Source organism: Xenopus laevis, chromosome 1L (genome assembly GCF_017654675.1).
Source record: "Xenopus laevis strain J_2021 chromosome 1L, Xenopus_laevis_v10.1, whole genome shotgun sequence".
Classification (NCBI taxonomy): domain Eukaryota; kingdom Metazoa; phylum Chordata; class Amphibia; order Anura; family Pipidae; genus Xenopus; species Xenopus laevis.
Genome location: NC_054371.1, coordinates 87426070 through 87498158, shown reverse-complemented (window position 1 = coordinate 87498158; position 72089 = coordinate 87426070). Strand labels below are relative to the sequence as shown.

The 72089-nt window shown below is 40.9% G+C and overlaps 2 protein-coding genes across 2 annotated transcripts; one reads left to right on the top strand and one right to left on the bottom strand.

The window, feature by feature from the left end:
* Window positions 1-3361: 3361 nt before the first annotated feature.
* Window positions 3362-11294, bottom strand: ccng2.L (cyclin G2 L homeolog). The gene is given in 8 exon segments (NM_001092709.1): window positions 3362-4810; window positions 5194-5399; window positions 5981-6079; window positions 6162-6240; window positions 7495-7745; window positions 8647-8784; window positions 9744-9888; window positions 11007-11294. Coding segments are annotated over 7 exon segments (1071 nt in total). The 5' UTR covers window positions 9882-9888; window positions 11007-11294; the 3' UTR covers window positions 3362-4650.
* Window positions 11295-44612: 33318 nt separating this feature from the next.
* ccni.L (cyclin I L homeolog) lies at window positions 44613-69539 on the top strand. Its single transcript, NM_001090102.1, is given in 7 exon segments — window positions 44613-44867; window positions 49702-49858; window positions 60933-61067; window positions 62861-62935; window positions 64727-64867; window positions 65938-66168; window positions 68885-69539. Coding segments are annotated over 6 exon segments (1149 nt in total). The 5' UTR covers window positions 44613-44867; window positions 49702-49744; the 3' UTR covers window positions 69338-69539.
* Window positions 69540-72089: the final 2550 nt, after the last annotated feature.

Here is a 72089-nt window from a genome sequence, read left to right as displayed (position 1 = left end):
CAGTAGAACAAATAAGTGAACATTTGTCCAGCAAAAGGCCTCCCAAGGCAATATTGCATTTATATGATGGCAGATGAAGCCTTAAAGGGATCCTGTCATCGGAAAACATGTTTTTTTCAAAACGCATCAGTTAATAGTGCTACTCCAGCAGAATTCTGCACTGTAATCCATTTCTCAAAAGAGCAAACAGATTTTTTTATATTCAATTTTGAAATCTGACATGGGGCTAGACATTATGTCAATTTCCCAGCTGCCCCTGGTCATGTGACTTGTGCCTGCACTTTAGGAGAGAAATGCTTTCTTGCGGGCTGCAGTTTTTCCTTCTCAATGTAACTGAATGTTTCTCAGTGGGACATGGGTTTTTACTATTGAGTGTTGTTCTTAGATCTACCAGGCAGCTGTTATCTTGTGTTAGAGAGCTGTTATCTGGTTACCTTCCCATTGTTCTTTTGTTTGGCTGCTGGGGGGGGGAAAGGGAGGGGTGATATCATTCCAACTTGCAGTACAGCAGTAAAGAGTGATTGAAGTTTATCTGAGCACAAGTCACATGACCACGGCCAGATGGGAAATTGACAATATGTCTAACCCCATGTCAGATTTCAAAATTGAATATAAAAAAAATCTGTTTGCTCTTTTGAGAAATGGATTTCAGTGCAGAATTCTGCAGGAGCAGCACTATTAACTGATTCATTTTGAAAAAACATTTTTTCCCATGACAGTATCCCTTTAAAGGTGGCTGGAGCAAGGGCTGTTAAAACTCATTAGGGCAGATAAGTGAAAGGTGGATGTGTGGCATGATTAGTACTTTGACCCAGTGACCCTCACTAAGGGGGTTGTTTACTAAACCTCAAATTTATCTTGTTGGGCTTTTTTGGGGCAAAAACTCAAAATATACCAATGCTGCAAAAAGCCCATATCCAAAATCCGCTATCTCAGACCTGTCGAGGTTCTGTATAAGTCTGAAGGCCACCAGTTTAGGGGAGATCTGGGGAAGAATACCTATTTGCTGTCCTAGGTCTACCATGAGCCCATTTGAGATCTGTCAGAAATTAATTTTTTCTCCTAGATATTCTTGGAAAAAAGTTGTGTTCAACATAATAAGGGAAATATATTAAAATGCCATTGAAGCTTAGCTGGGAGCCAAAGTCAAGGTTTTGTCTGAACTAAAAGTCAGTAAAGATACATCTCAGTAATCATAAACCTTTTCATGTAATTTATAGTAAACAAGTAAAAGTATAGAGTAACACCAGCACCATTAATGGCAGTGATTGCTGTTGCTATTCTAGTCTAATGGAAATTTTTTAAACTTAACTTCTGCTGAGGCAGCCTGTCATAATTGTAGCTTTCATTATCTTTTGTGTACTTTTGCAGCAATCATTTTAAGCAATAAATCCTTCATCAATATTACATATATCAACAGTCTGTTGAGGCTTCATTACAATGAACAGAAATATTAAATTAGGCTATATAAAGAAATCCCGTCAGCAGTGGCATCTCCGGTGGCAAATCGCCTCTCCCGCAGGTGAAAAATTGGCCAAAAATGCCTTCCTATACATTAGTTTTACTTACTGCTTTTAAGTCAATGATCAGCTCACAGTGGTGACATGAAAAGGACAGTGATCCCCAATCAGTTTTTTGTTGCTCACCAACCCCTTGGTTATTGCTCCTAGTTGCAGCAAAACAGTTGCTTATGTTTGGAATCTTGGCTTTGGAGGAAAGTTTTGGTTGCATATAAACCAGGTGTACTGCCAAACCTTCCTGTAGCATGCCAGTCCACATAGGGGTTACAAACAGCCAATCACAGTCCTTATTTGGCCCCCCTAGGAACTTTTACATGCTTGTGTTGCTCCCCAACTTTCTTTACATTTGAATGTGTCTCCATGGTTACAAAAAGTTGGGGGCCTCTGACAGGAAGGAAGATCTGACATTGTTACGTGTTCAACTGTCTAATTGTATTAAAATTATTAAAAAATTTTTTAAAAAAATACTTTTGTGCTTCCCTTTATCTTTGTTCTGTTTATTTGCATCCTCTCAACAGTTTAAAGGGATACTGTCATGGGAAAAAAATTTTTTTCAAAATGAATCAGTTAATAGTGCTGCTCCATCACAATTATGCACTGAAATCCATTTCTCAAAAGAGCAAACAGATTTTTTTATATTCAATTTTGAAATCTGACATGGGGCTAGACATATTGTCAATTTCCCAGCTGCCCCAAGTCATGTGACTTGTGCTCTGATAAACTTCAATCACTCTTTACTGCTGTACTGCAAGTTGGAGTGATATCACCCCCCTCCCTTTTTCCCCCCAGCAGCCAAACAAAAGAACAATGGGAAGGTAACCAGATAACAGCTCCCTAACACAAGATAACAGCTGCCTGGCAGATCTAAGAACAGCACTCAATAGTAAAAACCCATGTCCCACTGAGACACATTCAGTTACATTGAGAAGGAAAAACAGCAGCCTGCCAGAAAGCATTTCTCTCCTAAAGTGCAGGCACAAGCCACATGACCAGGGGCACCTGGGAAATTGACAAAATGTCTAGCCCCATGTCAGATTTCAAAATTGAAAATAAAAAAATCTGTTCGCTCTTTTGAGAAATGGATTTCAGTGCAGAATTCTGCTGGAGCAGCACTATTAACTGATGCATTTTGAAAAAAAAACACGTTTTCCGATGACAGGATCCCTTTAATGTTAAACAAACGTGGTTGGCCTTTACCGAGCAACACAGCTCTGTAACTCAGCCAAAGTTATCGGTGGCCTCTGTTGCTTCTCTTTAAAATCACCTTGTTTACATAGAGCAGTTTAAGAGAAAACTATTTAAAGACTCTAAATACTGTCAAACAAGACTATGCTAGAAGGAGGAAATATTGCACATTCACGTACTTAAATATTGATACTAATATGCAAAACTGAAACTGTGAGCTAGACTTTGTAGTAGTTCTCGCTTATGACACTTCTACAACTGAAGCAGCATCTGCTCACTCATTTATATAGTTAGCCTTCCATTAACAAATATGGGAGTTTATTATGATCAGATGGTTGTAAGATAAACTATTTTACAGTACAGGCATTAATATGTGTGGACGAAGAGCAAATAAATGGAATCCTCAACCTGCTAATCTGCATAGGAAAAGATGACCAACAAGAGTAGGTTATTATATTAGTCTAGTAAAAATTGTAACATTTAATTGAACAATAAATTATGAAACACTGCTGTTTCCAAATGGCAACATATAAACATATTTTGCTTATGCAAGCAGGATCGGTTACCCTCCTACAGCTTTTAAAAGGGAGTTGGAGATCAGCATCAGATGCAGAGCCACAGGTTCAGAATATAAAGCATTTAATCATGGCCACAAATATAAGTAAAATAATTTATTTGGTACAACTGCTGTAGCAAGAACACAGGACAGTCTCCGATATACAATATAAGACATAGAAATAAATTAATATCTACATGCCCTTAAACAAAAACTACATACATGTGAAAAAATAAAATTTTTCATGTGCATTTTAGGTTTTTACATTTTTTTCTGTACATTTTTTCATTTACATTTTTTTCTGTACATTTTTGATTTTGATACAAAATAAAAATGGTACACACATTAATACTCTACAGCACCATTTAGAACTGTACCAGGTCACCCGCCTTTACATGAACAGTCATGGTCACATCTAGCCGTTTATGTTGTTCACATTTAGTACCAACATTTACAAAAATAATTATTTCACAACCTAACAATCGCAAAAACGTTTCACATTTACACTGCCAACTTAAACCTGTCAACACTTTGTTTCAGTCAAAATCTCAAAAGCAGTGGAATAAAACAACGCAAATATTTGGCAACTCAAACTAAATTGGATTTAAGTAGATTGTAAATAAACAGTACATAAGGCTCGATCACAATGCTTAGAGAAAAAAGTAAAATCACCCAAGCTGACCCCCACTGACTGACAATGCAAGTGATTTTTAGACTAAACCACTCTAATAGGAGGCAGCAGTGGTGGTTTCAAATGTTTCTCTTTCTTCATAGAGAATATGCCTTGAGTGCAACTAACCTTAAGTAAAATGATCACTGTGCATCTGTTTTTATTTCTTTTGGAATGGTATTCATAAAGCCAAAGAATTAACATGGCATTCTTTGATATGACAACTTAACTAGTTTATGAGCACTAGATTGCACCGGTTATTGTAATTTAAACATTTATTATCGGGTGCATTTGGCATTTAAACTCCTTAAGGACACAAATAAAATAAAAAGCTATGAGAGTTTTCAAAAACGCTGTAAACACATTTTACAATGCATTAGCTTGATCAGGAATGCAAGAGTTAACACATAAATTTAACATAAGTACTGCAAAAATAAAAGAGGCAATTTGCAAAATTTCAGGCAGCTGAACTGCATTTCAGAAAATATATTCTAATTGATCAGTTTCCGTGAAAAATTTTAAAAAGATTGTAAGGCGTTGGTGGCGAAATTAACAGGTGCATCAAGGACATAGCATGGCAAAAAACAAATACTTTACTTAGAAATCAAAAAATTATCTTTGAAAATAAAACATTTAGCAGTTTAATGCTTCAGATAACAGTATTAGTTTGTGGATATCTTCCATTGTTCTTCAATCACCCACGTCATACTTGAATTAGCTTATAAAACTACAGATTGTCCTTTGCTACAAAGCATATGATGTGTCAGTCTTTTTAGCCTTGGTTTGCAATTATCAAAAAAGAAAGATGCTTCTAGGTCACTTGGGGGAGAGCTGCTAAGACTGTCTTCACCACTGCTCATCTCTTCACACGAGTCCTCACTGGAAGAAAAAAAAGAATAAGCAATGTTGTTCCGCAAATTAACAGTGATTATATTTATTTAGGTTAGGTCAAATTGTATCATAGGAACCATGAGTAAAGCTAAACAAATGCATGCCAACTTTAGAAAGGGGAATCCAACTGGTCAGATATATGTAATATGAAAGATCAATATTTCGGAAGGCCGTTTGACTGAATGTGATGCTTTCAAGTCCTTGTTCTACATGTCTCAGAACAAAGGGACACCAATGTAGTAAATTAAAATGTCTTCATTATGTAAATATCTAGATAATGTTCTGTAATTTATTAAAAGCAGGACACCTAGAAAACATTCATATTTTTGCACAAGATATAATTGCAGTGTTGTAATATAAATCTTACATACCTTTCACTTTCATTTATACAGCCACACTCTGGAATTGTTGGCAACTCTGGGACACTGTAGTAACTATTGTGCAGGTTTTGAGCAGTACGTCGGGACACGGTCCATACCAGTTTTCTATGATCTGGCTTGCAGCACTCAGGAGAAGAGTAATCTGCCAGACATTTTGAGACTAGCTCTCTCCAGTACAGCATATCCTCATCGTTGACCTAGAAGGAAGAACAATTTAGTAATGAAAATAAGACAGATATTCATTGTGGATTTTGTACAATATGGTAAGTACACTTAAAGCCAGAATTAATACTGGATAATCCTACAACCCAACAAACGTGGTATGTTCTGTGAATACCCAGAATCAGCTTCTGTGTGATGTGAGGTTTAATATAATATTGTAACAAGAGGAGCTCAGTGAATAATTCAGAGACTTGAACTTTTTATTTTTGTAACCTTACTCAAAATGCTATTCTCACTCTCACAAATGACCTCCACTATAACAGTTATCGCAGTTATGAAAACCAAAAAAACCCAATATGTTTTTAAAGCTGTGGCTGTCTGTAATAAAAATGATTCCTCAACTTGATACTGCTTCAGTTATGGATGAAGGCTGTTAATAACAATTTTCAAAAATGATGCATGGAGTAAAGACGCTATACTGTGTACTCCTACAATACGAAAAAGGCCACATTCAGTATCATAAACATTGCCTCAAATCAAGAGAAGCACTTAAGAATTATGATTGTCATGTAGTAATTATAAAAGCAAACATTAAATGCTGTTTTGGGCATCTTACCTTGGAATGCTTTTGTACACGAAGAGCAATTTCAAACAGTTCTAAAGACTTTAAGGTTTCCACTTCAAGAGTAAGAAGGCACAAGGCTAACACTGAGGGCTAGAGTAAAAATAATAAATTAGTTGACTAAACGGGGACATGGATCATAATTGATGCCTCAAAAACAAAACAAAATACATACTTTTGCTTTTGAAAAAATGAGGCGACAATTGCAAGCTTTCAGCTGAGCTTCCAGTTTGTCCAGGTTTAATACTTCTTTCCTGTGAGGGTAAATAGAAAATATGATTAAAGTGTCTTTAAAAAGTTTAGCCTGACAAACACAAAGCAAAAAACATTTAATATTAAAAAATATATAAGATTATAGCCCCAATTATAATATCATAGACAAAAAAAAAAATAGTATAGACAATCTAGGGAGAGTTTTGTAGCTACTCTATTTTTGTTTAAGGGGTGGTTCACCTTTTAGTTAACTTTTAGTATGTGATAGAATGGCCAATTATAAGCAACTTTTCAACTTCATTATTTATTTTTTATATATATATATTTTTTTATTTGTATTATTTGTCTTTTTCTTCTGATTCTTTACAGCTTTTAAAACGGGGTCACTGACCCCATCTAACAAACAAAGGCTCTAGCTGCCAGATTGCTGAAACTACAAACTGGATAACTGCTAAATAACTCAAAAACCACAAATAATAGAACATGAAAATCAATTGCAATCAAAAACAAGCAAGTTGACCAACTCCGAGTAGTCAATTTAGCCCCCAGCCTATGACTTTTGCCTAGTAAAGAACCACTGTTCATTTTTAAGCAAGGTTACTTGCAGGGTTTACCAGCATTTTGAATACTGTAGCAGTAATGAAAACACTGTTACATTTTACTAAGCCTTAAAGGAAAACTATACCCCCAAAATGAATACTTAAGCAACAGATAGTTTATATCAAATTGAATGACATATTAAAGAATCTTACCAAACTGGAATATATATTTACATAAATATTGCCCTTTTACATCTCTTGCCTTGAACCACCATTTCGTGACTCTATCTGTGCTGCCTCAGAGATCACCTGACCAGAAATACTACAACTCTAACTGTAACAGGAAGAAGTGAGGAAGCAAAAGGCAGAACTCTGTCTGTTAATTGGCTCATGTGACCTTACATGTGGTTTGTATGTGTGCACAGTGAATCTTACGATCTCAGGGGGCGGCCCTTATTTTTTAAAATGGCAATTTTCTATTTATGATTACCCAATGGCACATACTACTAAAAAAGTATATTATTATGATAATGGTTCATTTACATGAAGCAGGGTTTTACACATGAGCTGTTTTACTCAGTATCTTTTAATAGAGACCTACATTGTTTGGGGGGTATAGTTTTCCTTTAAGTAATTTAGGCCACACTAAAACTGGTATTTACCATAACTGTAGACCAGACAAATATCTTATGTTTTTCCTTTGACGATTTGTTAAATGAATCAAATTAAATCTAAAAAGATACAACTCAAACACACCTCTCACAGGAATGGCAGAGGACTATTGTGTGATACAAGTGCAAAAACGTTAAGGCAGTTGTAGCTTTGAATTCAAAGTGCAATTTCTCTGAAATGATCTTTTCCATGCGTTTCATGTCTGACACAGTGCATTTACATTGGCTGATACGGATCACATCGTGGACAGATGGAACATTGCAGTCTTCCTCCACAACTCTGGCCGCCAGCTGAAAGCAGCAGACTCCGATGCAAGACAAATGCTTTGGTTTCACCTTGAAAACAGAAGAGAGTAACTTACATATAATATATATTTACTTCTAATAGTACAGATTGCATGTGTAGGGAACTGATACATGTATTTCCCATTTACTTTGCATTCCCCTAAGGATTGGCCATCAAGAGGGCCCTTAGTTATACTGGAGCTAGGCTGAAAACTGGGATACTCCTTTGTTTGCTGTATGTTCTCTCTCATCTTACCCTGCAGGGTCTATATAGTGACCATTGATGCGTATGAGTATATGCCTAGCCACTGTTGTTCTATGTCCCTGTTTATCTCTAATTGAACTCCTACAATGAATATGTTATTTAATAAATAAGTTCTATGGTTAAGCTACAAGAACCACTGGCACCCTATGATTGTGCACAGCATACAGTTACAGTTGTGCTACATCCTGCCTTCACACTGTTGCGAGGGCTCATCCCCTGAGAATTAGGGTCCCATCCTGAGCATATAGTGGAGTAAAGCTACTAGTTCAGAGTAACGATGCCGCTCAATTCTACTTTAGCCTTACACGTGTCTAGTTATTCCCACTAGGGGTGCTGTTTTCCACAGTCTTTAATGATTCATATCAAGGCAGAAAGAAGGCAGCACCCACTAGAAACGCAGAGACATATTTGTAGAGAAGGAATGTTTGAATAAACACACGTGTGCCATCACAAATGGACAACAAACCCTTATACTGTACATTTATTTCCCTTTAAATTGAAGTGTTGTGTTTAAGTGGCATCTTGTTTAAGCTGCTTACTGTGCTCTTTGGCACAATTAATAACTTATTGATAAGGTATATTTGGATTTTTTACCCAAAATATATACACAGACTTGTACAAAATAATGTGGTTATTTCATTAGGGAGAATAATGCTCTTATAATCTTTAGTTGAAACCTCTACCTACCTTCATGATTGCCAAGAATCTGTCCAAGATGTTAACAGCCAACACAAATGTTTCCATACTCAGTCCAAAAAAGTTAGTCAGACTCCATAAATCTTCAACTTTTGCATTTCTTGACCTCGGACAGATTGTGCTATCATTCTAAACAAAACAAAAAAAATGTTTCAAGCAAACTTGCAACTACATTTATCAAGCGCCATAGACTTACTACTTACATAATAGAGTACTTAAAAGAGAAAAAAAATCACCAAATCACAGTTCACACACAAATTACGGCTTGTAAATTCTGTGTAAATTATTTACACTTGTGCTGAAACTATGCCATTAGGTTAGCACACCTTCACTGAATAGATCAAGCAGTTTATTTAAGTAAAAAGGTAGATAAGCTGGATTCTATATATTCACCATCTATATCCATCATCTTTATATTCACCACTTTAATGATACTAACTACAGTGGAGGAATCAATATATTGACTATGCAGACAATAAAAATATCAAATAAGAAAGCAATTCCTTCCCCATAAAGGGGTGGTTCATCTTCAGATAATTAGTTGATAGATCACCAGAAATAACGACTTTTTCTAATTACTTTCTATGTGTCAGTTTTTCTAATATTGAAGTGTAAAGTCTTTTTTCACCTTCTAAATCAGCTCGGGGGGGGGGGGGTGCCGACTCTGTAAACTGTTCTAAATTGATACATTTTTTATCTTTGTCCCTGCTGAGCAGAATCTCTGGGTTTCATTACAGGCAGCTGTTAGAATTGATACAATAGTTACTAATACTCCAGAGATGCTGCTGAGAAATGTATCAAGTAAATGTTGCAAAATTGTAACAGTTCAGAATCTGCACCTGAATTACTGAGCTGCCAGACTCAAACACCGGAGACACGGTCATTCAACTTTAAACTTAAGATTTTGGAAAAACAGTAAAAAAAAATAAATAAATAATAGAAAGTAATTGAAAAAAGTATTTATTTCTGGGAAACAATCTGAAAACAATTGAAATGAAAAAAAGTGTTTGGAAGGTGAACAACCCCTTTAAAGCCTGGATACCAATAATAACAAGCAGCCCATCCCCACCGCTGGTGAAATGTCTTACCTCTGCTGTGGACTCGATGAGGATCAAGCCCTTCTCCCTGGGCTGATATTTAGACTCCTGTTCTAGTTGTAAATTCAGTTGCTTCAGTAGTTTAAAAGCCTTGTTGCTTGTATGATCCATAGCTGCCAAATCCTTCATATTTTAGCTGAAGGAGAGAAATGAGAGATTTTTATAGGGGGGGGGGAGAAAAGAATTGAGCAGAGCTCTTTTGTGCAAACAGGGAAATCATCTGGCACGGGGAGTTCCCATTCCCCTAGCCCCGCCCCCAGTAGACGAAACAACCAAGGACCCTTGAATGGTCCCCATAGACGAAAAGATTTCTCTTGCTGAACTACCAATCCTTCAAAATTATCGTGCGGTTAGTGGGATTCGAACGATTGTACATCTTACGATTTTTCCCGACATCTGTCAGGAAATTGATCGGCCAGGTTGAAAAAACTTTGTCGGTCCCAGTACAATCTATGTTTGCAGGGCTAAGCAGGCAGCTCCCCTTTTTTTTACTGGCAAATGGTCTTTTTAGTTGATGGACAATTCGTAAGATCGTTCCGAGATAATCGTGGTCTCACGATGACGATCGGATCTTTTAAAAATCTCAACATCTATGGCCAGCTTTAGACTCCAGCTGAGCTTCTTGTCACGTCCACACAAACAACCCATAAAAGGGGGTTGGGGCAGATATTTTTCAACTTTACTAACTTTACTTGTTTATTGATGTGTACTGTGCTGCTGCTGCTGCAAGGGAGAGAGGGAGGGAGGGAGTTAGCCAGGGGCAACCATTTGTCTCAGGGGGGTTGGGCGGATATTTTTCAACATCAACTCAGCTGACAGAATAAAAACAAGAAACAGCCCCCCCCCATGTTTGCTCCACTTTGCCCGGTCTAACATTCTATTCAGCAAATTCTTTAAGCAGATACACAACTGTCTGGATGTCAAAAGGTTACTTCCAACTACAACTCCCAGACACCTCTACGAAATCCCGACATGTACAGTTTCCAATGAATTATACTTTTCAATGAATTACAGTTGTAAAAATCCTAAACAAGCCAGATACAGGGGGCTGAATTGAGCATCACTCCATCTGATAAGCCAAAAAGTCTGACAGCCCCGTAAATACTGCAATACACCTCCTGTGTAACCGCTCAGCTGCAAATCCTCAGTATCCCCAAATACCATTTGAATGACGGAGGATGATGGGAGTTGCAGCTGATAAAACCTGTCCGATCTCCAGTACAATATACGGGGGCAGACGCCAGTCAGACTCACCCTGATATCCTCCGGATGACAAACAGAATGCAGCTATCTGAGCTTTCACTTCCAGGACATAATGAGTCTAAATCCGAGATTTGCAGTCAGAACACAGGTCTGGACGGTCAGTGACTGTAGAATTGACGATACATCAGAGTGCAGGTTTTAAATTAACCCTGTTTCAAATCCTCATCCTACACTCATATACAAAGCAAAAGGCTACGGGATAACTGGACACTCTGAACTGCTCCTTGTTTTTGTTTCTCATTCTATTTCAACGCCCTACATTCTCAGACGTCACTAGGCGGAGGGATCTCTTCACAAAGAACAACAAAAGGATTAAAGCTCCCTGAAGAAAATTAGTCCTTGGAGCCACGCAAAAGTCCTCGCACTTGCGCACACTAATAATACATCTTGTGCAAGTAAAAGATAATGGTCAATGCTGTGTCAAAGCAGAGAAAGCATTTCGAATAACAGAAGCATGGGTATACGTGAGAAACAAGAGGTGCGGAGGTATACATGGATTCTTCTCCCTACGTCATATGACTTTGAGTTCCTTCTTGTCCCGCCCGCTGTCATTTTCAGTTTGAAAAGGCCGCCCAAATGATCTTTTATTCTGATTGGTCGAACAGAACGATTTGTCAGTGATTTGATTGTGAAGATTATGGCGTCAGTGACTCTGATGATTGGTTGAAATATTCTTGTTGCTGTACAGAGTCATTAAAAGAAAGGTTTGCACGGAGAGCCGAAAGCGCAGGCGCATAGATTTTATTACACGGGAGTCGATATCTATGTAGATGTGATAATGTTGCTATGGTAATCAGCTATTCATGTCCCAGTCTCTTATTGAAATCAGTGCGTAGTTAGGGTAATATGGACACTAGCAACCATATTGCTGAAATTGCTAAATAACTAATAAATAAATAAATAAAAATTGAAAATCAATTTCGAATTGTCTCAGTATATCACTCTCTCTACATCATAGTAAAAGGTAACTCAAAGGTAAAGAAGCTGCTAACTTTACTTGTTTATTGATGTGTATTGTGCTGCTGCAAGGGAGAGAGGGAGTTAGCCAGGGGCAATCATTTGCATCGCTCCCAACATTTTGTAAATAAAAATAGGGAGAAAAAAGTTGCGGCGCATAGCGTGTCAATTTTTGGACATGCCCATTTTGTGGCCACGCCCCTAATCATTCATCTTACAAAATTTGTCAGGTTATGAATGTTTGAACATATTTCTGTGGTTTTTTTCAGTTATTGCAGTTTTGCTAATGAAGGTGAATTGCCCTTTAAGCTGTGAGTCTAACTTTTCCCAAGGGACCTGTTATATTATTAGAATTACTTATTTGCTTATCTCGAAATTGCTACAGAAGTATCTTATCTGCTGCTGTGGCTGTTCTGAGCTCTCTGCCAAAGGCCAATTAAGTTAGAAACGTTGTTTCTTTTTCTGGCTGTTCAGTGCAGAGAAAAACGGGAGTTTCCAGTACAAACGAGGGCCTGCGGGTTGAGCTGTCAAAAGAGGGACTGTCCCTCTAAAAATGGGACAGTTGGGAGGTATGCATTTGTCTCAGTGACCGGTTTAATTAAAATGTTCCTATACAGAACAATGCCACAAATGCTGGGGGAGCAAGTCAAAGGGGCAAATTACCTAACCGGCGAAAATTCGCTATCGGCAGCTTCACAACACTTCGCCAGCGGTAAATTCGCTAGGACAACGCTAATTCACTTAAGTGTGTAGTTGCGTCCAGGGCGTTGAACGATGGTGAATTTTCAAGCGAAGATGCGCTAGTGTTGCCTAATTTGCATACAGCGGAAATGATAAAATTACATGGACGTATTACATTACACAAGTTCAGGGAACCTTCATAAATAAAATAGAATTGTTATAATGCCCTACACATGAGCTCATATGTTAGAAAATGGAGGCGGAAACCCATTTACCCAACAAAAAAATTTACGGACCTTTGCAGCCTATCACTCTGTAAAAGGGAAAAGATGCCAGTGTTATTTGGGACTTAGGACATTTTTGCACTAAAAACTGAGGAAGTCCTATGCATTCTATTGCACTTCACCTGGTCTGAGCTGGTGAAGGCAAGTCTGGTGAATGAGGTAACGTTCAGTAAAATCCGCATTTTAGCGGATTTGCAGAGTTACGTCCATTTGCCAGAGCTAAAATGCACCTGGCGGTAGAGTGCGAAGCTAGCGAAGTGACGCCTGCGCCCGTTAGGAAATCGGCCAAGTCCCTGCGGGCGGTAATGATAGTGAATTGACGCTAGCATTAGCCACTTTGCCCTTAAGGGAATCTGCCCAAAAGCATGCTTCAGAACGGTCTGGCCTAGGTAGGTTTATGACTAGGGCTGCTGTCCCAGGGCCTCCCTCTGCCCAACCCCCTGCTGCACCGCACTACGTTTTTGCCGCAACCGCCAGAAAAAGGGAGGTTGAGGCAGGAAGAAGCCTATGGATCTGGGCCGACGGGGCCCACAAGAGCCGGGGCCGACCGGGTTTTTTTCCGGTGTCCCACCTGCCCAGTCTAATAGGAATGGGCGCATTTTTTAGCCTCGTTTCACCACGGAATTGACGCCCATAGACTTTAATGGGCGTCAGTGACATTTCGCCTGCTGCGAATATTTGGCAATACGAAAAGGGTCAAATTCGCCCATACCTACTCTCTGTGTAAAGCTGGCCATAGTTGCAAAGATACCATTGTATGAACAGGGACGCTTTTGCCATTCCGCATTTCCTCAGGCAGAATGGAGCTGCCAGTTACCAGGGGCGGCAAAAAGACGCCACTGGTAACTTTAAGAGCCGTATTTACGTTTTTTAAAAATGCAACAGCACTCACTGCACTAGCGATGTTGCCCCCCCCTGGACCAGAAAGGGGAGCGGCATCAGCTGCTGCGTACAAAAAGGTTTGTGTGATTTTCAGACCGTGTGTGGAGTGTCCTGACATTTTTCGTACCATGATGATCAGTCGTTCAGTCAATTGGATAGGTTAAAAGATTTATATGATCTTTGCATGTATTTATTGACGATATCAATGGGCGATTGTCTCTACTATTTTTTGGACTTAACTTTCGTACAGTTACTGTAACGTAATGGCCTGAGCATCATGTGATTTATTCCCTTTGCTACTTTATTTTAATCTGAATGGTTAGTTGAAGGTCGGAAGATTGGTACGGATGATCGTTCGACATAGGCTATAATCTGCACATCTACGGCCAGTTTAACCTGTTCAATATACAGGACGAATACTTCTCCCCCTTTAAAACAGCACATTTAGCTAAATAGAGGCAAAATTGGTGCAAAAAAATAGCTTAGCTTGCTTAGGGAACATAATCTTTCATTTTCTGGGAAGTAGTGAGGAAAAGTGAACAACCCTTTTATTATAAAATCTAGTTTGATGCAACTAACAAAAATGTAGCTTTTTAATATTCTTAGAGAAAAAGCTGCAGCATTAAAATCTCAGTTTATTGTGTGTATGTCTAATGGGTGAAAAATTCTAAAGTATACATTTTCTTTCACATGACACCAGTGACTGTAACACATGCAAGGTAGGCATTTTCAGAACCTTCCTTCATCATATAGGAATGCCTTTTAGATTCCAAGCTCTTTTTAGTAGGGACCTCTTTTACCTCTTGTTTTGGTTATCATAAAAAAGCAAGTGCAAGGTGCACATCGAAGAGTCAAGGGTCACAGGCCAGTCCTGTCCTAACCTGCCCTGTAAACAGTATCAGGCTGACTGGCCTGATCTGCAAATTTAAAGAGATACTGACACTAAACATTTTCTTTTCAAAATATTACTCTACATTAAGGGGAAGATTTACTAAGCTCGAGTGAATGGTTCGAATGTCAAAAAGTTTGAATCGTTCGACTATTCGACCATTGGATAATCGAAGTACTGTCTCTTTAAAAAAAACTTCGACTTCATACTTCACAAATTAAAGCTACCGAAGTGCAATGTTAGCCTATGGGGACCTTCCACAGCACTTTTCTAAGTTTTTTTTGGTCGAATAGAAATCCTTCGATTGATCGCTTAAAATCGTTCAAAAGATTTCTATTCGATCATTCGAACGATCGAATACGCTAAAAATCCCTCGACTTCGATATTTGAAGGATTTCAATTTTATGGTTTTAACCCCTTGAAATTCGACCCTTGATAAATAACCCCCTAAAAGTTATCTATAGGTCATGTTAATTGTTTTTCACTAACAGTTCTGCTTTTGTAAGTAATTGTTACTTGAAGTTCCTAAACCTGACTGTTTTGCCAACCTGACTGTCCCTTCTTAACCTGTCAGAGTTTCTAATGCTAACAGACTCCTGATGCACAAATATGACAGCCCCCTCATAGAGGAACATGGGGGTAAGAAGGTAATGTAAAAGAATCAGGCAAATTCATGTATGGCAAAATTATTAATATCATTGAAATTCAATGTTATGATAGATATTAACAAAAAGGTTTTTTTCTGGTGTCAGCATCTCTTTAATCTGTATTGGTAGGAACAGAGTTATCTTCTGTTTTGTGGCAAAATGCCTTATACTACTACTGTAGTTAAGCATAAGCAATTTCCTGCTCTGCAAACTTTAAAGGGGTGGTTCACCTTTAAATTAACTTTTAGGGGCCCATTTACTTAGCCCGAGTGAAGGAATTGAAGAAAAAAAACGTCGAATTTCGAATGATTTTTTTGGCTACTTCGACCATCGAATTGGCTACTTCGACCTTCGATTACGACTACGACTTCGAATCTAACAATTCGAACTAAAAATCGTTTGAATTTTTGACCATTCGATAATCTAAGTACTGTCTCTTTAAAAAAAACTTTGACCCCCTACTTCGCCACCTAAAACCTACCGAGATGCAATGTTAGCCTATGGGGAAGGTCCCCATAGGCTTTCTAAGGTTTTTTTGGTCGTAGAAAAATCGTTCGATCGATTGATTAAAATCCTTCGATTGTTCGATCAAACTAATTGCGGTAAATCCTTCGACTTCGATATTCGAAGGATTTACATTCGGCAGTCGAATATCGAGGGTTAATTTACTCTCGATATTCGACCCTATGTAAATCTGCCCCTTAGTGTGTTATAGAATGGATAATTCTAAGCAAGTTTTCAATTGGCCTTCATTTTATCTTTTTTATAGTTTGAATAATTTGCCTTTTTCTTCTGACTCTTCTGACTCTTTCCAGCCTTCAAATGTGGGTCACTGACCCCATATAGATACAAATGCTCTTTGAGGCTACAAATGTATTGTTTGCTACTTTTTATTACTCATTTTTCTGTTCATGCCCTCTGCCATTCATTTTCATCAATATTTTTATTGTTTTACAAACAAATGCAATATATACGTATCAAAAATTTGACAGGTTATCATAGGCAGTGCAGACAGATGAAAGTAAACATAAGTAAGTTACCAGTTCACATCAATACAACGTATAATGTCAACATTGAATAGACAAAATAAAATCGTTACAGATTATCATGAGACAGTGTGAGTCTGTTATATTGTATTAGTTATCAAACTTTTATCTTTTTGCAACTATTAAACAGTGAAATGAAAAAGCCACCTTTATATCAGAATGCGAGTGAAAGACTGATGAATTGCGGAATAAGTCACAGCAATTTAATATACCTAAAAAGTAAGATAGTGTGGTAGAAGGAAAGTCAGATAGAAAGAAGCTGACAAACATTGGGATCACATGCGTCTATACTCCAACCAGGGTTGCCAAATCCTTAGGAATTTGTCATGAGTATTGTTGAGAAAGCTAACTAATTTTTCGTTCACCATAATCCAATCCATTTTACGTTTAAAGGCAAATATAGGAATAGATCCAGCTTTCCACGCCTTAGCGATGGTTTGTTTTGCAGCCAGAAATATACACGTTAAGAGTTTGTGTAGTATCTTAGAGAAACCTTCACATTTACCATTCAAAAGTGCTATTATTGGATCTCTTCTCACATTAATGTTGAAAACAGAGAATATGACGGTGTGTATCCTAATTCAAAATCTAACCACCCTAGGGCACGTCCACCATATTTGGTACATGGAACCAATTTGTTGACAGCCTCTAAAGCAATTGGAATCAGCCGTAGGGATACCTATCGGGTGTCAAATACCATCTAAATAATGCCTTATAGGAAGCCTCCAACAAAACAGTATTCATAGAGCTGGATTTAGTGATTTCCCAACACTTTCCCCAATGTTTCATATCATAAGAAAACGATACATCCTTTTCCCATGCCCTAACGTAAGTGTGATCTCTTGGGTTTGACATGTTATTTAAGGCAGAGAACAACAATGAGATTGTACCGTACAGTGGGAGGGGCGGAGACACCACCGTTCAAAAAACGACATACTATGTTCCGACCTTTCCCAGTGGTTTTTCAGTGAAGATATGTAAGGTATCACCTGTAATGCTCTAAAAATTTCTGATGGTGGAAGGTCCCGCTGGGTCTGGAGATTAGCATAGTGAGTGGGCCCCTAACGGTATAACAGTCATAGATTCTAAGAATCAGGGCCGGAACTAGGGGTAGGCAGAACTGGCAGCTGCCTAGGTTGCAACAATTGGAGGGCGCTGGGCAGCTACCTCTTCTGCCTACCCCTATACTGGACCTGGCACTAGACCTGTGAGGAATCGCCGATACTGCGCCTCTACGCGTATGCATGCACAAACGCCTCAATGTGCATGGGCACGCAAACACCTCTACATGCATGCGCAGATGAACGGCTCTACTGCGCATGTGTGCGCAAATGGTACCTTGCGCACCTGAATGCCGCTACTGCACATGCGTGCAAACACAGCTACCAGCGAGAAAGGAATGGGGGGCGATCTGGCTAGCTGGTCTGCCTAGGGCGGCCAGCCAGCCTGGCCCGCCTCTGCTAAGAATATTACTAGAACTCCACCTCCGGAAAAGGGCTACATTTTGACCCGGTACAAAGTCCGGATTTTGGAGCAAGGGTGTAACTGGTGCCCACGGTGACATTAGTTCAGCAGAGTACCGAACACTATCCCAGACCTTCAAGGTGGTGCCTAAGCTTGGGCTATGAACCAAGGACTGTTTATGAGACATAGACCAAATTAATGCATCTGCTGAGTATGGGGCACAGATGTCGTTTTCCAGTTGGACCCATTGTGGACCTACTGAACCCATATGTATAAGTGGAATGGCAGTCAGTTGGGCAGCATAATAGTAGTGAAGAAGGTTTGGAAGGCCCAAACCTCCCTGCACTCTTGAAGCGTACAAGGTTCTCTTGTTAACCCAGGGTGGTTTTTTATCCCATATGTAGTGCAGTATCTTTCTCTGAAATTCCTTTAAATCTGTTAAACTAACAGAGATTGGCAGAGTACGGAAATAATACAAAATTTTAGGTAATATTGTCATCTTAATAGAATTTATTCGTCCCACCCATGAAATATGGTATCTACTCCATTCTTCCAATGATTTTGTAAGGGAGGCATACAGTTTAGGGTAATTGTGTTTATATAAATTCGAGTATAGCGCAGTGAGGTTGACCCCCAGTATTGAGATACAAACGGGCTGCCACTTAAAATCAAAATTAAGCTTTAGTAGTTTAACAGCCTCGGGGGCGAGAGTCAGGTTGAGGGCCTCAGATTTCTCATGATTAATAGTTAGACCAGAGACGTCCCCAAATTTCCCCAACAAATCAAACAGATTAGGCAAGGAGGTTAGGGGTTGTGTCACAAGCATTGTTACATCATCCCCAAACAAGGAGATTTTGCGATGGTAACCATTAACTCTAAGACCGTGTATATTAGGATCAGCTCTTATAAGAGCTGCCAATGGTTCAATGGCAAGATCAAATAATATGGGAGACAATGGACACCCTTGTTTAGTGCCACGATGGATACTGAATAGTGAGGACTGGTATCCCATCACTGTTACATAAGCCGAAGGGGATTGATACAACGATTGCACCCAAGTTCGAAACTTCTGCCCAAAATCCCATAGATTAAGTACATGGTCTAGGTAAGACCAAGACAGTGTGTCAAAAGCTTTCCTAATATCTAACTTCAGTAGTAACGCTTTAGTGGAGGTCGCCTGGGCCTTATGAATCAGCCGTAGAAGGCGTCTGATGGCATCACTAGCTTGTCTTCCTGGGATAAACCCAACCTGGTCCTTGTGTATCCATTGAGGAAGATACAAATTAAGCCGAATTGACAAAACAGTTGAAAGAATTTTAATATCGTTATTTAAAAGCGATATAGGCCTATAATTTTGACAATTCGTGTGGTCAGTTGACGGTTTTAGGGATAGTTATAATTTTCGCCGTTTGAGATAATTGGGAGAACCGAGAACCGTATTGAAGAGAATTAAATAGCTGTGATAAGTAAGGGGCAAAAATTAAAGCAAATTTTTTATAATAGTGAACCGAAAACCCGTCAGGACCCGGGGCCTTCCCACATTTTAAGTGTTTAATTGCTGCAGTAACTTCCTCAATGGTCACATCAGCTTCTATAGTTGCAAGCTGAGGATTGGTAAGTGTAGGGAGCTGAAGATTATACAATAGTTGTTTCTATTGGGCAGAGGTTGGGTGTTCTACGCTACAATATAGCCTCTTATAATAGTCTGCAAATTCCTGCGCAATTTTTGCAGGGTTATTAGTAATCCCTCCATTTTGTTGTTTAATGGGGTGGACAAGTATTGTACGAGGGCTATTATTTAATTTTCTTGCAAACATTCTACTTGGTTTATTTGCGTTAGAGTAAAACTTCTGTTGCGACCAACGAAGCGCCTTTTCGGCTTCATGAGTGAGAGCCAGATCTAAATCTAGATGGATTTGATGAATTTCCCCTCTTAGGTCTAGTTCTGGGTTATCACTCTGTTTCTGCATCACCTCATCTAATTGCCGGGCAAGATTATCTATCACTAACTTACATTGTTTTTTCCGTCTGGAACTCAATTGAATAAATTTACCTCGCAAGACTGCTTTGTGGGCTTCCCACAGGGTAGTTATTTGTGAAACAGAGGTTTCGTTCTCCTTAAAGTAGTTTGTTAAGGTGGACTCAATTTCAGATGCTATATCGTGTACCATGAGTAATGAATCGTTAAGTTTCCACTGGTACCCTCTGGCCATCCGATTATCTATTGTAATCTGAAGGGAAACTGGGGAATGGTCTGACCATGGAACATTTAAGATCTTTGCAGCGCATATTTGGTGTGTGTAATCCTGCGAAATGAATATATGGTCAATGCGCGTGTAAACCTTGTGGGGATATGAGTAATGGGTATACTGTAGCTCTTACTATATGGATGTTTTTCCCACCAAACATCAACTAATGAGTGACGTTCCACTATTCGTCTAAATTGGCGGATGGAATAGATATTAGAAATTTCGGATGTAGAGAGTGGAGTAGCCTGTCTATCCCATCCCGCGTCTAAGATCAAATTTGAGTCTCCACATATAATAAGACCCCCTTCTTTACCCGCCTGACTCTGTTGAATTATCCTGGACAGAAATAAAATGAGATTTTGGTTAGGTGCATAGTATTTAACAATAGTATATTTAGAGTCCTGAAGTATTCGTTTTATTTGCAGGAATCTGCCCTCCGGATCTGCAACTACGTTTTCTACTACAACAGGTAGCCCGGCTCTAAAAAAAAATAGCAACCCCTTTTGTTTTAGTAGGCCCCTAGCCAAGTGGAATAGAGGGTATCTATGGTGAAAGTACTTGGGAAAGGAGGCAGCAGAAAAATGCGTCTCCTGCAAACATACAATATCTGCAGCAAGTGAATTGTAAAAAGAGAAAGCTTTAGTCCGTTTGGAGGGTGATTTAAACCCTTGCATGTTGTGTGAAATTATAGAAACTGCCATTTTTAGTATCTATCAAAACCAAGATTCTGAGGGTATGCAACTGGAGATTCCTTGTGACTATCAAGCATTTTCCTGTCAAAATTAGGGTATGGTGGCGCTCAACATAATAAAACAAACTTAAAAAATCAACTAAAAACCAATTAGTCCTAAACAGACTAAACACTAGGGCCTTAGCACATAACCTACATAGGGGTCCAAACCCCATCTAAGGCCGGCAAGTTGGAGGGGCATAACACCGAGAACTCCACAGCACAGCATAGCATATGAGGCAACAATAAAGTAAAGAAATAATGCAAGGTTATAAACAATAAAAGAGAAGGTAAATATAGAATAAGCATATGACATGATTCAGGGAGAACCATTGAGCGAGTGGTGACTAAACCTTTCAGCCGTGTGCTCCATATCGAAATAATCTTTCTGATGGGCGACTGTGGGGCAGTCATGCAAAGGTAAATTGTAGTTGTCCTAAGTCAACAGAGTTAAATATCTCCTGCGAAGGGATGTCTCCGCAGTCGATCTTGTAGTTCAGTCCTGAAGTGGAAAAAAAATAAATAAATTACGGATGTAGAGAGTGGATGCTCCAAATTAGGGGCCAACGGCCTGCTAACAAGCGTAGCAAATGACGACTCCATCAGGTCTCCTGTTGACAGCCTCTCGTGACCACAGGCTTTGGTCTGACGGGTCCCACCTTCTGCCATATCGGTGTGAGTTTTCTAGGAGGTGAGGCTTGTGGGGTCGAAGGATGTTGCTCCACCAAATTTAGTTTAGCCAGAGTGGTGAGACCCTCCTCTGGAGTGTCCATAGTGTAGGATCTGTTATTAAAAGAGAAGGCCAGGCGAAAAGGGAAAGCCCAACGGTAGCGTACCTTATGGTGCTGGAGAATTTTGGTAACCGGCTGCATCATGTGTCTCTTTTGTAGAGTCGTAGGCGAGAGGTCTGGATATAGTTGGTAGGAATGACCGCAAAAATCCAAGGAACCTTGCTCCCACACGGCCCTCAGCACCTCAACCTGTGTCTGGTGAAAATGGAAACGTATGATAAGGTCCCTGGGGGGATCCCCCTGCTTGTAGGGCCGCAGTGCCCGATGCATACAATCAAACTCCAATCTGTCTTTGGAGATATCTGGGAGCAGGCCCAAAAACAGTTCCGTTAGATCAAGCCGTAGATCCGTTATCATCTCAGGCAAACCTCGCACCCTGACAATATTACGTCTGGATCTATTTTCACCGTCTTCCAGCATTAAAAGGGCTTCATGAAGTTGCTGCTGTAGTTTCTGTATATCCGTTTCATGGGCATCCAGCACAGTTACCATATCATCGATCTTATTCTCCACCATATCCGTTCGGGCCCCCAAGTCCTGAATCTGTTTGGTGAGGTCATCGGTAATTCTCTTAGCTGTTACAGCCAGTTCACTCTGCAACATTTGCTGAAATTTCCCTAGTAACAGGGCATTGGCATCTGAAGCATCCTGAGGTTGTGAGACCAGTTCAGACGAGGCCGACATAGAATCACTATCCTGCGTCGCCATGACAGGCCGCGTCTTCGTCACTGGATGTGGTTGAGTGAGATAGGCTGCAACCGATGGCACACTCTGCGATCTATTACGGCTCCGTGTGGAAGTATTTTGCAGACGGCGACTTGCCATCAGGGGCTGGTAAGTGTCTGGTAGCCGTGGAGGACTCTGTGGCGCTCCCCAGTATAGAGTAAGTTGCCAGATTCCGTTAGTTTCTTCTCAGGTGTCACAGAGCAGTCTCAATGTGCAGCCATCTTGGCTGCGTCCGACACGCCCCTCTCCCTGATATTCATTTTCTAGTCTATTATTCAAATCAGTGCATGGTTGTTAGGGTAATTTGTGTAACGGGCCCGAAGGCACAGTAGTAGTAAGGACCAAAGAGGAGACCAGACCAGGTTCGAAGTACAAAAGGTTTATCCGGAAGAATAGTCAGGGCACAGGCAATGTCGGTTCAGGCAGCAATCAAACAGTGTCGAGAAAACAGGCAGGAATTGGTACACGGAGAAATCAGACAATATATATATATCACACCCAGGAACACAAGAGAATGGAACCTATAATTGGGCAAGGACACAAAGGAAAATGGGGTTTAAATAGTTCAGTCTTTGGCGCCGAAACTTGACGCGCTGACGTCATGACGCCAACGCCAGCGTCCTCACGCTGGCGTCCTCACGCCGGCGCACATTCTGACGCCGGCGTCCATTCTGACGCCGGCGTCCAATCCGAGGGCAACTCGTTCTTGACGCAATCAAAGCAAGGTCAGCAGGAACAGCATGGTGGAGCAGAGGGACGTCATCCAGGTTGCCATCTTGGACACCAGGTAAGTCGGATTCCATTACAGTACCCCCCTCCTTAGGGGGGGCCTCAGGACCACCGAGACTAGGAGAAGAGGGAAAAAGTCTGTGGAACTTGCGGACCAAGGCAGGAGCATGGACATCCGAATACTTTACCCAGGAACATTCCTCTGGACCAAAACCCTTCCACTCAATTAGATATTGAAGAGTGCCCCTGGAAAAACGAGAATCCAAAATCTGCTTAACCTCAAACTCTTGGTGACCATCGACCAGGACAGGAGCTGGGGAAGAAGAAGAGGAACCGGGCACAGCAGGCTTAAGCTACGAGACATGAAAGACATTTGGAATCCGCATCTCAGGAGGGAGTTGTAACCGGACAGCAACAGGGTTGATGACTTCAATGACAGGAAAAGGACCGATGAATTTGGGACCAAGTTTGGGTGTTGGAACTTTAAGACGAATGTTTCGAGTGGAGAGCCAGACTTTGTCTCCAGGAGCATATAGAGGGGAAGAAACTCTTCTTTTGTCAGCAAACCTTTTCTGCACCAGGGAACTTTTTTCCAGATTAGAAGCCACAGCAAGCCAAATAGCCATCATGTGGGCAGCTTGATCGTTGGCAGCAGGGACATTGGTGAGAAGAAGGTCCTGAGGAAATGCCAAAGGATTCAGCCCGTAGACACAGAAGAAAGGAGACCTTTGGGAAGAAGAGTGCAGGGAGTTGTTGTGGGCGAACTCAGCCCAAGGCAGAAGATCCGACCAATCATCCTGGCACAAGGAGACATGGCAGCACAGAAACTGTTCCAAAGCCTGATTAACCCTCTCAGCAGCTCCATTGGATTGGGGGTGGTAGGCAGAAGAAAATTGTAGCGAGATATTGAGGGTTTTACACAGGGATCTCCAGAATCTAGAAACGAATTGCGACCCCCGATCAGAGACAATTTCAGCCGGAAAACCATGGAGACGGAAAATATGGTGGATGAAAAGTTTGGAAAGTTCAGGAGCAGAGGGTAACTTGTGGAGGGGAATGAAATGAGCCATCTTGCTGAACCTGTCAATGACCACCCAGATGACAGTGTGTCCAGAGGAAACAGGGAGGTCCACAATGAAGTCCATGGCAAGATGAGTCCAAGGGCGCGATGGAATGGGTAATGGAAGAAGAAGACCTTTGGGAGGAGAATGTCCAGTTTTAGAAACCGCACAAATGGTACAAGAAGAAACAAAGTCTTTGACGTCCTTTCTCATGGAAGGCCACCACACCACACGAGAGAGGAGTTCGGTAGTCTTCTCAACTCCCGGATGACCTGCTTGTTTAGAACAGTGGACCTGAGACAATATGGACTGACGACAATCAGGAGGAACGAAGGCAACCCCCAGAGGAATATTATCCGGAGCGGCAGTCTGGGCGGAAAGAAGTTGTGAGGCCAAGGAAGGAAACAGAGCAGCGATGATCTTAGAAGGGGGCACAATGGGTTCGGGGTCCTCGGAGCAAGGAATCTCGGGAACAAAGCTTCTGGACAGAGCATCAGCCTTCCGATTTCTTGAGCCAGGACGGAAGGTGATGATGAAGTTAAAACGGGAGAAGAATAATGACCATCTGGCTAGTCGAGGATTCAGGCGTTTGAGGGACTGGATAAATTCAAGGTTTTTATGGTCAGTAAAGATGGTCACAGGGATAGAAGATCCTTCCAGCAAATGTCTCCACTCTTCCAGGGCTAATTTGACTGCCAATAACTCATATTGACTCCCAATATCATAATTCTGCTCAGAAGAGGAAAACTTTTTGGAGAAGAATGCACAAGGATGAAGCTTGCCATCTGAAGGGGACCTTTGTGACAAGACCGCACCAGCTCCTACATCAGAGGCGTCAACTTCGAGGAAGAAAGGTAGAAGGAGTTCAGGGTGTCTGAGAATTGGAGCAGAAGAGAAGGCATTTTTCAGGGATTCGAAGGCTTCCAGGGCAAGAGGGGGCCAGTGCTGAGGTTTACCCCCTTTGCGGATAAGAGCAAGAATAGGAGAAATCTTGGACGAAAAACCTTTAATAAATTGTCTGTAATAATTGGCAAACCCGATAAATCTTTGGATAGCCTTGACACTTGTAGGAAGGGGCCAGTCAAGAATTGCAGAAACCTTGGCTGGATCCATCTTGAAGCCCTGTTGGGAGATGATGTACCCAAGGAAGGGAATGGATGACACCTCAAAAGAACATTTCTCCAATTTGGCAAAAAGGTTGTTCTTCCTGAGACGAAGAAGAACTTCTTTCACTTGGGAACGGTGCTCCTGGAGATTCTTGGAGAAAATAAGAATGTCATCTAGGTAGACGACCACACTTTGCCCCAACAAGTCCCTGAAAATATCATTAACGAACTCCTGGAAGACCGCAGGGGCATTGCAGAGACCAAACGGCATTACTAGGTACTCGTAATGCCCATCTCGAGTATTAAAGGCGGTCTTCCATTCGTCTCCCTCACGGATTCAAATGAGATTATAGGCACCCCGAAGATCCAGCTTGGTAAAAAGATTGGCGCCCCTTAACTGGTCAAAGAGTTCAGAAATTAAAGGGAGAGGGTAACGGTTTTTAATGGTGATTTTATTTAACCCCCTATAGTCTATGCAAGGTCGCAGACTTCCATCCTTTTTTTCGACGAAGAAAAATCCAGCACCAGCAGGGGAGGAAGAAGGACGGATGAAGCCTCTCTGGAGATTCTCCTGGATATAAGATTTCATGGCTGCAGTCTCGGAAGGAGAAAGAGGATAGGTGCGACCACGGGGAGGCATGGAACCAGGAAGAAGCTCGACCGGGCAGTCGTAGGGTCGATGTGGAGGAAGAATCTCTGCAGAGCCTTTATTGAAGACATCAGCGAATGCTTGATAAGTGGATGGCAGAGAAGAACTTGAAGAAATAGCAGAAACTTTGACAAGAGGCATAACAGGCAAACAGTTCTGTTGACAGAAAGGACTCCAGCGAGAGACTTGTGAGGAAGACCAATCAATGACTGGGTTATGTGTGCACAGCCATGGAAGTCCCAGTACAATTGGAGTGGAAGGGCAGTCAATAATAAGAAAAGACAGTCTCTCCAAATGCATCGTGCCCACCTTAAGAGAGAGTTCTTGTGTGGACTGGGAGATGATAGCAGAAGACAAGGGACGGTCATCAATGGCAAGGACCCGGAGAGGATTTGCCAGGGACTGAAGAGGAATGGCATGGTTGGAAGCGAAGACCTTGTCCATAAAGTTTCCAGCGGCCCCAGAATCTAGGAAAGCTTGTAAGGAAATCTTTCGAGAGCCCAGTAGGATCTGTACAGGGAGAAGAAAACGATGAGCAGAGGAACGAAGAGTGTGGGTAATTCCACCCACGGAAGTCTCCCCAGACTTGGCACCGGACTTTCTAGGCTTTATGGGGCATTCCAGAGCGAAGTGGGCCTTGCTCCCACAATAAAGACAAAGTCCTGCAGATCTTCTGCAAAGTTTCTCCGGCTCGGACAGATGACCATGTCCAATCTGCACAAATTTCTTGGCAAGTTGCGGAGGAGAAACAGGAGAAGAGGAAGTTACCGGAGGAGGAAGAACGGGTCTCTGGAAGCGAGGAGCTAAAGCAAGTTGAGGCCTCTGCAATTTCCAGGCCCGCTCACAATCAGCTTGATGTTGCCTCTGCCGGGTGTCGACTTTCACCGCCAAGGAAACCAAATCTTCCCAGGAGGAGGGGATCTCACGGGACACGAGGTCGTTTTTGATCCGCATCGCCAGGGCCGTTATAGAAGGCAGCATGATAACTGTCGTTGTTCCAGGATGTTTCGGCCAGCAAGGTACGAAACTCTATGGCGTATTCCGGCACAGAGCGAGTTCCTTGCTGTAACTGGAACAACCGAGCAGAAGCCGAGGCAGACCGACCTGGGGCGTCAAAAACTGTACGGAGATCCCGGCAGAAAACTTTAGCATCATCTATGACTGGATCCTGCTTCTCCCAGAGTGGAGATGCCCATTCCAAAGCTTTCCCTTGCAGTCGGGAGATGATAAAGCCCACCTTGGCACGCTCTGTGACGTACTGGCCAGGAAGCAAAGAAAATTGGATTTCGCATTGGATGATGAATCCGCGACAAGCTTCTGGATCGCCGAAATACAGAGGAGGTGCAGGGATACGGGGCTCAGAGACACGTACCGGAGACACAGGAACCGGAGCAGGTACTTGGACCGCTGGCAGGAATGCAGACAGCTTCTCCTGGATCGCCATAAGAATTTGGCCGAGATGGGCCTGCTGGGACTCATAGGAGAGCAAGCGTTCAGACAGTCCACGGACAGCTTGGCGGACATCAGGCGAAGTTTGGGTCTCCTCCGCAGGGTCCATGGCCCAATTATACTGTAACGGGCCCGAAGGCACAGTAGTAGTAAGGACCAAAGAGGAGACCAGACCAGGTTCGAAGTACAAAAGGTTTATCCGGAAGAATAGTCAGGGCACAGGCAATGTCGGTTCAGGCAGCAATCAAACAGTGTCGAGAAAACAGGCAGGAATTGGTACACGGAGAAATCAGACAATATATATATATCACACCCAGGAACACAAGAGAATGGAACCTATAATTGGGCAAGGACACAAAGGAAAATGGGGTTTAAATAGTTCAGTCTTTGGCGCCGAAACTTGACGCGCTGACGTCATGACGCCGACGCCAGCGTCCTCACGCTGGCGTCCTCACGCCGGCGCACATTCTGACGCCGGCGTCCATTCTGACGCCGGCGTCCAATCCGAGGGCGACTCGTTCTTGACGCAATCAAAGCAAGGTCAGCAGGAACAGCATGGTGGAGCAGAGGGACGTCATCCAGGTCGCCATCTTGGACACCAGGTAAGTCGGATTCCATTACAATTTGGGCCCTAGCCACTAGATTGCTTATATTTCAAACTGGAAAGCTGCTGTATAAAAAAAACTCAAAAAAACACAAATAATGAAAAAATGAAAACCAATTGCAAATTATCTCAAAACATCAATGTCTACATTATACTAAAAGATCATCTAAAGGGGAAAAAGTCCTTTAAGGGAATATAATAAAGCAATGTAATAAATTGACAACTAAATACTAATGGATCATTTGTTGTTATTGATTACTTCGTGTGTTATTTGATTTTGGGTGTAACAACATAATCTGCATTATAGAAGGTGATAATATATGAAAACTCAAGAATATAATTAAAAATAAAGCACCAGAGGCTAGTCATGGCATAACAGTGCAGCAGTTAGTGCTACTGGCTCACAGCTTTGTGAATTTGATATTCTCCTTGTTTCTGCATTTGATTTGCCTCACATTCAAAAACATGCTTGAATTGGTTCATTAAATTGCCCTTAGTTCTTATATAGTATAGGTATGTCATTTTATTGCGAGTTTATGAAATAAAAAGCAAAAGAGATCCTCATGATGCACCAGTTATGTTAACTTATGTTAACCAGTTATGTTAACTTACCTATCACCCAAATATGAAGCAATATTAGAAAAAAATATTCTGTTACAAGATGTGAAAGATGGATTCTGAAAATTTAGGCGTAACAGCAAAAAAGACAGCACATGATCAATGGAGAAGCAAGCACAGCAATATGGGGAGTATTTTGAGATCACAGAACAAATATACTGTGGATTATTTGGCTTTGTATGTAAATGACATTTTATGTTTGCTTCAAAGGATGTCAAGTGTAAGGGCTGGTGAAGTAAATCCAGAAGATGAAAATCGCCTCAGAAAGTGATTAAAAGCAAATCAAACATTGTTATATTTAGATTACAAACTGAAGTCATAATCATTTTTAGAATAGCATAAAAGGTATACTAATAACCAACCCATATGCATTAGATTAGGAAGAAAATCATGGGATATGTGCAGTTTCATATCCTTGAATGGCTGTGTACAGCACAGTCTCATATTACACGATTTCCAGAGGGTAACATTCCACATGGCTGGACACAGCCTGTATGAAAAGAAATGTGATCCCACCATTTGGTACGCCCATTCAAACTTTGTTTAAGTGAGAAATACTAGCTACAAATACCAGCTGAATTTAAGAAATACTTTGAAGGGCAGCTATTGTGGAAGCAAAACATTTGTGTAGCCATAAAGTCATATAACCATCAGGCTCAGTTCATTTTACTTTAGTAAAGACTTCTGTAGTTAATTTAGCTTAGTAGGTCAGGCAGAAACAAGCTACAAGTACATAAATAGCATTCTACAACAATAAAAAATATAGGCTTTAGGGCAATGACACACAGGTCACTTTGTCGCCCCCATTAAGGGCTATTCCACACGGGGAGATAGCCACGCGTTTGCGGTCGCGGCGACAAAGCGCCGCGCCAGTCGCCGCGACCGGCGCAGGCGACAGTTTTGTATGGGCGCCTATGTAAAAACGCCTGTGCTAACCACACGAGGCGATGCGCTTTTCAACAGTCGCCTGAAAATGCCTCGCCAGGCATTTTCAGGCGACTGTTGAAAAGCGCATCGCCTCGTGTGGTTAGCACAGGCGTTTTTACATAGGCGCCCATACAAAACTGTCGCCTGCGCCGGTCGCGGCGACTGGCGCGGCGCTTTGTCGCCGCGACCGCAAACGCGTGGCTATCTCCCCGTGTGGACTAGCCCTAAAGCATGGATGACAAAACAGCCACGAGTAATTTATTCAAATTGTGTAAATGTTTGATTCACCCATGGCGATTTACATCAGCAGTGGAATGGCATTTGGGGTGTTTTGTGGTCAACACTTAAATATGAGATACAAAAATACCTATACCCATTGCCCTAAGGAATTTTCGATCTGGGATTTTTTCTGCACCTCATTTGCTGATACAGGAGTCATCATGACTGCTTTTTTAATATGCAACTCACCTAGGAAACAGTCACTGTTAACTGCAAATTCAGTAATTCGGTGGCGTAACTATAGAGGGAAAAGTCAAAGTGGGCCTGGAGGACAGGGGTCCCCACATGGGGTCAGCTTCCTCTATAGTCATCTTACTATATGAGAATTTTCACTCCCATTGCCTGTGCAGGTAGTTGCGCATGTGCGAGTAGGGTAGGTAGTTTGCAGTGTGAAGATTTTTTGGCATGGTTGGGTGGAGGCCAGTCTTGCTGCTGCAGTAAGCCCAGCTAACTGAGGTACTTAGGCTGACTTACACCCTACCTGACAAGTTGTGAGGGAAAATAAATGTGTGGAAATTTGCATTGTTTTGTTTGTGTGGGTCGCCCACATTAATTGCAACAGTAGAAAGTTAAGTGAAGCCAAAGTGATGTGGCTCCTCGACTTCCTTTCAGCAGTTGAAATTTTCTAGTCCAGACAAAAATGCTAAATCCAATAGGATTGCAGGATTATTGTTCAAAATGGACTTAGATGACAAGATTTTTCATTATTATTCATTACAAATATTCAATTATTTTAAAATTCTTTGAAAATATGTACAGTACTGTAAAGTGCTGTCTGTTGCCTGCTAGTCTCTGCACTGATTGTTCTGTATGTTAAAACAATGCAGCAGAAGCAAGTGATGTGCGGGTCAGCCCGAAGCCCGCGGGACACTTGTATAAACTATTTGGGCCGCGGGCGGGTTTGGGCGGATCTCTTCCTGCTGTCCTTGCTGACCAAACTTTGCCCCACTTCCTCGTAAGGCAGCATCTATTTATAGATGCACACAGGCCCTGCCCCCTCCATGTTATCAGAGTCGGGGGGTGGGTCGTGAGCAGTACGCACGTGATGGTGGTCCAGGTCAGGTGCAGGTAGTACAGGGTTAGTGTTGGGTACGGGTCAAAAATGTATTGAACCGCACATCATTAGTAAGAAGCATGCAAGAAGTGGGAATTGTGGATTGGTTGGAGGAGGGCTTGCTTCTATTATATTGATTCAAGAATGAGAACAAGCACATAGTGTAGATAATAGCAAGTGAAATACAGATACTGCTTTAAATAGCAATTACAATTACAAATAACTAATTACAAATCCAAATCATTAAACATTTTTGTAATTAAAGGGTTAGTTCACCTATAAATTAACATTGTATGTTATATATGTAGTTAAATAGTATGCAGTACACAGTAACACAACAACTTTCCAATTTAGTATTTTAGCAGCTGGTTGCTAAGGTCAAGTTTACCCATATCAACCAGTCAGTTGTTTGAATGAAAGACTGGAAGATAGATTGGAGATGGCCTGAATAGAAAGATTAGAACAAACAGAAATAATATAACTGTAGTCTCATTTTTTGGCTACTGGGGTCAATGTATTTGAAAGCATGAAATAGTCAGAAGAAAAAGGTATATATAGGTATATATATATATATATATATATATATATATATATATATATATATATATATACAGTAGTAATGGATCAGCACACTAATTTTAGAAGTGATTAAAGTGTCTTTATTGGTAACACAGCATTGTTATCCGACGTTTCGGTCCCACCTGGGGACCTTTATCAAGGATGGTGGGACCGAAACGTCGGATAACAATGCTGTGTTACCAATAAAGACACTTTAATCACTTCTAAAATGAGTGTGCTGATCCATTACTACTGCATATTATGAACATTGATCGTGCACCTCTACTCTATTGGAGATCGAGTGCGGACACCCAAAGCAACTCTATATATATATATATATATATATATATATATATATATATATATATATATATATATATATATATATATATATATATATATATATATATATATATATATATATATATATATATATATATATATATATACTAAAGACCACTTGAAAGGTGGTTAGTATTATTGCATTTTATAACATTCTAAAGTTTATTAGGTGAGCTACCCATTTAATACCTGTATATATATGCAAAGTTCTTAGAATTCTTTCACTTTGTATTTTTAGGTTTAAAATTACTAGAAGCCATTTCTCATTCATTCATTTGGGAAACATGCCAAAATATTCCCTGGTGATACAGTGCGGACTGTGCCAGCATGTGTCTCACTTCTGGCCTTAGCTAAAACAAAAACAGAATGATTTGCTGCTACAAAATAATCTCTGCTAATAATAAGCATATTTATAAAATCCACAAAAAACCTCTAATACAAAATTTTTCCATCTGAAAGCTGGCAAGTTCACGTAGAAGTCAATGGGAGTTCTATGCAAATTGTAAAATATTTCATTGCTTTGAGCTTTTTAGGTTTTCTTCATTTGTAATTGCAATAAAATTCTTCAGAAAACAAGATTTGTTAGTGCATTCTTTTTTCCATTTCCATTTTTATTGATTTTCTTTGACATGACAGAGGTTCAAGAGTGCAGTAACAAGGAGATGGCTGCAAAACTATCACCAATGGGTACATTTACACAGTGCAACATATAAGTTAGTTACTATAGGCTAGCTTTTTCCATTGGTGGCTTGTTCTGTCTTCTGTGAGCTGTGCCATGATACTGCAGGGGGTGTCGGAAGGTCGGAGAGTATCAGGGGGGTGGGAAACAAGAGACGTAGGGAGGAGGAGGGGGGAGTGGAGGGGTGAGAGGGAGTAATAGTTGAGGAGGAAAGAGGTATATACAGTAACTGTTTGTCAGCTTTCCTTTCTGCAGACATCAACTAAGAAGTTCCGTTTTTCAAGTTCTGTATATGGTTGTTCGTGCATTTTATATTCAGATCTTTTCATAAATAAGTAGACATTTGTGCTTTTTTTTAAAATGTTTTGTCTAGCTTGAAAAAACCCATAAAACTTTACAAACCCGAATTTTGACAAATAGGCCTTCCAGTATAAAATATAATAGAGATTTACCTATAGTATACCTACAGTCTAACCAATTTTAACAAAGTAACAGAGGTATCAGCTTTGTTAAATGTGTCAGTCTGTTGAAATCTTTCCTTACTAAAGGGTACAGTACGATACAGTATTGATACAGTAAATTGAACTGCTAGGAATGCTTCTGGATTCCATAAGAAATCAGCCCCTGAGATATTTAAATCTACCACACTCTTCAATTTAATTCTTATTAAACAGAAAATAGACCCTATTAATATTGATAGTACTCATACAAATAAATCTTGGCAACTGTAGAAATAGCCTACAACCAGATAGTGGAGCATCAGTTTAATGTAATGTTATGTCCAGCTCTTCCATCTATATTTATTTTAACCATTGTCCCAGTATGTTCACTACATACTGTCTGGGGACCTACACACTATAATGGCATGCAATGACTTTAATAAGTATGACATTACACTGATATGAACAGGTATCCACATACATTTTCCATCCTTCTTTCATCTCATGTATATTTATCGTAAACACATTATAAGAAGGATCAATAACTGCAATCCAATTAGCAAATAAAATAATATATAGCCTTTTTTTTTAACAATAATTTAGATTTATCATGGGCCATTTGAAGTTTGCTCCCGAACATTAAAATTTACTTGGTGGTAAAACGTAGTAATTTATGTGATTTAACAATTTAGATTAATATTACCAGATAACATAATTCTGGTTTTGCATTCCAGTAAGCAGTTGCTTCATTATGAAAGACAGCTATGATATTCACTAATATATAAGAAGAATGTAGGCATTTGTCAGGGGCTAGAGTAAATTTTGCAGGTCATTGTCTGGCAACCTAAAAGTGAGGGTGAGACAGCTAAAGCCAGAGCTGCCCAATCAGGCCATACTTGTCTAGTCCAATTGTTTTGCATTTGCTTGAATGAACATCAAGCACATATAAATCCATTTGACCAATGAACAAATATAAGCACCGATTTAATCACTAACGGTGATTTTTACGGTTTGACACCATGTTTTTAGGTTCCAAAAACACAGCTGGTAAAATCCCAGTAAATCTTTTACATCTTCCACAGGCCTTAGCCGTTTTGTTTCCTGGATATATGGTTCCTACACGGGATGTACAATTCCTGTGAAGTTTTATTGAACTGAATAGAACTGAAGCTTTATCTACCAGAGTTCCAGTGTTCTAGCAGGGTTCAGTGATCCTCACTGTCTGCACTGTAATAGTAAGCTATTTATGGGCTACATGTTGCATCAATACTGTCAAGACCGCCGGGAGCGCGAGGAGTCGCGTCCGCTCCCGGCGGCGAAGAATCCAAGATGGCGGCGCCCAGGGAACCCACGTGGGTTCCGACGCCGGCGTTGTGACGCCAGCACGGCGCGACGGTTGCAGGCGCGCTGACGCTGGCGCAAGGGCGCCAAATTCAAAGATAAAAGGACGCCTGAGGCGCCAAGATGGCGCCCGAAAATAGGATCCTGTTCCCTGAGAGATTCCTGGGTTCCCTTGCTGTTTCCCCTGCTTATATCTGCCTGATTCCTTGTTGTGACCCCTTGCCTGGACTTGGACTTCGCTGATACTCTGCCTGCCATTTGACCTGTGCTTGGACTTTGTTTATTCTCCTGTCTTACCCTTGGATAGCACGACCCTGATCCCTCCTGAGGGGCTTCCTCCTAGATCCGGACTACTCCCCAGAGGGGGCTCCCGGCTCCCTGACATTATTTTCGGGCCATGGATCCTTCTGAGGAAGCCACACCTCATGTCGGACGAGCGCTCCGCGGACTGGCATCCCGCATGGAGGACTACGAAAACCAGCAGGTTCGCATTGGGCAAGCACTCGATGTCCTGCTAGCTCAAGTGCCTTCTGCGCCCTCCGCTGCTCCACCTACTGGAGATCCCCCCATGGCGGCAGCCTCTACGAACGCAAGCTACCCGACAGGTGAGCCTCGCATTCCACCTCCCCCTCGCTTCAGTGGGGACCCACAAGCCTGCAGGGGATTTGCCACACAATGCCAAATTCAATTTGAGTTCCAACCCACACAGTTTCCAAGTGAGCGTTCCAAGGTGGGGTATGTGATGTCTCGATTGGAAGGCAAGCCACTGGAGTGGGCAACGTCTCTTTGGGAGAAGAATTCCCCGGTGACTTATGATGTTAAAGACTTTCTCCAAGCTTTTCGCATAGTCTTTGATGCTCCAGGTCGGGTTACGAACGCCCCTGCCCGTCTCTTGCAGCTCCGGCAGGGAAGCCGCAGTGTCAATGAGTACGCTATAGACTTCCGAACTCTGATGGCGGAGACTTCCTGGTGTGATGACGCTTACAAGGCCGTATACTACCAAGGCCTATTCATTCGCATCAAAGATGATCTCGTCTCCAGAGAGACTCCTGACACCCTGGAAGGGCTGATCGCTCTATCCATTAAGGTTGACACCCGTCTCAGAGAACACCAGGTGGAGAGAGAGCGCAGCAGACGATTTTCTCCCATGTTGGCCCCTCGCTTTCAAAGGCCGATTCTGCAAGCATCCGCTGTCCCTGTGACTCATGTGTCCACGTCTCCCCTGGAGGAACCTATGCAAGTAGGAAAGGCTCGCCTCTCCGAGCAGGAAAGACTCCGAAGACGTATGGCAGGTCTCTGTTTGTACTGTGGTGGGCATTCCCATTTTGCCAACGCCTGTCCTGCCAAAGCCAAGAGTTTTGTACCCCGAGGTATGTCTCAGGTTTCTCATGTAGGGGGCATCACTCGAGGGCCTCAGGAGAAGTATCAAGAAAATTCACGCAGACTTCTCCTTCCTTTGCAGATTCACCTGGCAAGTAAATCTATCTTCGAAAGGGCCTTCCTCGACTCCGGAGCGGATGGCAATTTCATGGACGCCTTCTTTGCCGAACGCATGAAGATTCCCCTGCTTCCATTGTCTTCACCCCTGCGAATTACCGCCATAGATGACAAACCCCTGGAGTTTGAATTCGTCACAATGTTCACGGCGGAACTATCTGTACAAGTTGGGGCGCTGCATCAAGAAAAACTTTCTTTCTTCATCATTCCCTGCCCTTCTACTCCAGTAATATTGGGTCTTCCGTGGTTACGTCTGCATAACCCCACCATAGACTGGTCCACTGGGCAGATCTCTCGTTGGAGTTTATTTTGCCTGCAACATTGCCTTCCGCCAAAACCCCTCGAGAAGGTGAATGTCTCCACTGCGGAACTAAAGACTTTGCCCTCCACTTACCAGGGGTTTTCTGATGTGTTTTGTAAAAAGTCTGCAGAGTTCCTTCCCCCACATCGCTCCTACGACTGTCCGGTTGAACTCCTGCCAGGAGCTATGCCCCCCAGAGGGCGCACCTACCCTCTCTCTCCTGCAGAGACTACCGCTATGAAGGAGTACATCCAAGAAAATCTCCAGCGGGGGTTTATCCGCCCTTCTACCTCTCCTGCAGGGGCTGGGTTCTTCTTCGTGGAGAAGAAGGACGGAGGCCTTCGGCCTTGTATAGACTATCGGGGTCTGAATAAGATCACCGTGAAAAACAGGTACCCCCTGCCCTTGATTGCCGAGCTCTTTGACCAGCTGAAAGGGGCAAAGATTTTCTCCAAGTTGGATCTCCGGGGGGCCTACAACCTCATTCGCATCCGGGAGGGTGACGAATGGAAGACGGCATTCAACACTCGGGATGGGCACTATGAATATCTTGTTATGCCCTTCGGCCTTTGCAATGCCCCTGCCGTCTTCCAGGAGTTTGTTAATGATGTGTTCCGAGATCTCCTAGGAAGGTTCGTAGTCGTATACTTGGATGACATCCTGATCTTTTCCAAGGACCTTGAAAGTCATCGCTCCCAGGTGAAGGAGGTACTCTCTCGTCTGAGGAAGAACTCTCTCTTCGCCAAGTTGGAGAAGTGTGTCTTCGAGGTATCCAAGATCCCCTTCCTAGGATACATTATCTCTCCAGAGGGATTTGAGATGGACCCCGTGAAAGTGTCGGCCATCCAGGAGTGGCCTCTCCCACTGAGTACCAAGGCAATCCAGAGATTCATCGGATTTGCTAATTATTATCGACAGTTCATCCGGGGGTTCTCTTCCCGCATTGCACCTATCCTGGCCCTCATCCGGAAAGGGGGTAAACCCAGCCTGTGGCCTCCATCTGCCATAGAAGCCTTTCAGTCCTTGAAAGAGGCCTTCACGTCCGCTCCTGTTCTCCGACATCCCAATCCTGCACTACCCTTCTGCATCGAAGTTGATGCTTCTGAAGTCGGAGCCGGAGCTATCCTGTCTCAGAGACACTCCACTGATGGAAAATTGCACCCCTGTGCGTTTTTCTCCAAGAAGTTCTCATCCGCAGAGCAGAACTATGATGTCGGAAATCGAGAACTCTTAGCAGTCAAGCTTGCCCTTGAAGAATGGCGTCACCTCCTGGAGGGCTCTGAAATTCCTGTCCAGATTTTCACAGATCACAAGAATCTGGAGTTTATACAGTGCCTCAAGAGGCTAAATCCCAGACAAGCCAGGTGGGCCCTTTTCTTTTCCCGATTTAACTTTGTTTTGACTTATCGCCCAGGTTCCAAGAATCTGAAGGCCGATGCCTTGTCTCGTAGCTTCACTCCGGTGGACCGTGACCCTGAGAGGCAGGAACCAATCATTCCACCAGTCAAGATCATTGCCTCTCTGTATCCCCAATTTGCCGACCAGATTCTGGCTGGGCAGTCCTCGGCTCCTCAAGATACTCCGATTGGCATGGCCTTCGTCCCTCCAGAACTTCGCCTGGCCATCCTGCAACAAACCCACTGCTCCAGGCAAGCTGGACATCCTGGTCCGGCCAAGACCCTTGAACTCTTGAGGCGCCTAGTCTGGTGGCCTGATATCCGCAAGGATGTAAAGGACTTTGTGGCTGCTTGTAATGTCTGTGCCACTTCTAAGCCTAGCCATTCCCGCCCCAGCGGGTTGTTACAGCCTTTGCCGGTTCCCTCTCGTCCGTGGACGCACCTCTCTATGGACTTTATTGTCGAACTTCCTCCCTCCGGTGGGAATACTGTGATCTGGGTTGTCATTGACCGCTTCAGCAAAATGGCCCATTTCATCCCTTTGAAGAAGTTACCCTCTGCGGTGGAATTATCCCAACTCTTTATTAAGTACATCTTCCGCCTGCATGGTTTCCCGGTGGAGATCGTCTCCGACAGAGGCACCCAGTTTACCGCCAAGTTCTGGCGTTCTCTATGTAAAGACTTGGGAAGAACACTTAAATTTTCGTCTGCCTACCACCCGCAGACGAATGGGGCAGCTGAACGTGTGAACCAAGCCTTAGAACAGTTCCTGAGGAACCACGTATCTCTTTGCCAGGACGATTGGTCTGACCTCCTCCCGTGGGCGGAGTTTGCTCATAATAATGCATGTCATTCCTCAACAGGAAGGTCTCCATTTATGGTGGTGTATGGACAGCACCCTCAAGCCTTTCCTCAGGACTTCGTGTTGTCGGACGTCCCGGCTGCAGATGATCTGGCAGCCCATATGCTTGCTATTTGGGCTGCAACCAAGTCTAATCTAGAGAAGTGTGCTCTAGTCCACAAGACTTTCGCGGATCGCCGTAGAAGGCCCTCTCCTCCCTACAAGGTGGGTGATTGTGTCTGGCTCTCTTCCAGGAATATTCGCTTGAAGGTGCCATCTCCCAAGTTGGGTCCGAAGTTCCTGGGTCCGTTCCCCATCTTGGAGATAATTAACCCTGTAGCCATCAGACTTCAACTCCCACCAGAGATGAGAATCCCCAACGTGTTCCACGTCTCCCTGGTGAAGCCCACCGTCTCCAACCGTTTCTCTGGTGTCCAATCTCCTCCTCCTGCTGTCTCTGTGGAGGGTCAACAAGAATTCGAGGTGGAGAGAATCCTTGATTCCAGAATCTCCAGAGGGTCCCTTCAATACCTCATCCATTGGAAGGGCTTTGGCCCCGAAGAATGCTCTTGGGAGGGACACCGTGATGTGCATGCTCCTCGTTTGGTAAGAGACTTCCACTCCAAGTTTCCCCAGAAACCAAGTCCCGGTGGTCCTGAGGCCCCCCGTGAGAGGGGGGTACTGTCAAGACCGCCGGGAGCGCGAGGAGTCGCGTCCGCTCCCGGCGGCGAAGAATCCAAGATGGCGGCGCCCAGGGAACCCACGTGTGTTCCGACGCCGGCGTTGTGACGCCAGCACGGCGCGACGGTCGCAGGCGCGCTGACGCTGGCGCAAGGGCGCCAAATTCAAAGATAAAAGGACGCCTGAGGCGCCAAGATGGCGCCCGAAAATAGGATCCTGTTCCCTGAGAGATTCCTGGGTTCCCTTGCTGTTTCCCCTGCTTATATCTGCCTGATTCCTTGTTGTGACCCCTTGCCTGGACTTGGACTTCGCTGATACTCTGCCTGCCATTTGACCTGTGCTTGGACTTTGTTTATTCTCCTGTCTTACCCTTGGATACCACGACCCTGATCCCTCCTGAGGGGCTTCCTCCTAGATCCGGACTACTCCCCAGAGGGGGCTCCCGGCTCCCTGACAAATACATACTGAGAGCTTTCCTCTGACAAAAACATTTATGACAGGCTCCCCTAGACACTATGGGGCAGATTTATCAAAATGTGAGTTTAGATCTTAATAAACTCACCCACTTTCTATTTATTCCTATGGGATTTTTAGAACTGTATTTATCAAAGGGTGAAAGTTAGAACAGTGAGGGTGAAACCGAAACAGGAGTAGAAGCCAAAATCTAAAAGAGAGCCGAAGCTGAAAAATCAAATGGGAGCCAAATGGGAACCAAAGCCGAGTGGGAGCCGAAGCCGAACTTGACCTGGAGCTGAAGCGAAAAAGCCGTATTGGAGCCAAAGCCAAGGCCGAACGGGAGCCGAAGTCAAAGGGAGCAGAAGCCGAAAAGCCGAATGGGAGCTGAAGCCAAAGCCAAACAGGAGCCAAAGTCAAAGGGAGCTGAAGCCAAAAAGCCGAATGGGAGCTGAATATGTGTATAAGAAACGGATCCGCACCCACACTGATTAATGCAGTCGGGGAATATACCCTTTTATTCAGCCACCAAACATCAACGTTTCGGGGGGGGAACGTTTCGGGGGGGGAGCACCCACCCTTCATCAGGATCCTGATGAAGGGTGGGTGCTCCCCCCTGAAAGGTGGATGTTTGGTGGCTGAATAAAAAGGGATATTCTCCGACTGCATTAATCAGCGTGTGCGGATCCGTTTCTTATACACATTGGTTGCTAAGGGACCCGGCCGGGTCAACGGAAGGAACGCACAACCAATTGCAGTATTGGTGAACTACAGGTGTGCGGTAGGAGAATTACATTGGAATGGGAGCTGAAGCCACTGTCGCCTAGAAGGAAGAAGACCTCCTGCCAAATTTTTAAAGGGATACTGTCATGGGAAAAAATTTTTTTCAAAATGAATCAATTAATAGTGTTGCTCCAGCAGAATTCTGCACTGAAATCCATTTCTCAAAAGAGCAAACAGATTTTTTTATATTCAATTTTGAAATCTGACATGGGGCTAGACATATTGTCAATTTCCCAGCTGCCCCAAGTCTTGTGACTTGTGCTCTGGTAAACTTCAATCACGCTTTACTGCCGTACTGCAAGTTGGAGTGATATCACAAGAACAATGGGAAGGTAACCAGATAGCAGCTCCCTAACACAAGATAACAGCTGCCTGGTAGATCTAGGAACAACACTCAATAGTAAAAACCCATGTCTCACTGAGACACATTCAGTTACATTGAGAAGGAAAAACAGCAGCCTGCCAGAAAGCATTTCTCTCCTAAAGTGCAAGCACAAGTCACATAACCAGGGGCAGCTGGGAAATTGACAAAATGTCTAGCCCCATGTCAGATTTCAAAATTGAATATACAAAAATCTGTTTGCTCTTTTGAGAAATGGATTTCAGTGCAGAATTCTGCTGGAGTAGCACTATTAATTGGTGCGTTTTGAAAAAAACATGTTTTCCAATGACAGGATCCCTTTAAGGTAAGTGTCGACTGAACAGCAATGAACTTTTTTTTTTTTTTTTTTTTTTTAGGAAAGCCCTGTCCAACAATGCTTTTTTTACTTTAATGAGGGCAACCAATGTTTTTTTTATCTTTGGGGGGCTGGCCACTAATGTTTTTTTCTTTATCTTTGGGGGGGCTGGCCACAAAAACTGGAGGGGGGAATGGCCACTAACATTTTTTAAACTTGGGGATAGCTGACCACCAATGTTTTTTTTAACTGGAGGGGGGAATTGCAACCAATATCTTTTCTTTATCTTTGGGGGGGCTGGCCACAATTTTTTTTTAAACTTGGGGGAGCTGGCCACCAGTGTTTTTTTAATTGGGGGTGCTGAACACCAATTTTTTTTTTCGTTTTATTGGGAGGATCTGACCACCAATATTTTCTTTTTAACTTGTGTGTGTGTGTGTGGGGGGGAGCTGGCTGCCAATGTCACACATTTTTAGAGGTATGAGACCGGCTGTTATCCAGAATGTTCAGGTCTTGGGGTTTCTGGATAACGGATCTTTCCGTGATTTGGATCTTCATCACTCAAGTCTACTAGAAAATCCTGTAAACATTAAATAAATGCAATAAGCTGATTTTGATTCCAATAAGGATTAATTATATCTTATTTAGGATCAAGTACAAGCTACTGTTTTATTATTACAGAGAAAAAGGAAATACTTTTTAAACATTTGGATTATTTGATTATAATAGGAGCCTGTGTGAAACGGCCTTTCTGTAATTCGGAGCTTTCTGGATAATGTTTTCTTCCAGGGCTGCTTTTTACTCCCCATCTAGCCCTGCTTGTAAGTATATTTAATAAGCGTCTGCCTTTAAAGGGATTATTTGCTTTATTGTATGCTGATATGATATTGCCCTCAGTTTAAATGTATGCATACTTGCTGCTTATAAATTCAGGCTGTCACAGAAGTCTATATGTGAATTTTTCACTGGATTTGTGTGTGCAGTCTGTTAAATGCCAGTGTTGTGCTGCCATAACCACAGAGATGGGCGTGGAGTAAAACATGTCTGAATGCCATTGGCTGCAAAAACACACCTCCCTTTCCAGTTCCAGCTGACAGTAGAAAAAAACTGCTGTGACCCTTATACAAATCAACCTCGGCTTGTTTCTTTCTTAAGGCTAATAAGGGGCATGTCTGTCACTGTCGGCTCTGTCTTCCTATACGCACTAGGAAGGAGACGTCAGGGACAGGTGACACCAAGACACAGTACCAAATCCTTCCACTGTGCAAAGGGCATACAACAAAATAGTCCTGATTATATCCTAGTGATGGCATGTTGATGTCATTCCTGAAAATGTGTTTATGTCTAATCCCATAGAGGTAGGGGAAGATATTTCTGTAAATAAAATTGCAATTGCTTTTCATGAAAGAAAGATGGGTAATCAGATGTAAATATCAAATGGGTGCCAACCCTTCCTCAACCCAACTGAACACCTATAGGATGAAATGGAGCTGGAGCAAATTTTGACTAAATGCCCCCAAAAATGTTCCAGCTCCTTTGTATGCATCATTGAAATTTAGCAAGATTTCAATTTTATATCAAAATCAAAAGCTTGACCATTAGGGTGACTGTGCTGCATGAACTGTACCTATTCCATGTACTGAGTTATCAAGGTGTCACAGCAAAATAAGAATCCCCTTAAAAATTTAGGGTAACCCTTGCATAAGCAAAGCTTGACACACATATAAAGATCTGCTTGTTTATCGATAGTTACACAAATTGGCTGCCAAACAAGCAGATCTCATATGTGACTGATACGATTGTTCGTTTTTTTGAGCCAGCAAAACAGGCCTATATAGATCAGTCAGCAGAGGGCCATATTAATAGGCTGATTTAATACTGCCTAAATTGATTTTCTAATCTACCCAGTAGATAGCAGGTTTGAATTATGTTTTCATCTATCATTTACACCATATGGAAGGTCCTATACATGGGCTAATAAGATGCCAACATAGGCTGAATAAGCCAAATCAGAAGCTCAGTTATGGCCCCCCCTGTAATGTATATGAGCCCCTCCACCCCTGCCCTGCACCCAGGATTGTGGGGGGACAAGCAAGACTGGCCATAGACGCAAAGATTTGTATGATTTTCAGACCATGTATGGATTGTCCCAACATTTTTCTTACCATGGCGATCAGTCAATTAGTTGGATTGGACAGGTTAGAAGATTTCTGTTGGCTAACGATATCTCTGCATGTATTGCTATCTGACAATATCTGGGTGACAACCCAATATCTGGGTGTAACTAGTATTTGTCGTACATAACTTTCCTATGATTGCTGTCATGGCCAGAACATCATCTGATTTGTTCTTTTACTATTGTATTTAATCTGAATGTTAGTGGCAAGTCAGAAGATTGTGCCATAAGAGTCTGCAAGTCTATGGCCATCTTCTTTAGTCTCTGTTATAGAAACCAAGTTGCTGGGCAGGGACACATTTGGTGCCCTCCTAGTGTGTGAAAGCAGTTCTCTAAAAGTGAGACTGCAATACTAAAGGTGTACGGAACGCATTTTAGGACATCCTTCGGCGAAATACTTGTCCTCCATGCGATGTCCTATGGCTTAGGAATGCTGCATCGGGTGCTTTTACCGTCACTCATCCTCCAAATCAGCAGTCATACTTCCGTCCTCTACAGGGCCGGAACTAGGGGTAGTCAGAGTAGGCACGTGCCTAGGACGCAAAGCTGGGTGGGCGCTAGGCACGTACCTGCTCTGTCGCCTACCCCTTGTCCGGTCCTGTCTCTCCCAGACTGCCAAGTGTAACTTTCACGAAAATGCGCTTCTGCGCATGAGCGCACACCATTTTGCGTATGCGCACACACCATTTCGCGCATGCGCGCTGGAGCGAAGCTTTGAGCATGCGCGGTATGAGGGATGAACAGGTAAAGCAAAAGGCTGAGGAAAGAGGGTAGAGGGCTGAGCAAGGGGAGGCAGAAGGCTGAGGGAAGAGGGCGGAGGACTGAGGGAGGAAGACGGAGGGCTGAGTTCGTATGGCTGACGGCTGAGAAGGGAGGGTAAAGGATGGAGGTATGACTGCAGATTTGGAGGATGAGTGACGGTAAAAGCACCCGATGTGGCATTCCTCAGCCGTAGGACAGCACATGGAGGAAAGGAATTTCCCGGAAGACGTCCCAAAATTTGTTCCATAAAGGTGGCCATACAAGAATTGCTGCTTCAGTCCCTCTGTACTTAGTCAGCTTATTGGCTAGTGTATGCAGCCCTCCAATGGGCCTGCCACAGTACTTGGTAAAAAAAACAGCTGGGTATTGTACAGGCAGGGTTAAAAATTCCAACATGGCGAGGACTGCACCTCACCAAAAAGAGCAAATCTTTAAATCTATGGCCATCTTATTTTGATCACTGTCTCTGAACCATTTTCCGTAGAACAGCTATATCTTTGATATAGACAAATCAGTGCAGCAGCTGCTTAATAGCATGCTGTGCAAATCTGAGCGAACGCTGTCAGCTTAGTTTATTCTCCTTGACCTTATCTCTAACTATATTTCTATATCTTACAATTGTTAACATTCCCGTAGCTTCACCACCTTCTCCTACGTAATTACTCTGCATTCTCAAAACCTTTTCCCCTCTGCCTTTGTGCTAGATGACAGGCACGCCCCCAAGTTTTACAGAGCGACAAGATATCCTTCCTCCACCTACCGGTCCTTCTTTCCCTCCCCACCCCCTAGGAAGTAAAGTAGTTCTCCCTTCCTCTTTTTCTCTCTTTTTTTCTAAAATTGCCTTATCTTTGCATATTATACCCGCATCCTCCGCGTCCTCTTCCCAATCCAACCCCCCACTACGGAATAAGAACGAGAAATACCTTATTGGTAGAAGCAGGAATCATGAATTCCTTTTTCTCCCCGAAGCAAGGAGGACAAACCCTCATATAAATACATGGAGGGCTCTGTTTTGTAGAATATATTATTTTTTATTTGACATTTTTTAATGGATCTCATGATCTCCAAATGCAACAGTGAAACCTTCAGCTTTGCAGGGGAGGTGAGCCATGTACATGTGTGTGAATGTTTGTTGTGACATGGGACTATTAACCCTTTTGTGTCTTCCATACACTGTTCTCTCTCTCTCTCTCTCTCACATTGAAATAAGTATTTCTACTTACAGAAACAGTAATTATGATTGATACAATAACAAAACTGCTAAAAATGACAGTAATGTATGTGTGGTGGTTGAGCAGCAGTATGCAACAATTATGACAGTTTGGGGATGGTGATGGGGGTCGACATGCACGCTAGGAATTCACACACCTTTTCAGGTGTAGATTGCTAGCTCTTGGGGGTAATGACATGTTTAACTGCACAGCAAGCAAGGAATATACAAAGATCAGTCACATTGACCCTGTACACAGGCTACTGATTGATAAGAAAGAGCTCTTGTATAGTCCACTCCCCCCCAAAGTCTTGCCAGGTCTAGATTTCCCTAACCAGGAACTGGCATGTAGACCTTCCACTATGTAAGTTATTTCATTCAGTGTACTGCTGCAGTAACATTGCTGCTTAAGCTTACAGCTATGCTTGAAAATATGCATCCAAGTGCACAGAAATAATTGTCATTGTGTTTTGTACAGATATTCTGCAGTGCTGAGCAGCAGGGAACAAACAGTTGCCTGTTTCTGTGGCATAGGTATCTCATTGCTTAAGAAAAAAAAAAAACAGCCTGTTATCTGTGACTATGGGTCATAGGTAACAACAAAGCCCATTTTGCAGCCTACTGACTAAGATAAGAACAAGACATTAAACAAAATGGAATGTTTTTTTCCTCTGTTTGAGTGAATTGTCAGGCAGGATCATGTTGTAGGAAAAAGCTCTCTGTGCCAGTGGAGACAGCTTGCCTACCAAACAATAAACAGAAGAATACAGCACATAATACAAGCGAAGGAATGTGTTGGGCACCACTATTTTGCCAGTACTGTTGAGAACAGTTACACAACTGAAAAGAGCCTACTTCGGATTACACAACTCAATGAAAAGATTTTGGTGGTCCCTCACTTTAACGTTTCAGGGTATTCTCAACAGAGTAATGGCCCCATCAAGCCACAAAACCTTTCAAATCAACTTAAAAACGAACTCTGGAGACCCACAGCTACTTCGGATTACGTAATTTTTAGCTTGCCTGGTCCTTGATGATTAGTTTACAAGTGAATTTTTTGGTAACTAACTGTGGTGCAGAAAGTGATTTTGATTACCCTATGATCTAAAGTGATGGTCTCTTCATACTCCATACTTTGGTCTAAATGCAGCAGGACAAAATATGAAGCATATGTATAAATCTGTGTAAAAAAATGACACTGAAATACACCAAACATTGCCACATTAATGCCATTATATAGTCCCTTGTATTCAAAAATTTGTCTACTGATTTTATGTACATGTATAGATTAGTTTGCAATTTTGGTGTAAAGTAAAAAAAAAAAGTATGTTAGCTTGATAAAAGCTGTAAAGAAAAAAAAAAGGCTGAGTGACACCTAGCTTTTTACTACTTCTGTTTCACAGTTCATTTGCTTCCCAAATCATTTCCATTGACTTCACAATTCTGCTTCAAAAGGATAGGCCAGGTTACAAGTAGTGTAAAATAATATGTAAACTATGGCTATAAAATAACGTCTTAATTCTAATATTCTCTGTGTAATGGTATGTTATGAGTAAGTTTGGTGCCTCCTACATAGCATCAAAAAGTGGGCAAATCCTGATAACTCAGTGATGTCATTTGGGCCATTAACACCTGAATGGAACTCCCCATAGCAGTGAAAAGTCCCAAGCTTTTTGTCATAATCTAGCAAGGGCATTTTCCATATTGCTGGAAAGTTTTGAACAATTTTTCCTGTTTTGCAATGAGTTATTTATATTAAAAAGGTGATGCACAAGTCAAGGGGTTAAAACTGCCCGTTACAATTTTTTTTTCTCTAAGACATATTAACCAGGGTCAATATATATATTTTAATCAGCAATCCAGACTTTTCCAGCTCCCAAAACAAGGTTACAGCTACAGAAATACAATAAATATGCATATATTTTACCTTTTATTTAACAGCCTGGTTAGTATGTGCTCGAATGCAAGAGATTGTTTTTTGCAACAATTAGGCTGGCAATGACAATATGGCAGATTGCCATCCAAGGGTGGCAAAATTTGAGACATCTTTTTCGATAACTCATCAAAACCAAAAAGCCTGCTCTGCTTGAATTGAACCTCACATTTAAATATGGTTAATGTTTATCCTGTAAAGCAGTTCTTCATGATATATCAAAATATTAAAAACATTTCCTGTTGCATTGTTTCTTTAAAAAAATAACTGATGCTAGCTAACATATTTAAAATAATGTTAGAACAGAATTTCTGACACAAAACAAAAAGCTATGTCACACATAGTCTATGAAGATTCTCATTTATCCAGTTCATGATATACAGTATCTAGTATGGGACCTGTTACTATCCTCAAGGGTTTAAATGCCGGGGAATTCCCAACCAATCCACAACCTTGTGGAGTGGTGAAACGTTTTCAAGAAAAACTGTAAATGTCCAGTTGCCTTTGACTTAATTATACTAGATTCTTTATGTCAGACATAGGATTGCCATTTGTTCTGGAAAATTCCTGTATTTTGAACTTTCTTCCCTATTGATGGCATAAAGTATAATTTTCTACTGGCCAAGGGCATCTAGTCACGCATTTACTTGCTGGAAGTGAAAACTCCAATGCCATGCAAAAATCAACTACATTAGTGCTTTCTGCCTTTCAGGGATGAGCATTGCCAATAAAACTGTGCAGGTGGCAACTCAAGCCTATACTCTGCTCAACAAGTAGGATTGTAGAGAGCCTAAGGGTAAGGTCACACGAGGAAATTCAGGAGATTTAGTCGCCTCGGCGGGAAATCAGTTTGGGGAGATTGTCGCAGAGAAGAAGAGGCGATTAGTCGCCAGGTGACTAAATCTCCCCGAATCTCCCCATGTGCCCTTAACCTTACTGTTTGGGTGTACAGGTATGGGACCTGTAATCCAGAAATCTCGGGACATGGGGTTTTCTGGATAACGGATCTTTATGTAATTTGGATCCTCACACCTTAAATCTACTGAAACATCATGTAATCATTATGCTGGTTTTGCTTCCAATAAGGATTAATTATATTGTAGTTTGGATCCAGTAAAGGATCTGTTTTTTTTTTATTACAGAGAAATAGGAAATCATTTTCAAAAATGTGGATTATTACAATAAAATGGAGTCTATGCGAGACAACCATTCTGTAATTCGGAGCTTTCTGAATAACCATACCTGTACTAGTTGTGTACGGGTAGGCTGTGAAATCAGGGTGTGCTTTAAATTGAAAGTATACCAATTAGTCATAATGAGACTAACCAATAGTTAGCGCAGACTGACCAGAGCTTAAGAACTATTGGAGGCAGACACAGTATAAGAATCACATGGCCTGGAGGTCAAGAGCTTGAAATAATACAGTCTTGAAACCTGGGGCCCAGGGCAGGATGGTGCTAAAGGTCGTTGGAGACACCAACAACCAGAACAATGGGCAGAGATATCTTTATGGATGTCTGGCTATTGGTCAGAACTGCAGGCATACCAGACTGCACTATGAGCTAGTCAATGGGCAGAGCCATCACCGTGCCAGGTTAACAAATTAAATCTGTGATGTTGGAGCCAGGGTAGAAGGCTGGGGAGCCAGCAGTGGTATCATGGGTTTAGGAGCCACAGCAACTAACTTGGGCCTGAAAGGCTGGTTAGGCTACAGGCATAGGAGCCTGAGAGACTGACTGTGCCACCACACCTTGATGTCTGGCTGGCTTGCAGATATGCGAGTCTAGGCAATCAGATGGTCCCATGCCTGAGTGCTTAAACCAATGATTGAAAATGTCTTATTATATGATCTTGTTTACTCGTAGTAACTACACTGTTAATGCATAAAACAAAAAATCGAATTAAAAAGATATATCTTTAGCAGCAAAAAGGATGTAATAAAAATTTACACTGGCCAGACACATGTATTGACACATTTTGACAGTAAACTTTTAGAAAACTCAAGAAATGTGGGAAGCAATAGTTCCTTCATATGGAACCACAGAGGAAAGTTAAAAATCAGATTACTGAAATCTTATTAGGATGCTCTCACTAAATGGGAAGGTTTTGGAACCTTCTCTGTTGTCCAAGTATGATATGATCAGCTGTATCATGATGATGTGCTATACATGGAAAATATACCCAAAGAATCTTGTGCATGGTGTTTAGAATGTTGTGGCCATATCTTACTTACTAAGCTCTCTTTATCTTCTCTGAAACCAAATGTTCCCATATATTTAAGTATATGGCCACACACGCAAAAATGTCCCCCTGTGCTGTATGCAATGATAAAATATGCTCATTTCCAGTGAAAGCACCCACTATATCAATATAAGCAGCTGAAGCTTATAACCAAAGCAGCTGTAACATTGCAACTTCACTATGCAATTCTAGCATTACATCTCATCAGAACAGATGCACAGAAGTTTACAAAATATCTAATTTCCAAAAATGTATTTACGAAATCTGAATCAACAAACATAATTTTGTATTATCATTAAACGCAGAGAGAAATTGTGCACATTAGCATTCGTTCAGCAGGTACTGCCTTTGATGATGAAGTAAGTCAACCAAGTTCAGATCCTTGGTGTAAATAGCAAATTGAGAAGCCGAAGGTATAGCCCTATTTGAAACAATAAAATAAAACTGTACTTTTTTATTGTAATTTAATTCATTGTTGTGCAAGTGCGTTCTTGATACATGTGCATTTATAGGTTCAACACTCTTCAGCAAACACATGGTTTTTTTTTTCAGGTAGCTGTATCTGGTTGGGTGGCAGGCGTATCCAAGGGGTGCCATGAAGTTCTCAGGGCCCCTGGAGAGCCAGAGACTGTCCTTTCTTTTAGAAAGGGCAGTCTCTAGGGAAGCCCAGATGTGGAAGGTGTACGTGCACAAAACCCAAGCCAACCAGGTAAGTATATTAAATATTATGTTATTAGTTCCATCTCTTTTAGGAACAGGTCAATAACAATAATGCATTTTGTATTTAAATATAGAGGAAATATACTCTTTAAGACTAGAGTTTATTCTTTTTTTAATTTTCTTTTAATACATTATTGTTAGTGGCCAGTATGGTAACGTATTAAGTTTGGTCTATGTCTAGCAGTGCACTGGTCGATCTAGTACAATATCTGACCAAACAGATGGATATATGAGTGGCAGTACATGAATGAAGAGGAGCCACAGATCATCCATACCGTCATCTGCCAATTCAACACATGCTGTCAAATATGGTGCATGGCAGATTAAATGTCTGATCATCAAACTGACCAATATCCATGGTACATAGAATTTGCTCAGGATTGTCCTGCCAGCCTAAATGCAATGACAATCAAATGATTTTATATGTATGTGTATGGCCCCATTTAGCAACCCAATATTTGCTTTCAGAGACTTGTATATGCTGCCTGCTGATTGCTATAGGTTGATAAACCTGGAGCAAACATTCACATTCACATTCTTTCCCTTTGTATATGACTTTTTACAATAATATAAGTTTATGGACATCGGTGGTTAAATGGATATCTTAAAGAGCGTTGTGGTTTTTTCAGGTGCTGTGGATCTGGTAGATATGCTAGATTCAAGAACCTGTGAACTCAGCAAAGATATCTCCTTTCATATTTAATTAGTAATTGGCTGACATCTCATCAGTCAGTTGTACTAAAATGGAAATATGGAAGTCAGGGCTGTGAGTGGGATGATGGAGCATGTGGGTTGTGTACTATGAGAATAGATAGATAATTCTTCCGGTGTTTGATAATTTTAGTTTCTACTTAAAAACTGCATTTAAGATCTTTGATGCATACAAAAAATATAATTGTAGCTCTCTTGTAGTTTCTTATTTTTACTGCTTTACTCTACAACCCTTTTTAGTTACTTAAAGGGATCCTGTCATCAAAAAACATGTTTTTTTCAAAACGCATCAGTTAATAGTGCTACTCCAGCAGAATTCTGCACTGAAATCCATTTCTCAAAAGAGCACCCCTGACGCTAAGGGGTAGATTTATCAAAGTCACATGACTTGGGGCAGCTGGGAAATTGACAATATGTCTAGCCCCCCTGACGCTAAGGGGTAGATTTATCAAAGTCACATGACTTGGGCAGCTGGGAAATTGACAATATGTCTAGCCCCATGTCGGATTTCAAAATTGAATATAAAAAAATGTGTTTGCTCTTTTGAGAAAATGGATTTCAGTGCAGAATTCTGCTGGAGCAGCACTATGAACTGATTCATTTTGAAAAAAAATGTTTTTCCCATGACAGTATCCCTTGAAGGTCAAGATACATTTCCACAGATTTTAAAAAGGGAAAAGCCCATTTATTAATCCCACCTGTAATCCCAAAATAGTTTTTATATTGTTGTTTATATTGTAGTGATCATATTCTGGGCCAGAATTGAAAGGGCTAGCAAATACAAGTGTCCGAGCAATTAAATTGTAATAGAGTCCATTTAAATCACGTATCCAGCTAAAATAAATCCAGAATTCAGGACCTCCCAATCAAAGGTTTTAGAAAGCAGTGTTGCAGCCATTTACATTTATTTCTATTATTCGGCCTATACATTCCTACATCTTTTTAAAAAAGTTAAACGTTATATTGAATATCAGAGGTCTTTCCTTTGGTTTACAACATTTGGAAGTGAAGGTTGGCCCTAGGAGGGGAACCATGACCAGCTAAGGCTCCATTAAATATTTCTAGTAAGGTAAGCACCAAAATGGCAAAGTAATCTGCACAGAGATCCCATCTGATAGTAGTGGGGTAGAAGTAGTTCTCTTTTAGTGTTCTAGAGTGTAAAGGCACCCCTGACGATAAGGGGTAGATTTAGCAAAATCCAATTTTTTTCCCTCGAATGCTAGGTTATTTTAGAAAAAAAATGACAAAATATTCCTGCACGCGTTTTTTTTTTCACAGAAAAAAGTCAAACGCCAGTGAGAATCTCATTGTCCCATCCATTTTCAATGAGGTTGAAAATCTCAAATGTTTTAATAAACGGGGAAAATAACTAAATATATAATGTTGTCAGAGAGCATTCCCATGACTTCTAAACAACCTCACCAGCTTTTACTTGCGTAGTTTTTTCTGGCGGTTTTTCGTGATTTTATTCTTTAATAATTGGCAACTATTCAAGGTTACAAAGAATATTCTCGAGTATATATTCGTACTTGTGTTTTTTTTACTGTTTTTTTCTCAAATCTTGAAAAAATAAAACTTGATTTTTTAATAAATTGGCCCCTTACTGTTAATGCTTTTGTACTGCATTGAAACATGTCCTTTATTGCTTAATAACCTAGCTGTTTGTTTAGGAACCACACAAAAAAGGACCCCTTGATCAGACTGTGTGGCACAGAAATCCTTTAGAGGGCCATATCTAGACTGTTGGCCTCCATTTGGACAGCTCTGAATGACTGGTTGATTGCTACTTATATGTATCTATAATCTAATCTCAAAAATGAAAAACACCTTGTTTTTGTTTCCATTAATAAGAACAGCGAGTTCATAGCAACAAAGTGGAACTTAATGTTCCCCTGCTGCTTACTACTATTTGTATGGCTTTGTTTGTGTTCTTTGCTGCTAATATATTTCTTTCTCCCAAGGGCGCTTTCTCCATTAAGACATAATGCGTTCATGGAAATTCTTCATTTGGTTCTGCAAAATAAGGTGTTACAGGAACAAGATGGCTTAAACATTATTAATCCTTATATTATGGTTCAAAATATACATTTTCAGGGATATTAATTGCAATAAAAAATGTGAGAGTTGGAAGCCAATAAGACTGACATATTCTGTACAAAATACAATTGTACCGTTTTACAACTCTATAAACCTCTCTGGTGCTCATTTATAAACACTGGGCAAATTTGCTTCTGGGCAGTAACCCATAGCAACCAATCAGTGACTAGCTTTTTTCAGTCAGCTGCTAGTTGAACACTGAAAGCAATCATCTTATTGGTTGCCATGGGTTACTACCAAGGTACAAATTTGCCCAGTGTTTATAAATGATCCCTTCTGTGTCTAAGGGCTAAAACGCTCTATTGTACACACAACTTTCTCAAGAAAACCACATCAGTGCTTGATTTTCTAACTTTTCTGTTCCCAATTAATATAAATCTCAGTCAAAATGCATGTAAGATATCAAGGATAGAGTTTTTGCCAGAATAGGTAGTAACTCTACTTGGATATATATAACTGTGTCAGAGAGACTTTAAGGTAAATTGTGCAGCTTGTCTTAGGCAGCAATTTGCCAGGGACCACAACAAACCACCCCTGGTAATTGTAAGAGCCAAATTTTTCCATAGGTACCTGTTGGCGCTCTGTAGGTTGCATGACTGATTTTCTGAGGCATTTCTGGTATTTAATAAATTTTTTACACATTTTCAGATTTGCTGCCATGGACTTTTTCCTTGTGGCTCTATACTTGTTTGACTATCTTTGGACACAAACTGCATCAGTGGTGCAACAAGCTCTTTGCCAAGGACTCCGCAGTAGCGATACCCTACATCCTGACTCCTTCCTTGTTTTTGGCATGGTTTTCTATAACATAGGGGTTTTACTTCAACTGCTGCAATCCTTATTAAAGGGGTTGTTCACTTTTGAGTTAACTTTTAGTAAGATATAGAGAGTGATATTCTGAGACAATTTGCAATTAGTTTTCATTTTTTATTATGTGTGGTTTTTAAGTTATTTAGATTTTTATTCAGCAGCTCTCCAGTGTGCAGTTTCTGCAATCTGGTTGTCAGGGTCTAAATTACCCTAGCAACCAAACATTGATTTTAATAAAAGACTGGAATATGAAAAGGAGAGGGCCTGAATAGAAAGAGGAGTAATAAAATGTAGCAGTAACAATACATTTGTAGCCTTACAGACCATTTGTTTTTTAGATGTGGTCAGTGACCCCTATTTAAAAGCTGGAAAGAATCAGAAAAAGAAGGCAAATAATTAAAAAAAACTATAAAAAATGATGACGACCAACTGAAAGTTGCTTAGAACTGGCCATTCTATAACATACTAAAACTTACTTAAAGGTGAAAGACCCCTTTAAGCAGTATTTCTGTTTCTAAGGATGCAGTTCTGTTTATATATGGGGAATAATTTACACCCTTCGTAAAATAAAATGAATTGACGTTGCCCAGCCATATGACAGCAGGAGACCATGGGATAGGTTATAGAACGCTGTGATGACCCTTGCAATGTACAGCAGGGGGGTACATTATATTTTTTAAAACACAAGATTGACATTACTAACCACTGTTTAGAAGCATATACCTGTAGGTTAGTAATGTGCAGACCGGACTGATACCCACGGGTTTACCTGCGTGTCACTCGCCCGCCCCTTTTGTGATGTCATTGTTGGGGCAGGTCTATGAAAAGAGGGGAGGAGTCGGGTCAGGTGTGGGTAAAGTTTTTCTCGACCTGCACTACTATAGGTATATAGGACTTATTATCCAGAATATTTGAGACCTGGCGTTTTCAGCATTGTCCTATAATTTGGAGCACCATAATTCTGCCTCAGTTCACTACTGCCCCAGAAATGCCCTGATTGGCATGCCTTTATATGGTATCTTGATGCCACAATAAATAACACTTTTGGGAACTACAATACTGGTAGCTATATGTTACAAGGCTGCAGGACTGTCATAAGCGGGTACAGACCAGAGTTCTTTCAGGGGCCCAGTCCAATCAAGGGGCCTTGGCTTTCTGCTTATGAGGTAGAGTTTAGGTGGATTGAGGTGGGATTGGGTAGATCAGTATCATGACCAGAAGGATGTATAATGCCTCATGATGCATTTCAACTGGTCAATTTAGTTTATGATCAACATTGTCATATTCATGTACAGTTGAAGTTACAATACAGGGTCTAAAGGTAGCCCCACAGAAGAATCCTCTGCCATTTAAATTGGATAGTCATGGTGCTTCTCATTTAAAGAAAAAACACAACAAAATGTTGCAATAGTATTCTAGGAAGAACAGTGCTACTGAATCATTGCCTACCAGCACTTCACACAAGTACACACACAAACACATGTCTATAAAGGTTCTTACTGGCATTTGCAAGAGATCAGAGTGACTTTCTGGGGGCACCAAGGGGCTGCACAATGCAGGCTGGAATTTTCTTTCATGCACATGTCAATAGTCATTTACCAGTGGCAGTATGATAGAGATACTCTTTGTTTTCCTTTGGTATTTTAATTCTTGTCACATGCAGACCAATTACAGCAGTAATCCCACTGGTATGGAATAGGCAGGATGAATATCTTCTACATATTACCACTTCTACATTAATAATTTCACTTGGGTTTCTTATTTTCATACTGGATGTTATTTCAGGAAAACATATGGCTATGGAAATCATCGTCACGCACCAATAATTACATCAGTCTTCGAACATTTCATTAAATATTTATGTAGTGGCCTTTTTTTTTTATGGGTACAGGTATAGGATCCATTATCCGGAAACCCATTATCCAGAAAGCTCAGAGTTACGGAAAGGCTGCCTCCCATAGACTCCATTATAATGAAATAATCCACATTTTTAAAAATGATCTCCTTTTTCTCTGTAATAACAGTACTGTGTACATGATCCAAACTAAAATATAATTAATACTTATAGGAAGCAAAACGAGTTTATTGGGTTTATTTAATGTTTACATGATTTTCTAGTAGACTTACATTCTGAATAATAGGTGCCATACCTGTATTGAAGACGTCAACAGTTTTCAGTAAATATATTTTTGATGGGCTATTGACATGAAATTTACACCCGATGCCTGTAACAATTAATTACATTATGTGTAAAAATGTGGAATAGCACAGGGAATAAGTATTTAACAAGCTTTCTGAAATGTATTTAATACCGAGTAGTTGGTAATGACAACTTCAAGATGCCTCCTGTGTGGAGAAACTAGTTGCATGCATTGCTCAGGTGTGATTTTGTCTTCAAATGTTGAAGATTCCAGGGGGCTCTTCTATGAACTCTGATCTTCAGTTCTTTCCATAGATAGCAGATTCTTATCAAGAATGTACATTTCTCCATTCATCCTTCCTTTAATTGTATGAAGTCTGTCAGTACCATATGCTGTAAAACAGCCCCACACCATGATGTTACAACTCCAAACTGTTGGCATGGTGTTTTTGGGGTGATGTGCAGTGCCATTTCTCCTCCAAACATGGTGTGTGCAATAACATCCAAATGGTTCAATTTTGGTCTCATCTGACCAGACTATATTCTCCCAGAATTTCATTGGCTTGTGCAAGTGTTGTGCAGCAAACTTTAAACAAGCTTCATCATGCTTTCTCTTCAGTAGTGGAGTCTTGCGCGGTGACCATGCAAAGAGGCCATGTTGGTTGAGTGCAATACTTATTGTTTTCTTTGAAACAACTGTACCTGCTAATTCAAGGTCTTTCTGAAGTGCTCTGCAAGTGATCCTTGGCTCTTGAACAACTCTTCTTCTTGACTCCTGTGTCAGAAATCTTGCAAGGAGTACCTGGTCGTAGCCAGTTTAGGGTGAACTGATGTTCTTTCCACTTCTGGATTATGGCTCCAATGGTCCAACATTCAGAATCTTAGAAATACGTCTGTAACCAATGCAGTATGTTTTCCAACGATAAGGTTGTGCAGGTCTTGAGAGAGCTCTTTGCTTTTGCCTTAAGATGCTTCTTGTGTGATACCTTGGTAATGAGAAACCTTTTTATAGGCCATCAATCAGGATTAAACCAGTCAATATTAATTTGCACTGATAGGGGGCAGGATTGTTTTTTAAATACTGACAGATTTCAGCAGGTTTCTTGGCTTTCTGTGCCTTTTTGCACATCCTTTTCTTCATGTGTTTAATACTTATTCCCTGTGTCATTCCACTTTATTACACATAACTTAATTTATGGACTTATTTTTTTCATTCATTACTTGGATTGTTACTGACATCTGGTGGAAATTTCATGTGAATAGCCCATTAGAAATATATTTACTGAGAAAAACTTTCAATACTTATTTTCCCTGCTGTACATATAGATATGGGGAAAGATAATTAGGAGGCATCCGTAATGTCAGTTCTTTTTAGCCTAGTGAACCCCTGACATTCTTTGCAGTGACTGACTACAGACACCTTTTAACTTTAGTTTATTAGAGTGTTAGAGCGCTGACACATGGGGTGCTTAATCATCCAGCGGGAAGTATCCTCTCCCATTGGAGATGAAATGTCAAACTGATGATACTAACCACTTCACATTGGTTGAAATCACCACATGCAAAAGACATTAAATGCAGCAATCCTGCGCGCGCCTCTATAAAAAAAAAAAAAGGAAGTCGGCAGACCGGCAGTGCAAGGTGGCGGGCGGGGAGAGCAGGAAGTGCAAGGTCGGCCTGAACTTGCCCGACCCCTGGGTATCGAGTCGGCCTGCACATCACTAACCTACAGCTCAACTGTTGGACTATTCTGAGCAGTGATACTCTGCCAAGATCCAGTGCCAACTCTTGGCAACAATAAAAGTTATTTTTTATATATCTTTCAGATTATTGTTGCCAATCTGTAAAACAGCTTTAAGGATCAGCTTTCTATAAAATAGATTTGTGAAATACACTCATTGCCATAATCCTGTCTCTGCACATGATGTTTAACTGTAATAAGTTATCTATTAGTGATCTTCTGCTTCTCCCAGCATTCCAGTGTGTGTGAATAAAACAGGTGTTTCAAGAATAGATTAATTACATTGTCAATAAAATATGGCCTTTGGACCAACTGCTGACATAGAACAGTTGCTTATTATGGCATCAATTAATATTAATGGGGTTGTTCACCTTCAAAACACTTTTTTCAATTCAGTTGTTTTTAGATTGTTCCCCAGAAATAAAGACTTTTTTCAATTACTTTCCATTATTTATTTTTTACGTTTTTTCCAAAACCTAAGTTTAAAGGTGAATGTTCATGTCTCTGGTGTTTGAGTCTGGCAGCTCAGTAATTCCGTGCAGATTCTGAACTGTTACAATTTTACAACATTGAGTTGATACATTTCTCTGCAGCATCTCTGGAGTATTAGCAACTATTGTATCAATTCTAACAGCTGCCTGTAATGAAACCCAGAGATTCTGCTCAGCAGGGACAAAGATAAGAAATGTATCAACTAAATGTATCCATTTAGAACAGTTTACAGGATCGGCGACCCCCCCTCCCAGAGGTGCTTCAGAAGGAGAGAAATTACACTTTACACTTCAATATTAGAAAACTGGCACACATAGAAAATAGAAAGTCATTGGAAAAAGTCGTTATTTCTGGTGATCTGTCTGAATCCAACTAGTTGTTTGAAGGTGAACAACCCCTTTAACCTAAGGGTGGGGTGGCTTCAAATATTTCCCTTTTTTAAACTTCTACTGTGTAAATGTTTAGGTTTTACTAGTTTCAGGCTAATAACACTGAGGCAATGTGTGCACCATTTATAAAGTGTGACAGAAAGTCTGAACTATGACAGTGTTTGCATCTACCACAGAAGTTGATATTTAAGTGCAGTTTACAAAGTGCAAGTTTGGATGCAATTTTCCATATTTATTTTACCCATAATGCAGTGTTCCCTAATTGCATCTGCAGGCGCACTATGCTTTAAAAAAAAAAAAACTGGAGCTTGTGTTATTTCTGGTTCTTGGCATTAAAATTTTTTTTGGGCTTCTGCACATATTGGAATTACTGCCACCCAGGAGTGAGGCTACCATGAGGCAAGGTGAGAATCTTGCTTCAGGCAGCAGCGCCCCACAGGAAAGCCTTTTTCAAACTGGAATTCCAGCTCTTCTAGTGCAAAGAGCACAATCAAACAGACCACCTCAGAGTGGCCAGGGGCCACCTTTAGTGTCCGCACCAGTAGGTGCATTTATGAGAGGTTAATCACAACAGATTGAGAGGGAGCATGTTGCATGTTTATGTGCAAGTACCTTTAAAGGGGCTGTTCAGCTTTTAATAAACTTTTAGAATGATGTAGAGAGTGATATTCTGAGACAATGTGGGTTTTCATTTGTTATTATTTGTGTTTTTTGTGTTATTTAGGTTTTTATTCAGCAGCCCTCCAGTTTCTGCAGTTTGATTGCTGGGCTCCAAATTATCCTAGAAACCATGCATTGATTTGAATAAAAGACTGGAATATGAATAGGAGAGGCCTAAAAAGCAAGAAAAGTAATAAATAGTAGCAGTAACTATACATTTGTAGCCTTACATGTGTTTTAGATGGGGTCAGTGACCCCCCCTTCCATTTGAAAGCTGTCAGAAGAAGAAAGCAAATAATTAAACTATAAAAAATATAGATGAAGTAATATGAATATGAAGACCAATTGGAAAGTTGCTTTGAATTGGCCATTCTATAACATCCCAAACCTTAACTTAAAGGTGAACCACCCCGTTAAGAATTGTGTCCATTTTTTCCACAATTTCAGTAGCCCTATAGTCTTATAAATATTGGAACAATAACTGCCTTTCTGTCTTCTATAAATCTCAATGTGTAGGACAACAAAATGGTGTGATATTAGTTGTAGCTATTATACAGTCAAATACAGAACATTTCATGCACCAGTTCGTAATGGACAGATCAGTCGACACATTCAACTCCCATATCTATCTCTAGACTAGCACAGTGTATTTTCTACTGTATAAACGTGGGTGCCCTGCTATTAAATCAGCATCTCCTTCACATAATGACAGTTTCTAGTTGCGCAATACTCCTTATTTTGAATGGCAACCTCTTAACCCAGGACATTTTTGAGAAGCAGGTAATTTGAGTGAACGAAGGTTTACTGTATAAGAACGCTCTAGTCCTAAAAATAAATCTGAATATTTCAAATGTGCCAGAAGAGAGTTAGGCCTTGTTCACATGGTTGTTTTTATGAATGGTGTGATTTTCATGCACGACTTCATTGTTTTCACTTTGGGTCTGTATTCAGGGGAGCGAACATCAAAGGGCTAGTTCAATACAATATAAACTTTTTGACGCAGCAGAAAATTAAAATATAGTTACATAGTTAATTTGGTTTGACAAAAGTCAATCAAAATCAACTAATCCAACTGACCCCCAGTGCATATCTATACAAACACATACACAAACCTAACTATACACTCACATAAAAGATATATCTGTATGTATATACCTACTCTAAACTAACTGTAGATCACTATCATATTTTATGCCAATTTGTTTTCTTACACATTATTTTTTAATGCAAGTTTCAAACTTGAAATATCAACTAATATCGTGTTGTTTACATTTAATTACCCTAGCAACAAGGCAGTTGTTTTGAAGTCAGAAAGAAAGATCAATAGTAAGGGGATATGAAAAGGAAACCATAAAAATGAGACCTTGTATTGTGTATTGTTTTGGTAGCCAGCACACCAGACAACAGTTTTACGGGGGAATGTAATAAAAATCGCTAACGGAAAAACTATTCGCAATGCGAAAAGTTATGCCTTTGCGCGAACAAATTTTGCTTTGTGCGAATTTAATAAAGCTTTTGCGAGCCCGGAAACTGTTTAGCGACCACTTCCGACAGTGAAAGACCGTTTGCGAATTTTATAGTTTGCGCCAATGCGCAGTCAATGTAATAAAACTTCTTACTGAAAAAGTCGTTATGTTTGCTCCAGAAGATTACGACACCTTCAAGCACTTCTTATGAGTGCGCAATTAAAATTCGCAATGCGCAATTAAAATTCGCAATGCAATAACAGTTTAAGGAACAATATTACATTGCGAGTTGTGGATTTTTAGTCTTATTGGTGCGAATTATTTTGCTCTTTGCGACTTTTATTACATTCCCCTGTTAGAGTTCTAAAGAGTAGAAAAGTTCATAATCAAATATACAAAATAACCAATGAAGACCTATTGAAAAGCTGCTTAGAAGAGGCACATCTATACCATACAAAAGTGTATGCAAATGTGACCGTTACTTTTAATGCTTAATGTCTAGCAGTAAAATCTGTTCTATTAGGCACAAATTAAAAATATGTGATTTACTTTCACAGGACGTAGCTGTTTCTCCAGAACAGCGGGATGAAGTGATCCTATGGCTGGCTGAACTTAAGTACCAGTTCTGTGTTTACCCAGAAACACTTGCTCTGGCCATCAGTATTTTGGATCGTTTTTTGGCTACAGTAAAGGTATGTACATATGTGATACAGATGCTGACATTTCAGACTGAAGTCATATTGAGAAAAGACTGCTCAGCAACTCTCTTTCTTTTCAATTGTGTTTATTAGCATATTGAAATAAACAGCATGAGCAAAAAGAACAGCAAAAATTGACCTATTAAATCTCGTCAGTTAACAGAATAAAGGAAAAGATATTAACATGTCAGACTAGTAGAAATAAACATCAAATGATGTCTTTGAACAAAAATACTTCATAAAATATATTAATACAAAATAGAAATAAAAATAAAGTAAGAATAAAAACATCCTTAGCAATCTCTCTTTTTCAGTTTTTATGCAAATGCTTATACTTCAGAGTTGTTAGAATCTACTTATTGCTATATTTTACCTGTAAAAAAGGGGGGAGAGAAATTGAAAGAACTGGCCCTCACAGTTGCACCTTCCCATATATAACCTCCGAGGTAATTAGAAGTATTGGAATTAAAACATAACTTTTAATCAGCATTTAAAATTGATGTCCAAACAAAAAATATTAAAAATTAAAAAAGCAGCTAGAAACAGGACGTTGATTGACTGGTAAAGGAGGGTTGTCACAAGTGGTGCTAAGCAACCGTTTAACCCAGTGATAGGTTAATCCTAGTGGGTGTTGGGTATAGATTATGAACCAAATCAGCAAATGGCTACCTTGCCGTGCTGGTAAATACCAGTTCTGTGGCTAGTTAAGAATTCTAACCCACGGTTCATTCAGCCAGTTCCAACCCCTTCACCCTCATAGTACACCACCTGCTGTAAAGTGCCCTTCAATGATAATGCCGTGTTACTTAGGCACGTAATTTCTGCAGAGAGCTAAGGTTCTGGCCCACGGATCAATTCACCACATCCAACCCCTTCACCCTCGTAATGCACCCTCCCGATCCGTTGTACCATTAAAGTCCCTATCAGACGTCCTGCCTAACTGAAAACTAAAAGGTGGGCCTGACGCGCGTTTCACCCGTCAATTGCGGGCTTTGTCAAAGGCTTTGTCAAACACCATATTTTTTTCGTTTTTTTATATTTTACCTGTATAAAATACTAAAATGTAATGTCGTGTTTTGGAATAGTGGGACATAACATTTAACGTGTCTGTATTACATAGACACATGCGTTCTTGGATAGTACAGACACCAAAACGACATTTTCTGAAATGCTATAAACAAGATTATATTAGGGTGCCAGCATCTAGATAGGAATATCAAATGCCAATGGTGGCATTTGGGTAATTATGGGCCAGCTCTAGAGATCAAACAGATGAGCAGTAGATTTCAGTGTGTTACACAGCAGTGCCAACTATCACTTTGAGCCTTGTTACAAAAGATCAATCCATGTTACACTGTCCCATCACCGCTGTATAAAAGGCAAGAGGCATAATGTTTAGATCCTCCCAGTGAGTTAATCATCCATCTGCAGTGTCTAGCACTAGTTCATTGACGGAAAAGCTCAGGATTGCTGCATTCTTACTAGAGCACAAGTAACAGGGGTGTTCCTCAAGTTTTAGGCAGCACACTCCCAAACTAAGGCATAGATGGGCAGTCCCCTAGAGACTCTCAGAGGGTCTTCGCCTCTAAGATCACTTTTAGGGTACAGCAGATTGTAAGAATGAAGGAAGGATACCATACAATTATGCTTGCCTTGTTAGATGTCCTGTTGTAATTCTGCTTACCATTTTACCAGATTATTTTTTTTGGGTGACCCTTTCAGTGAGCAAATGGCAACACTGAGTTGTCTTCTTATGTTTTTTCAAATTCTTGTTTTTCAACCACCAGGCCCGTCCAAAATACTTACGGTGCATTGCAATCAGCTGTTTCTTCCTTGCTGCCAAAACCATTGAGGAAGACGAGGTAAATCTGTTTTGGCAAAGCCACCATCTTTCGAATGCTTAGTACCAGATCAAAATTATGTAGCTAAACGAACAGAAAGCAGATATATATTTTGAGACCATATCATGTTGTTATATTTATTGCCCTATTTTGTTGATCGCTGTTACAAGACCACTGTTTTCAAGGAGACCTGTCACCCAGACATAAAAAGCTGTATAATAAATGTCCTTTTCAATTTAAATATGAAACCCAAATAATTTTTTTTATTTAAGCATTCAAAAATCTCAGCTGTCAACCAAATATTGCCTGCCCCTCCTCTATGCCTTAGGCATAGAGGTGGGGCAGGCAATTACTTTCACTTTCCATTCAGCACCTACTAGATGTCACTGCTCTCCCCACATTCCCCCTGTTCTCTTTACCATTTAATTGTGAAACCAGCGCATGTGGGTTGGACATCAGGTCCCTCGTTGGTGCACAAACAAGATTCTGAGATGATGCAAGACTTGCCTTAATAACAGTGTTCACAACATGGCTCCTGCCTGCTTGCTATAATAATTAATTCCCAGACGGAAGGAAACAAGATTCAAATCATTTTTACAGTGTAATTAAAATTCATTTTGCTTAACTAACATAATAAAATAGGATTTGGAATTCTTTTTTTGGGTGACTGGTCCCCTTTAAAGGAGAAGGAAAGGCAAAAATCATAACCTATCTCCCTCTAATGTACTCCTTAAGTTCTCCTAAATCGATATAGTTCTAACTCACCAATGCCTAGCCTATTGCATAATATCTGTGTTCCTGTTCTGCTCGCATCTGCAGTCACACAGCCGCCATCTTTGTAATGTAACTGATGCTTCCTCTGCCTCTTGCGCATGCGTGGGAAAAAAACCATGACCCCCAGGAGCGTGTCACTAGGTGCACATTATTAAGCAGCTCATTACTGGCAGCACGAGCATCACGTGCGCGCAAAAAAGAGTAGCGCTGCTAAAGTAAGTATTTATCTATAAAGTCTTGTCCCCTCGCTATGCACCGCATGCGCTAGATGCTGCCTGTTTGCTGTCCCCAGTGCGTCTCCTTAGCACAGAGATGCTTCTATTCTGATTGGCTGGGGGGCGTGTTCATAGGGGCCAATGATGACGCGTGCACAGCCATATTTGCATGCGTGTCATCATCATAGGGATGCGCATTAGACTGTAATTGTGCCCAACACGCCTCAAGGCTGCCTCGGGCAGCAGGGAGGCAGATGCCTGCAAAATGTGTGACGTCACCGGAGTCACACGCTGCAGTCTGCGCAGATCGGTCTTGCTTCTAAATGACACCAGGGAGACAACTTTCAAAATGTTCAGTAAGTTGTAAATCCACCAGACTTATGATAGAAAGCTATTTATGTGTTGCCTTTCCTTCTCCTTTAAATAAAGACAATTACAAATTGACATAATGCTGAAGAATTACTTTCTGAATAAATAGAGGAAAGCCTACGAAGATTTTAGGGGTGTTACCTCAATTATATTGTGTTCATCTTAGCACAATATTTAGGTAACCATTTATTGTCTCATGTATAGTGTTACAAGCACATGAATTAGATGGGGCAGTGAAGTTGGTAGGTTTGGCAGCTCCCACTCATACATATGAATAGGAGTTACTTTAACAGGTGAGACTACCATAAGATTTACTGTAAGTTTACTTTCTGTTGAATATAATTTTTTTGTTGTCTTCACCAACATACATGGTTTCTTTCAGTTTAAATTTTGTTTTCAAAGATTTGTATTGTGTTGGAGTGGTTTACTAAAATGAGCCTTTTTTATCCTACAGCGGATTCCTGTGCTCAAAGTCCTGACCCAGGACAGCTCGTGTGGCTGCTCTCCAGCTGAGGTTCTTAGAATGGAGAGGATAATTCTAGATAAACTGAACTGGGACCTTCACACAGCTACGCCTCTGGATTTTCTTCACATTGTAAATATAACTTATGCGTTTCTAAATCATAGATAAAATATAGCCAGATCAGATGCAAAATACTAATTGGGTAATGCAATAAGAGGCACTAAGTTTTTCCCAGGTACAGTAACCTATAGCAACCAATCAGCAGGTAGTATTACTGGTCACCTGTTTAAAAGCAAATATCTTATTGGTTGCTATTGGTTACTGCTCCTCGGCAAACTTAGTGCCTTATATTACATATGGGGTAAGCTTTCTAAGTGAACTTGTTTGTAGCTGAAAAGCACCCCAAGCACAGTTATTGCTATTAACGATTACAGATTTTGCAAAAAGGGTGGGTGCCTATATTCCCTATGGCAAAGAAGGAAGTAGTACTGGAAACACAGGGACAAAGACAACCCATCAGCTCTGAGATTAAAGCTGGCAATACACAGTTAGATCTACTCATTTGGCGAGGTCAAGCAGATCTCTAGGTGATTTAGCTTCCAACGAGTTGGGCCAAATCTGGTTGATACGATCATCTAATACAGTGCTCCCCAAACAGTGGCTCGTGAGTAACATGTTGCTCATCAACCCCTTGGCTGATGCTCCCAGTGGCCTCAAAGCAGGTGCTTATTTTTCGATTCCTTGCTTGAAGGCAAATTATACTTGAAAAATAACTATTTGTACTGCTAAATAGAGCCTCCTGTAGGCTTCCAGTCCACATAGGGGCTACCAAATAGCCAATCACACCCTTATTTGGCACACCCAGGAACATTTTGGATGCTTGCGTAGCTCCTCAACTTTCTTTATATTCGAATGTGACTCAAGGGTAAAAAAAGGTTGGGAACCCCTGATCTAATATATGACCGGTTCATATAACAGGCCTATTAAGACCCATACGATAAAGACCGCATAAACCTGCCTGTGATGTGGCCAGCTTTAGTTTTCATTATAATTTTTCATTTGTAATACTGTATGTCCTATTCAGGCTACCTAGTTGCAAAGTGCTATAAAAAAACAAGACCACATGCCCAGTTGCTGTATCTTTGTGTGTATTGTTATCCCTCTAGCACTGTTATATTTTCTGTTTTGTTTTTTTTTATCAGTTCCATGCCATGACTTTGAATGCCAGCCCTGAATTGTTTGACAGAATGCCCGAACTGAATCCATCTCAGCATGTAGCTCTTCTCACCAAGCAGCTTCTGCAGTGTATGGCATTTCACCAGCTACTACAGGTTAAGGGCTCCATGTTGGCACTGGCACTCCTTAGTCTAGAAATGGAAAAGCTGCTTCCTGATTGGCTGGCTGTTACCATAAAGCTACTCCAGATGGCACAGGTAACCAATAGTACTTGCACATGCAGGTATGGGATCTATTATCTGGAATGCTCTGGGAGGTTTTCAGATGAGGGACCTTTCAGCACTTTTTCAGCTTAAATTTTTTTCTTCTTTTTTAATTCCAATATATAAAGGGATACATGTACTATTAAAATGACTGAATTTTGTTACAACAGCGATACTTGACAGTCCGTTTCTGACCATGAAGTTTTCAAGGAAGTTGTCAAGAGAAAGAAAGAGGGTTGGTCTTCTGATTAGGAAAGATGTGAGAAAGGGAGATTTCTAACGTTTTTCCTAACCAAAAGAATAATAATAAAACTGTACTGGATGGTAACTAAGCTGCGTGAATCCATATTGGTGGGAAAATAATCCTATTGGGGGTTATTTAATGTTACATTTTTTAATTTATCTTATGAAATGATCCATTATCTGGAATACCCAAGCACCCAGGCATCTGTATAATAGATCCTACACCTGTATCAGGTTGAGGTGTGATCATAAGATTTAGGGACAATGGAAAATTACACCTTGCTGCTGTGATTGTGAATATGAGAGAATGAAGGTTTAACTAATTTGTTTCGTTTATTTTGCTCAGTGTCATTATAGAAGGGTATTTTCATATGTTTTATAGTGACAATAAACTAGCTTGCTGGCAACATTCTGTCATTGCTCAAGTTGTGCAATTGTGATGACTGAGGAGGAGTGCTGATCTAAACACAGGCAGAGGAAATGCATTAGCAGACCATGTGTTCTGGGTCACAAGCAGTGTCGGACTGGGACACCAGGGGCCCGCCCTAAAACCTTAGACCAGGGGCCCGCTAAAGAACCATAGACCAGGGTACCACTCTCAGTACTATTATTATTCTTCTCCTCACTCAACCTCTATTCTCCTAGTCTCTATTCTTTAGATACTATAATCTATTATTCGATATATTTAACCTCTTTGTTCTCAAAGAAATAGGAAATGGCCATGAAATAGGCCAAATCTTTAGCAGCTCAAGGGCCCCATGACACCTGGGCCCACCGGGAGTTTTCCTGGTATCCAGGACGCTGGTCACAAGAAGGCACTACTACACCAGAGGCTGCAACATGGAGTAATAGACCAGCTACATTACCCTATAACTAAATGTATTGTTCTCTGTAGTGGCAAAAGACTATCAGGGGAATGTAATAAAAGTCGCAAAGAGCAAACAATTCGCACCAATAGGACTAAAAATCCACATCTTGCAATGTAATATTGTTCCTTAAACTGTTATTGCATTGCGAATTTTAATTGCGCATTGCGAATTTTAATTGCGCACTCATAAGAAGTGTGTGAAGGTGTCGTAATCTTTTGGAGCAAACATAATGACTTTTGCAGTAAGAAGTTTTATTACATTGACTGCGCATTGGCGCAAACTATAAAATTCGCAAACAGTCTTTCACTGTCGGAAGTGGTCGCTAAACAGTTTCCGGGCTCGCAAAAGCTATATTAAATTCGCACAAAGCAAAATTTGTTCGCGCAAAGGCATAACTTTTCGCATTGCGAATAGTTTTTCCGTTAGCGATTTTTATTACATTCCCCCGTTAGTCAGCCGTTTTTAAAGTATGTGATTTCCCATACTAGCACAAACATATCCCTGCTGTATTTGCACAAGCGCACAGTCTTACCATAACCCGTAAAAATATTTCTATAATATCGGGCAAGGCTGGGGCAGGCTTAAGGGCTCTTGGTGCATTTTTTCTTTTCTACTTAGCTACTCTTGCCCCCACCTAACTGGAAGCATTTGCTGGGGAGAACTATGGACATTAATAATATAATAATAGGTAACTTGCAGGGTTTTTGTATATCTTTTATAAGAGTAATTTTTATCAATAGTGGTCATTGAACATCTAAAATATAGTAATCAAAGGATATGTAAACCCTCCCCACAAAAATGTAACCAGTGAACAGCCGCTTTGAAATCTTTAAGATACCTGCCACTCAGGTTGCTAAGTGATTAACTGTAAGGCTGCAACATCTCCTTAGAAATCCTTCTCTTCCTCTAACCCACTCAGCCCCCTCCCTCAGGGAATTACTTTGGCTGTTGGCTCATGAGCATACTCAGTTCATCTCAACTCAGATTACTAAACACATCCTCCAGTCTAACAGCCAATGAACAGATAGCATTGCCGGTTCCCATAGAAACTCTAGCTGTGTGATCCTATTTTTTTCTCCTAACAACCTCTCCTGAACTCGGCTTAACCATTACAGTGCTCAACCCCAGCAGAACTTTTTATCAAAGTATGTTGTGCCTGTGTAAATCTGCATTCTGAATGGCATGAACTTTACAGCATACATGTACCGTTTGCAGATGTCAGTGTTATTGTTGATGCAGAGGGAAAATGGCTGCAGGGTGAAAGCTAATATTTGTTTTAGGAAAATGAGAGGTGCTGGCAAATGGAGGGGGCATATGCAGTACACGTGATGTGGCTTGGTTGTCCCAACATATATACAGTACATAGTAGCAAAATATAGGTTTTACATGTCCTTAAGGGATCCTTTAAGGCAAAATCATTGCTTCTGTTAAATGTGCAGCTCTCTCTTAAGTATGATAGCAACTGCTTTGTAGATGTTATTTTTCTATTTTCACTTTTAATGTTTGCCATGACACGTTACTGGCAGCACATTTAAAAGGTTAAAAAGCCTCTTGTCTGCTAATCTTCCTCTACTGTTTTTGTGTTTGCTCCCACACAGATGGATAGTGCTCAGCTATTCCATTGCCGGGAAGTAGCAGCACGTCACCTTTCTCTTCTGCAGCCTCCCTTGCCTCCCAATGCTGTATACGTCTACAGTCCCCTCAAGCATACCCTGGTGTCCTACAACAGAGGAGCTTATTTCCACCCCTCCACTGTAAAGGAACCAGGATTCCATCCACAGGGCAAATGCACATCAGGAGCTCTGATTAAGGGAGCCTCCGTCTTCTACCAAAGACTGGCAGCTCCAGCTGCCAGCAAACAGGCCTCCACCAAGAGGAAGGTAGAGCAGATGGAAGTGGATGACTTCTATGATGGGATCAAGAGGCTGTACAATGAAGATAGTTCTGCAGATGTTGTGGGCATGGAGACAGTGGCATGTAGTAGTGACCTGTCCAGGTCAGAGGCCAGTCTGTCCCCATGCCCACAATTACAAGCAGTGTCAGTCATGTGAAGTCAGCACTTTGCTTGGCAGAACCAAGTGCCAGATGAGATTCCTTTTGACTCCATGTGCTGGTAGGGAATGTCCAATGCAGACCTCTCCAGCAGAAGGGTGTTATAATGCCACACAGGCCATGCCTTAGCAGGCTGCAGTAGAGGGCTACAAGCTCTTCCTGTTTACTCATGCTGCTAAACTAAGCTTCATCATTAAAAAAGAAAAAAATGACTGAAAACATTTTAAAAAATTAAATAAAACACACTTGAAAAAAAAATCCCAAAATGTCCAAAAAAACAGCAACAAAAAAAAAGTAGAGAAATTGTTTAACATTATAGTGTTGTCAATTTCATTGTTTTATGCTGGTACATCTACTGCAAACTGTGTCCCTTAAACTCCCTTGTGAACTCTGTTCTAGATCGTTCCCAACGGCAAACTTCACTGTTATCTTCTCTGCTTTTTTTTCCTGATTGCTCTCCGCCCCCTTTGCTTTTTTATTCAAATAATATTGTGATAATCTATTTTGTCATTAAATTGCAATGCCATATCTAAACACATCATTTTGCACAATTTGGGGCCGTCCAGTTCCCTTTTTCACTGTCATCTGTACTAAGAAAACTATTGGTGGTGCTTGTGAAATTGATTATAATTCGTGATAGCAAATTCAATTTTAGAATCTTGCAGTGATGTCATGGCAAGCTGTGATGTCATGGTAAGCTGTAAGTCAGTGACTATTACATTCATGCAATATGATATGCAAAGACAAAGTTTGTTTCTAATTCTAAGCCATTGACACCATCATGAAAAGTTATCTAATAGCGAGTTGAAAAACAATAGATTCGTGGGAAATTGTTACCCTGATCACACGTAACTTATCTGTTGTCAAAGCATGTGTTTTTTTATTGTTTCTTTTTCTGTAAAACTTGTATGTTCTTATGATAGCCTTCATTTGAGATCTTACCACAGTCTGTAGAAGGCATGGCCAATGGAATCCTTGCTCCCATATCAAGTCATTCTGGTTGCAATAAACAATTGCCCAAGTACTTGTTTCTTTGGATTTATTTACCTATTTCAATTGATACTGACTCATGTTGATTGGAAACCACAGCAGCTTTATTATTATAATTATTATCTGTGATTTATATAGTGCTGACACATTTGTGCAGCTCTTTATTAGACATCATTCCAACAGTCATTGGCCCAGTGGAGCTTACATTCTAAGGTCCATGTCACATTTACACTATGGGTAATATTAGCAGGAGTCCCTTAACCCACTTGTATTATTTTCTTGTATAACATAACCCCAGCCCTTAGCCCAGCTTAATATACAGGTTCACACATTCCAAACCACACCCTAGGCTTCTGACCACATTAGGTCTAGGCAGTGCCACACCCTAGTGGGCTATTGTACAGCTCCAGTAATCCAGCCAACTGAATTGTTCCTTCCCAAGTCCAGTGCTAGCAAAAACAAATCCTCTTGGGAAGTGGATTTAAAGAGGCAGTATACCTCCTTTTTCAACATTAGTTCAATGAACAGGCTTGTGCGGAAACTTGCTTGTAGGAATAGGAAGCAGAATGTAGCATTAGTTTCAAAATGTGCTCTCTTTAGTGCAAGAAACCTGCATATTTCCAAATTAAAACTGGCAAAAAGCAGGTGTATGCTGCCTCTTTAAAGGGGTGGTTCACCTCAAAGTAACATTTTTGTATGTTAGAATGGCTAATTCGATGCAACTATTCCAAAAAATTTTTTTATAGATTTTTAATTTTTTTCCCTTCATTTGACAGTTTCCAGGTCACTGACCCCATCTAAAAAATCACAGCTACAAATTTATGGTTATTGCTTTTTTATTCCTCATCTTTCTATTCAGACCCTCTCCTATTCATATTCCAGTCTCTTATTCAAATCAGTGCATGGTTGCTTCGGTAATTTGGACCTTGCTGAAACGGCAAACTGCAGAGCTACTAAATAAAAACTTAAAGGAAAACTATTCCCCCAAAATTAACACATAAGCAACAGATAGTTGACATCATATTAAGTGGCATATTAAAGGATCTTAGCAAACTGGTCTATATATTTAAGTAAATCTTGCCCTTTTACATCTCTTGCCTTGAGCCACAATATTGTGATGGTCTCTGTGCTTCTTTAGAGATCACCTGACCAGAAATACTGCAGCTCTAACTGTAACAGGAAGAAGTGTTGAAGCAAAAAACTCTGCCTGTTAATTGGCTCATGTGACCTAACATGTATGGTTTGTTGGTATGTTTGTGTACACAGTGAATCTTACGATCTCAGGGGCCGGCTCTTATTTTTTAAAATGGCAATTTTCTATTTATGATTACTCAATGGCACAGACTACTGGAAAAGTATATTATGAAAATGGTTAATATACATGAAGCAGGGTTTTACATATGAGCTGTTTTATGCAATGTCTTTTTATAGAGACCTACATTGTTTGTGGGGTATAGTTTCCTTTAATAATTAAAAAAAAACACACAAATAATAAAAAATGAAAACCAGTGCAAATGAGACTTATTTGTACTTTCACTGATGGAAGGAAAGTGTGATTGTCACGAATCGGCCCCCTAAATCCAGAACCCAAGCTAAGCTCCCTGGTCTCGGCTCTCAATTCCGCCTATAACCGCCGCCTATGGATTTTATATTTAGAATGATTTCTGTATTTTAGGCTACCAAGACTAATAGGCAAACAATCATTGTTCTCATATGTTAAATCATGCGTTGGCCATTTTATTAATTATAGCTAAAGCAGCA